The following is a 63,635-nucleotide window of genomic DNA, read 5'->3' as shown; positions in this document are numbered from 1 at the left end:
GGTGTTCCTCACTGAGTGACTTCACAAAGGAAACTCTTTCCAGGAAAGTGTGAACAGCAGCGCTTCTTTGTTGTCATAAATATTGATCACGGTCAGTACAGCCTGGGTTTTGACATCGTTGTCTGGGAAATCCGTACGGAATATCCTTCGCCTTTCAAACCCTATACTTACACTGTGGGGATTGGGGAGAATAAACTACATATGCATGTAGGTATCGATCATTTTGCTTTACTGATGAAATTGGTTTGTGCATTGCGGAAGGGGTGGGGGGGTAGCGTACAGCAGTCAACAGAGTGGCAGATCCCAGCAGAGATGTCAGTGAACTCCAACATTGAAATATTAGATCTAATTACAGGTGGATAGGTCAACAGCAGTAGCATAGGACTGCCCCTTTGCTTGAGTTATTACTCACAGGTCCGTCTTTGTATTGGTGGTTACCATTATTAAACTTTGTCGTGGAGGCTTTTGTCAAAGCAGATCACGCTGAAAGCCATACAAAGCATGTAACATGCAAAGCCAAGTACTTCACAATACGCTAAAGAGCGAGTGCCAAAGGTTTCACAATGAGATCTCGGAATCACGAAGGAAACGGGTGCAAAGGACATTTGAGAGCAGGACCGTGGAAGCCTGACAGAGAACCGAGTTAAGATTATAGCTCCTGCCTTGCTCGGATCAATGTAGTTTAACATGCTGTACATGTCAGTAATACGGAACAGCAGCTAAAATGACTCCAGGCTGCACATGAAGTGTGTAAGATAAGGAAAAACACTAGAATCGGCCACACGGACAAACTTCTAATGAATTTGTGAATCAATTTGTGCGTGTGTGTTACATGTATGATCTCAAGAACATTCCCTGTTAAGGTCTTATTACTCAGGTCACAAATAATTTGACTACGTTGCTAATTTGTTCACAATACGTAATTTACACACACACACACACACACACACACACACACACACACACACACACACACACATATTTATTATACTCCAACTATACATACGTTAATGTGTAAACCCCGTTTTTCATTTGTACGCCCTTTATTCTGCATAATGTATAGTGATTTTTGTTTTTGTTGTAAGTGCACCCCCCCCCCCCCCAAAGTATTTAAAATCTGCTTGCATGTTTTAATACACTCGACAATCAGTATAATTGAGTAAGCTTAGGTCAAAACAATCTAATAAAATTAAAGCGTATCACAAACATTCACATGCAGCAAAAACACACACCAGTGGTAATAATGGAAGCATGGGTTACAAAAATAAATGAATTCAATAAAATACAACATCAATGCAATGGAAGTAACTTAATTTGCCTCTCCTAAAACACCCCGAATTCTGTTACTAAAATGTAAACTAATTTGCAATAGTATTCAGTCTCAAACTTGTTATATATAAAAAAGCATAAAAATAATGTCAATAATAATTATTATAAATAATAAGCACTCATAATTACAATAACTATGATTATAAATTACACTATTATTATTATTATTATTATTAGTAGTAGTAGTAGTAGTAGTAGTAGTAGTAGTAGTAGTAGTAGTAGTAGTAGTAGTAGTAGTAGCGTTAGATTTCTAAAGTATTTAAGGCCTAGAGACCAAATCAGTAGTTTGAAATACCTGTTAATCGCAAACCTGTACCCTAGTATTGTCAAATGTATTGGTAGAAGCCACATTCTACTACTTGCCAACATGCCATATTCACAATTAAACACAAATGTTCACGTATATGTATACATGTATTATGTTCTATTGGTTCGTTTAGTTTGTAATACCATAGAAAAACGTTATGCTACTTAATGCATGCAGTTTAACCGTTAGCATGTATTTAAATATTTCAAAGGTCCCCTGCAATAGTGATCAAAGCAATATGAAGATGTTTGCCACTGAATTGTATGTGAAGTGGTTGCATTATGGAGTTTTTCAATTATTTGCAGTTCGACCGAGCATTTTTGTATAATATTGGGGGTTTATTAGTTTTCCTCATGTATGGGCCTTTCTTCGTCTTTTGTGCCAATATATTTTGGTATAGTCTATGACTGCAGAACAGGTTGCATAGATAGCTACTATGCATCTAGACGCAGGGATTTTAATAAATATTAGTGCTCGCTTTGGTTCTCTCCCTGACTTTGATTAAAAAGGTAAGTACTAAAGGTCGACACAACCCCCCTTCAATAGAACAAAGGAGTGGGTCGTCGGTGTGTTTTTTAAATTATTTTTATTTATCACGTTTATATACCCTTAATGCTTAAAAGCTTGCTACAAGAGGCTCTTCCTCCGCCCTTTGCAGTAAATACACACCAGGTAATGTGATAACGCTGTCGGTAATTTCAGTGTAATTAGATATAAAGTAGCATCTGATTTGCTAGTGACTTTAAAATGATGTGAAGTAGATCATTATTAGTACATACTGAAGTCTTGATAAGAAAGAAAATTTCAATCCATTCCGATTTGTTTGCAAATATTTCACATCAATGCTAAACGGATTCACTGTTAAAACCAGAAAAACACAATGTGAAGCTGATATGGACATGGCCTGTTTACCGACAATCATATCATTTTGTTTCCAATGTAGTTTATACAAAACGTTATTCTGCCTTCCAGTTATGAGAATTTTATGGCATATATATATATATATATATATATATATATATATATATATATATATATATATATGAACACAAAACAATCTGGCTTGCATGTGTATAGTAAAAGGTATTGTATCTCATTGTCGCTCAATCCATTCGCGCTTCTTTCACTTTGCTTGTGCAGTTAAATTAAAGCTACGTTTCTCTGGCAGAATTCTGCGCTATTTCAAACCATGTATTAGTAATGCACATTCACTTTTTTTCCTAAGTTTTCCTAATAATCACATCCTAATGTCTTGGCAGGTTTTAAGCCATTCTATACCTGTGTGTATAGAATGGAATAAATACATAAGTGAAATGTACATTTTATTCTAGAGATTGGATTTGGCTTCTTTAATAAACTAAACATGTATTTTACTTTACACATAACGCTTGTCTGAGCTTATTAAATCTTTCCGAGCATTGGAATAGTACAGTTATAATAATATAATATAATATAATATAATATAATATAATATAATATAATAATAACATTCTGTATTTCCTGTATTTACATTAAAAGTGGAAATTGTTCGCTGTATGTACTTATTTAATAGAAAACATAAGTATAGTCGGACGAATATGAGTATATTGCTATAATCTTCTTGGATGTTAATATATATATATATATATATATATATATATATATATATACGTGTGTCTTTATTGGTTAATGTAACATTTTAAATATTTAACATTTTAAATATGTAAATACATTCGCTAAGCACGATATGCCAATGTATTGCTTGTAAGCCCGATTATGATTCATAAACTAATGAAACTGTGCCAATCTCCATAATGGATATCTAATATATGCTAGATAATAATAGGCTATACATTTAATATCAATTTGTATTTTAGAGTTTTACATAGCATATGTTTGCCATTGTATAATCTCTTATTAAAATGAATCACTGCAGAAAAAAGATTAAAATTCCTCCTCCTTCCCTTGTTTTTCTTCTTTAAACAAGTGTTTATATTTTAAGCAAACTTAATTGCACTTAATCAAGAAAAATGCCGATAGCTTATATTGATAAGAATATACACACATTTGATTGTGTGTAACGAAGGGTTGTTAGTTTTCGTTGAATCGTGGTAAATGAGGACAGTGGGAGTTGTGTTTAATGCAGCAGGGAGACCGATCCCGAGAAGAAGGTATATGACTCCTCGGATCCTTGAAGAGAATTGGATGCGAAAATTGAGTTCATTTAGCTTGAACTACGAACCTCCGGAGGGAATATTTTATCTGAGACCAGTCACTCGACTAGCGGATGGAAATGAACACTGTCAGTGGAAGGTTGGCCAGGCTTTTAAACAAGGCAGACAGGCTTTTCGCTTATTGCGAAGAGGCCTCTAGTGATAACAAAGATGTTTATTGACGTAGGTTATTACATATAAATATGAATGCAATACTAAAGTAGGCTCCTGATTGTAGGAATTAGGAAAAAAAGACGCTTCGTCCATATTGATGAACTCAAGTGTAATATTGTAGCTCGAAGCAGCTTGATTAATTTATTCATAAAAGACAACCCAGTAACTGAAGCAGTAGTAGTAGTAGTAGTAGTAGTAGTAGTAGAAGAAGAAGAAGAAGAAGAAGAAGAAGAAGAAGAAGAAGAAGAAGAAGAAGAAGAAGAATGGGGAGGTGGAGGAGGATTCGTTTCTAGTCGATCTATATATACATTGCGTTGGGTAGTTACTGTCTTCGACCACATTACAATTATATTTTTTTATAAACAGCGACCCACTTTCAAAATCACAATCGACAGGTTACAAAGCCACGCTGTGTGTTATTTTGTCATGTGTACGTCATAGCATCAGATATGAGTCTTTAAAAATCGCATTACTGCAGTGCCGAACCCCGAGCTTTTCATTCATTTAAACAACTACATAAAACGATTGGAAAATGCTCTCATGGCCATATTCTTATCCCACATCAAATACATCAAACAATAGATTAATCGCCTACAAAATCTGACAGGTTTGAGCAAGGGCTGTTGTAGTGCATAAGGGCAGCAGTGTGGGGTAGTGGTGAGGGCTCAGTCCCAGCAGGTCCCTGCTGTTGTACCCTTAAGCAAGGGACTGTACCTAGATTTCTCCACTTAAAAACCCAGCTGTATAAATGAATAAAGTGAAAAATAATGTGATATAGTGTAACAATTGTAAGTCACCCAGAATAAGGGTGTCTGCTAAGAAATTAATAATAATAATAATAATAATAATAATAATAATAATAATAATAATAATAATAATAAGGGGCGTTTGTACAAATTCCTCCCCCTGCTGTGCGGCCAGTGGCCCTATATTTATGCTCCGAGACCGCGGAAGTGCCGCCTCCTCTCCGGCCACGCCCCTCTCCCTGACCACGCCCCGCTCACCTGTCGCCTCCCAGGCCGGCACTTCCGCCCCTCTGAGGCAGCCCTGCCTTCCCATTGGTCCGCGGGCGGGGCCTGTGGCCGTAGTGACGTCACGGCCGCCCCTGCAGTGTGAATGAATCAAGCTGCCTCTGAGATCCAGACCAAAAGAGCACGGCAGGGACCTGCAGGCACGCCGAGTATCCCAGGATAACATTTACCCAGGACTACAAGATCGGGGGAACTAACGACAAGCTGTAGGAGGGTCCCTTTTCTACAGCGGTTATATATGTATTTATTTTTTTATTTATGATAGCCGAACCCTACCACTCTGTATTATTAGTATTTTTTCAAATACATTATTTCGGATCACGATGATGCAAAGTGCAGCTGCACTAGCAACAGAGAGTCCAGCTAAGGGTCTTCCAGAGCTGCTTGGAGTGCCAATGCAACGTAAGGATTTTTCTTCCTTTTTATTGATTAATTAATAAAGGATTTGGCAGACATATGGTTTGAAATGGTGCAGAGCTCTGCGAGAGAAAACATGTAGCTTTTAATTAAACTGCATAAGCAAAGAAAGACGGAAGGGATTGAGCGACAATGAGATGCTATGCACCTTAATGTATACACACGCAAGACAAATGGTTATGAGTTCATATATATATATATATATATATATATATATATATATATATATATATATATATATATATATGTGTGTGTGTGTGTGTGTGTGTGTGTACAAACATATTTATGCAATCAGTGATACTTTGGATTGTAGTATTCAAACGTATTTTGGGATGTGAGATTTAATACTTATTATTATGTTTTGTTTTCAGCTATTTGTCGGTGTTTTTGAATTACGTGCATTATGAGCCAATTCTGTGCGCAACTGTAAGGCTCTTTCTCACGCGTGCCGTTGAGCTGTGCTCCTGTGCTGGATCAGTTGGTATTCTGTCTGTCATGAGTCTTATAAATTGTACAGAAATAATTAATTATGACACTTCTCTACTAATCCGCCCTCTCCACTTGGTACAAACATATGAATAAGAGAGCGATGATTCATGATTCATTTCAAACTTTTCCACTATCCCCAATACCCCACATCATAAATATTGTGCAGAACTAATAGCACGTAACTGTAATGTGTTTTAAGTTTAATATTGATTTTTTTCAGCTTTCATATATTTTTCATAATTTACTGTATTATAAATTCCATATAAAATAAAATATGTATTTTTATTTCAATGTCACAAAATACAAATATAGCAATTTAAGTAAAATTATAACTAACAGAGGGAAAACAAAGCAACCATTCCCATTCCTTGTGTATGGGCTAATACAAATAGGTAATACTTAATAAACGATATACTATACAGACTTTGCCATGTACTTAGTTGTATGCACGTTAAAAGCAGTATGATCATTATACATATATAAAATATTAAATATATAAAATAAATAGATATATAAAACGATTATCTTTCTGTTAAAAAAATGTATTTGAAATTATGTCACGAAATTAAATAGTATTGAAAAACATTGTGCAATAAAGTCTCTATTAGCTTCAAAGTGAAGAATTACCTATTATCTTCGCATCTGCTCTATCTATCCGCAACATGTTAATCTACTTCATACTCTGACCGCACAATCAAGATGAAGCTTGTTTAGATAACTTCTCGGCCTAATTATGCAATTCCAAATCATGCCAGTGACCTACTGTACTGCTCCTTTTCAAATCTTTTTATTTATTTGATTATATATTTTTTGCCTCACCAAATTGGGTTTATTTGGATTTACTACGAGCGATGATAAATTTACAAAGTAATGGCATAAATACATTTTTGAATTATTATTTCTACGGTATATATATATATATATATATATATATATATATATATATATGGGTTTTCAAAACTATTTTGCTATAGTTACAGGTTACGCATATTTTATAGTGCAATATTGTATATTAAACAAAATATAAACGCTTGTGTTTTTTTTTTAACCTGGCCCGTATAATTTGGTAAATTCTTAAAACAATGTCCGTTTGAAATAGTTTTGTGTGAAGTACTGAATAGTTGTATGTACTAGTCATAGGGAGAATTACTGTTTAAATGTTTAACTGTTTAAATCTTCAGAGCAAATGAGACGCAAAGTATTAGGAAACACGATTCAGATATAATTATACGAATATTTGAAAATAAAATGAAAACCAATGGTTAAAAGTAAGCTCATCTCTTTTGTTTCCCAGAAATAAAATTAGAAAAGGCATAAGATTAGAAAAACAACAAGAACTTAACGTTCAGTTAGAAAATCTTAATTAAAACTCTGGCTGAGATTTCCCGTAGTTGTTGTTACTGAAATTAATTATCAAAATAATTAAAATAAGAACAACAATAATAATCATAATAATTACATGTGGGCTGGTATTGAGCTAAGAATATATTTTACGATTAATAAAACAATTTTGAACTGTAACATATACATGATTTGGCTACCATACCTTGTGTACATTTGTATTTTGAGGTTTTATATATATATACACTACTACGACTACAACTACTATTCTTAATAAAAAATATATTGTCTGTAGCACAATTAAAAAATATATCGATACAAATACTGTTGAGTAAAGTCAAAGTGACATTGCAACAGTGTCTGAAATTTCAGTCAGGTCTCAGGTGTTAGCTGCGCTGGGTGACGGCAGCAGCACGACGGCGGATCTGGCGATTGTTCTCGTTCCCATGATCCGCTCTGCACACGCACAGATACACACACACACGCACAGATACACACACACAGATACACACACACGCACAGATACACACACACACGCACAGATACACACACACAGATACACACACACGCACAGATACACACACACACGCACAGATACACACACACGCACAGATACACACACACGCACAGATACACACGCACAGATACACACACACACGCACAGACACACACACAGATACACACACACGCACGCATGGACGTGTGGGAGTATAACCACTGCTGGACCACACGGGTTAATTTAAACGTAAGAACTATGAGATTCTTTCCCCGGTCGAACAGAAACCCAATTGAGGAACCCAACTTTCCGCTTTGCTCCATGTAGTCCCCTAAAAACCGATATCTTAAAGCAAAACCAGTTTGCCTGTGGACATGTTGATTCCAAATGATCCAATTTCATCTTACCTTTAGGACATCTCTTACCTGTATATAAGGCTTCTACGTTGCTCAATCATATGTTCAATGTTATAGTTTTATATAAATCACAGAGTTCTGGGCTGGAATGCATTGCGATGATCATTAACAGTGTGTCCGGCTCGGTTTCAATTGAAAGTGCTGTACAGAGGTCTGGGCAGTGCGGCGGGGTTAAGTCACTATAGACTTTAAAACCATTAGGACTGAAGTCAAATCCGACACAGGTCGCAAGTGAAAAGAGGTTAGTACCTCCATTTCACCTACAGTGGACATTAGGTTACGTCACACGGCCGTCAGAGTAGTCCTTCGCGGCAGTCTGCGCAGGACACGCCTGGGGGGGTACAGCGTGGGCAGGGCGCTATATCGGGCTCGGCTGACAGGGAGGCCGGCGCTGTCCGTTCAGCACCGCCGCCGGGCTGCCTGCTTTTAGATCACTTTCCCGGATCGTATTTGTTAAATCCAGAAGGCTTTTAAAATGTGACATCACTTCAAATTAATTCGTATATTGCAAATGTGTGCATACAAAATGTGAATACGATACACTACAATAAAATAAGAGCCGGCTGCAGTTGTTGTCATCTTCACCGATTCTTCTTCATCTTATGATCTGCTTCTGCAGCTACTAGGCCTTCTGTTACAATTGGTATTGTTATTATTGCTTAGCGTTGGCACGGTGAAATACGTACTTATACCGGCCCTCACGGTTGTATGTTTTGTTCAGAGAGCAGGTTCGTTGAATGCATGCTACTTGAAAACACTGTACCAATTGAAGAAAAAAAAAACAGAATGACCCAGAACATTTCACTATTATAAAAAAAAAACAACTGCAATACTTAGCCTGCTTGATGGCTATGTTTTGTTTTTTCATTTGACAGTAAATGGTTCGACTCATTATGCGTCTCGTCTAATAATGGCAATTATACCTTCACTGAATCACCTGAAGATACTTACCTCCCAAAAATGAGTTCTTATATATTTGATTTTCCCTTTTCTAAAATTCTACCTTGCTTTTTCAATTTACTATCTTATCTCCAATACTCTCATTATGCTTGTGTAGGTAGATCATAATACTGAATTTGTAGACGCTGAAGCGATTTGAGTTTTAAAACGAGGTGAATGCAAGCGTTGACATCGACGGTGACTATTGAGAGAACCCTGTTTCCAGAATGGACGATGATTATGATAATGGTTATTATTATTATTATTATTATTATTATTATTATTATTATTATTATTATTATACTGCTACTACTACTATAATAATAATAATAATAATAATAATAATAATAATAATAATAATAGCAACAACATTTCAAGTGCTTAGGTTAGTACAGTGATGAGCTCTCTGGAATTCGTCTTACTAAGTGCGAAAAGAGCTTAACGTGTGTGTGCCTGTGTGTATTGACCATTCATTTGAAACAGTTATTTAATATATGCTGTTAATTAAACGATATTTATTTGTCAGTTATGTCTTTTCAGAGAGCGTCGGGCGTTGATTGTGCTAAGCGAAAACTGTAAATATCGAGCTAAGACATGGGGTGTGTGTGTTTTGCCACTCCATACAAATCAAGTTATAATAGGCAAATAATACATAAAAGGGAATATGCTTCTCTTATGTGCAGTAGTGTGCCAGTTTATTACAACAGCCCATTGCTTCTGTAATACCACAGTGAGCATAAGTAACCAAAGAACTGTAGGCCTAACTGTAAATAATGGAATCTGTTGAAATTACTATCTAAATGAATTCAATTGTTTTTGTGAGCTATGCCACCAACACAATTTATTTAACATAATAATATAAACTGAACACATACCCAGATATTACAGGTTTGGTGTTTGTCACCGTACTCATATTCTGCTTCACTGACGAATAAAGCCATTTCATAACCGTCAGTAACCAGTTTTCTTGTTTACATGTTGGTTTACATGTATGTTTAAATACTTATATAGTCTTACATTGTGCTTAAAACTTTTAATTCAACTCATGTCGCCTGGCAGTGGAACTTAATACGTAACACGGAACAACTGTATTTACTGCTGCAGTGTACGGAACACGGAGTGCTTTGTGAAATAAATGGCTTTATTGATTAGCCCGTAATTAGATAAAAAATTAAAGTCCCGAAAAAGCTTTGCGTGAAAAAACATGAATATATTTGAGTTTTTGCAGGACAACACGGATTTCTCTGAATTAATTTCTTAATTACGTTGTCAAATAATAAATCCCAAGAATAACTGAACTGAGGTGTTTATAAGGTACACTATTCACAGGCTGTATTGCTGTTCATGTTTTTTGTTTGTTGGTTTTCCTTGGTAACTAAAGACGTTATTTATTCCGTTTACTATTATAGGCTAGATCAAGGGCGGTAGAAAAACAAAATGTTAGTCCACCAGCAAGCTACAGACCTGTAAACCATAACGATACATTTAGGACTAGAAGAAAGCATCTCTTAAAAATCAAACCGTCACTGAGTACACTTTTGTAGTTTTCTGTTAGAAGATGAGTCAAAGTTTTGATTTCATCACAGCTCAGTTGAAAGGTATCTGCTGAAGTTCATGTGAAAGCTTTCCCATTACCAAAAAGAAAAAAGCCTCGGTATCAAAAAAGCACATTCCCGTCCAATATCGGCAAATTACGCAGGTTCCCTTTACCTGGGAGGGGAAGGGGAGTCATTACACACCGCCTTCAAATCCCCAAATCAAACTAAATTCAGTGATACATCAATTAGCATGTCTTCAGCAAGTCTGCTTATTATAACTTCCAAATCTATTTCCAATAATAATAATAATAATAATAATAATAATAATAATAATAAATATCGCTGCGGCCTCTCAGCAACTGGGACCCAGGTTCGATTCCGACCTTGTGTCTCCCTGTGTGAATTTCGCATCTTCCTGTATCTGTGTTGTTTTTTTCCAGGTGTTTCGGATTGCTTCCACATCCCAAACACATGCTTCTTGTGGCTGATCTAAATTGCTCTATAGTGGTGTGTGTGTTTCTGCTGCCCTCCAGGGTGTACCCTGTCTTGCGCCCTGTGTCCCCTGGGTTAGAAATGGATGAAGCTGTCATAGGTTGGATAGGTGCTTAAACTTAAACATTCATATCATTTTGTTTCAAATGTAATATATACGTAAAGTGTGAATATTACATACATTATTACAATAAAACGAAAACCTAATACTAGTAGTACACTCTAAAAAATAAAGGTTCTTTGGGGTTCTATTTAGCACCCCTTCGTTCTTGCTATCAAATGTGGATCCATTTATCCTGAATGAAGAAAATAACCTTCAAGGAGTCATTATAAATGAACTAATTAGCAGACATTAAAAAAAAAAACAGACCACTCTGTATCACATTGTTTCTTAACTAAAAACTGACCGCCAAAATGAATAATAAAATAAGTAATACACAAAATAATAAATAAATATGTCTGTCGTGTCCACTACGTATCGTTTCATGTAAGCTAGCTCATGGGCTAAGCTATCCCTTAGCTAGTCTACGTTTTCTATGGGCTCACCAGTCATGCATTGACAGGGCACTTAACACCAGATAAACAGCCTGCAGTGCTTCCAAAATAACGTGTGTGTCCCTGCTTATAGTCGTGAAATTGGGTGCAATACAAATTTGACTTTCCATATGCCGTTGTACGTCTTTTATTGCGCACCTTTGTGTTTCTCAGTTAGCCTACCGTTTTACAGTCACTAATTTCATACAGTAGTTGCTTTTTTGTTAAACATTTTACTGTTGTATATACAACAACAAGAACAATAATAATACAATTTTATTACAAGTGAGGAACAATTAAACTAATAGATTTTATGATTAAGCTTTTATGGCTGAAAAGGGTGTTTCACAGATAGCACCATACAGGGTTCCATTTTGAACCATTTGGTTCTATACCTTTTTGAGGACCATATATGAAGCAAGCCACGGAACCCTTTTTGTTTCTACATTGCACCATTTATTGTAAGAGAGAAAGACTAAAATGCACTTATGGAAAGCATTGCACCCGACTATGTTGCAACATGGCCACTAAGAACATAATACAGTAATACAGTGTAACATTATGAACGTACAGTAATATAACAATTTAAAACAGCCTTAAGTGCATCCAAATACAAAGGACTAAGATCTCCTCATACCATCGGCGGGCGTAGATGTTAGTAGTGGGGATATTTTTAAAATATCGGCGCTTCATTCACATTGGCTATTACTATATTTACTGTATAATTCTATTTTGAAAATAAACAACCATACCCGCTACACCTTATTTTCATTTAAAGCAATTGTCAATGTTATTTTGTACTTATGTATTGTATGAGATTATTCATTCTTGTTACTAACATTAAAACTACAAGAGATGCGGGAGTTAATTGAGTTAATAGAGGCGGAATGCAGAACAAGCCACGAATGCATACGTGATTTTTCTCCCTTGTCCTGCTTTCCTGGATTGGTTCAGAGACATATATGCTTAATTTTACTCTTTCCTGAACACTTGAGATATGGGATATTACAAAGCAATATAGGTTTTGATTTTGTGGGGTTAAATCTAAACATTGACCCACCTTCTTATCACGAATTAAAAACATGTACTTTTTAATTATTGTATAGAAGTATATTTCTAAACATCAGATGTTACGTAGTAATTTGCAATTAGCAACGTTTATTAATCCCGGCTTTGGTCTATAGCTTTATACTTGTTGTTGTAAAAATATGTTTTAAGGTATTGATATTTAATATATTGATATAAATTATTCTTATATTGAAAATACGACAAAATGCTTCCTGGTGTTAATACATTTATTTGTATAGTATGAGTCTGCTCTCGATAATGGGATTTAGGCACTATATATATATATATCAGTACATATAATCAGTATAATAATAATAATAATAATAATAATAATAATAATAATAATAATAATAATAATAATAATAATAATAATAATAACAATAAAACGAATGTAAGGACGTCTGCTAATTTTTGTTATTTTTTATAAAATCATAACTTAACATAAGTGGTTATTGTTTCAATTTTACCAATTAATGAAATGTATCTAAAGATGGTATTTTCTGCCACTATGAACTCATTGCTACACAGAACATTCTTCTTCTTCCTCTTCTTCTTCTTCTGAAGCAGATAATGATAATAGTATGTGGGCAGTCCGGGCCATTCATCACGGTTGTCACCTCTTCGATGTCACTGCTGTCGCTGGTTTACATGCTGTCCCTCTTTCACAGAGATCCCCCAGTGTGCGGGCTGCAACCAACACATCCTGGACAAGTTCATCCTGAAGGTGCTGGACAGGCATTGGCACACAAAGTGCTTGAAGTGCTCCGATTGCCAAGCACTGCTGGCAGACAAGTGCTTCTCCCGGGCTGGGAATGTCTACTGCAAGGAGGACTTCTTCAAGTGAGTGCACTTTGTCCCACCTCCCCCTAGACACGCATAGCCTGCTGTTTTTCCGTCTGATTTGCTTTCGTTGTAAATCAGTTTCGTCTCTCGAGGTGTGCGGCTGTAAGCACAAAGCATAAAGGAAACTTTGTTTTATAATTCGTTGTGTCGGATAAATCCTTTGTTTCTGCCGTGCTCGGGTCAGCGAGGAGAGTATTTCTACAAGGACAGCTGATCTTTTGATTGGTCTGTCGTGTACAGAGGATGGGTTATAGGAAGGAGATTTGTGTTTGGAAAACAAAATAAGTTGCCACTGTCTTCTCTGTGTATTTACAAGTTGAATACGAACGCATTTTTATATTAATTTATCATTTGTTTATTTGACAGTATTATACAGTTGTGCGTTGCACACAAGACACAAGTATTTAAATTACATTGATCGAAATAAATACTAGACATAATTGTAATATAGCCTATGTATCTATTGTTGTTCTCATGATTACAACAATACTAGAAATCTGCCCAACCCACGAGCCACGCTTGTCCCCCTTTTATTTTTGATTTGTTCTGAACACGTTTTATATGTTTATTTACATCTTTTCTTCAATTTTCGGAGACGTATTTGGATATACTCATTACATTTTAGTTTTTCTTCATTTTACATAGACCTAAACATCGCACATCTCTTCTCACTTCATAGGAAGTGTTAATAGTTATTGTGTCTTTGGTTATAGGAGCTGTATCATTCATATCCTTGTATCTAAATGTCTTACATCTAACTGGGTTTGCGAGGGCACTCTGAGGAACAGTATACGATTTTGAACCAAAGAAGAAATGCGCAGCTGGGTTATAATTATGTATAGACTTGTCTCATTAGTTTTCCATTATTAAAAATGCTTGGTTTGTTCGTTTGGACTCCACGGATGGTAATGCTAATCATAAGGGAAAGTAGCCTACTAGAGGTAGATGTTTTGTAGTTCATTTATTGTCAGTCTGTCTAGGGCATAAGACAAAAGCTTAATAAGAAAACAAAACAGAATTAGTCAGGCGGCTATGCATTGTCAAAATTTGAGTATTTTATTCAGGGGACCTAATAGATTTATATTTCCTTCTATGCACGTTGTTTTCTGTTTCTTTATTTAGTTTCACATTTAATTCCCTTTAGTTTTGTGTTTCTGATATCCACCATGTCCAGATGAGATTTGTCTCACTTAGGACCATTTCAAATAGTTTCAACATTGTGTGTATGATGAATTTAGTGGAAGAACAGATAGACTACTACATATTTATAACATGACCTAAAGCACAGACTCCTCTACTCCTTAATATAAAAAACGCACCCAAAACTTTCCTTATTCCTTCATATACTATATACTTTAGGGGTGTCAGACTCCAGTCCTGGGGTGCTGCAGTGTGTGCTGGTTTTTGTTCCAACAGGGACTCCCAATTACTTCATTATTCATTTCATTATTTATTTGGGTAGGCTTATCTTAAACTTTCATATTTTATTTTTTATAGCCATTAGCTTACCATTTGTTGATGACTCAAAACATTGAAAGCACAGAACACTTCAGAGTCTGGAGAGAAGGGCTAAATTAATCCAGTTCATTCTTTAATTACACCAATTCAGGAGCCAAGAGCTGGGCTAGAAGGAAACCCAGCAGACACTGGAGTCTGTCACCCCTGATATATATATGTCCATGTATTATTTCTTCATTTTCCATAGCCCACAAGCTGTAATAGGGGCAACTGATACAGGGAACTTACACACTGATTTGCAAACACTAATTTGTGTAATGAAAAACTAGCCACTTGGCACAGTTACTCATCAGTGCCTGATGTAATTGGGCTCATAGGCCCATCTCTTACATTGTACTGCACTAAACTCTTACATTGTATTGTACTATACATACTTAACATCAACTTGAGACTGTAAGCCACCTTGTTCTTGTACTTATTCTGATTGGGGTTCTACACTAAAGCTTTGCACCAGCATTTTTTGTATATTTACCTGCTTTGTTTTTTTGTTTTATTTTTGAATTACATTCTGCACTTTTTATACTTGCATGGGTGCACTTGATCTTATTTTGTAGTTTTTGTTGTATTTGCATATTAAATGTCAACATATCAATTTATGTATACACATTTACATTGTAAACATGTGTAATTGGTGTAAATTGTTTTGGATAAGGGCTAAGCTGCTAAGCAAGCCAACAAACAAATACTCAGTCCCATGTCTAGCTTTGTGCAATGGATTTGGGGTAAAGGTCTGCATTTATTTTGCCAGTATCTTTTTGACTTTTGAAAACCTTTCCCTTAATGCCTTTATCCCATGCTGAAATAATTCACTTATTTTAAATTATGATGACAGAACAAACCTTCCAGACCTGGTGTGTTTCTTGTTGCCCATAATGGGACTCAGTGTTGTAATATTGTAAAGCAGTGAGCACAATTTCCTAGGCAATAGTTGCAGAAAGCTACTGTCTGACTTATCCCTGGTAGGTAACTGTATTTCCCGAACATTCTGTAAGTCTTATTTATCAGTTATAGATAAACTATGATTGGTCTTCCTGGCTATTTGTGACCTGTAAAGTTATGAGCAGACTAAACGTTTGAAATAATAAAAAGTAATCGATCGAATCAGGTCTGCAGGGAAAAGAAAAAGAAAAAGGGGGAAAGAAAAAGTTTGTCAATGAAAACAAACAAAAAGATATGAAAAGAAGAGAAATCCGTGATTATTCCCAGATAAGCATATTTTTATCCAGATGTGAATGATTGCATCCTGCAGTCTATCTTATAAAGCAAACCATTTACTAGTGTGGGATGCAAAACGACAGAGAAATTTAATTGTCATATAAGAAGTGTGGATTTCACAATGCATGCTCTGTCCAGGTCAGAAAACTTTCTGAAATCATCACTAGTTTGCAAATGGACTGTTTTCTTTGCAGGACGCACAGGCTCGAGGGAAACGTGCAGGGCAACCAAATATGGGGTATGCGTCTTTATGTGCTGCTATAATGTACACATAAGATGTATACCACTCTTCCATATCGAATATATCATATAAAAAGCATTTCAAACTTGAACATTGAAACCCAATAACGTCAAACCCCAGTATGTAGGTTTCACAATGCATAACTGACTCCAGCATCACGGTTTTCCCCGCAGTTATGGACACAGCAACACTTCATGTTGTCTATAGAAACTAGGATTACTATCATGGAGTAAGAAACACTGTCACCCGGCTGAGTTGATGCGGCGGGAAGAGACGTCTGGTGATTTGTCCTGCTTTTCTGTTATCCAGGAAGCTATGACTCAATACTTCCTGAAATGCAGACTTTTGATATCCGGCGTTATTTCATAAATGTTCATATGTTTTATATGTAAAAGTTGCATATATGACAGAATCGATCTGGAAGAGCGGCATACATCTTATTCAATATAGCAGCATGTATATGGATAAAACCATATTTTAGGAACCGTTCACGTTTCCCTTCAACAGCAGCTTCGAGTAAAAATAAACACAGCCCACCAAGGTCAGCGCCGAGAGGTCAAGGGTCATTTCGTTAGGCTCCAGAAAGAACAACCATGTCAACTCCTGCATGGACACTGTCCCAGCCTGGGGCCCTGGATAGCATGGCGCTCCTCTGCTGAGGCTGCCTACCTTTCTGAGCACTCTTTACCCAAACGCATTGAATCATTTGTATTTGTTACTAGTTGCAGCTTCAAAATGAACCTTTCATGTGACATTTTTCTAAATGGAAACCCTGCTATTATCAATTACAGCAGCTGCATTTTCAATCAAGCCTTCATAGGTGGTGGACTTAATGGTGGACTTCATATTTTCTCCCTGCTGTCTCCTAGAATAACACTCCCATGTAAGAAATCTTCCAGCTGAGCTTTTAACATTTCACAATTAATTCATTTCACACCTAATCTTCAGTGATTATTTGCAAAGCTTTTAAATGGCTTGTGTATAACACTCAGCATTGCCCATGGAAGCTGAGCAGTAATTCAATAAAACCCAAAGCAACTATTTTAACAAACGAAAAACCTTTCTACATGTGAAGATGTCCTATTGCTTGTTTGCTTTATTTATTCTGGAATTTAACTTGTAGTGATGAATACATAAAAAGGGCCAGGTCTAGAAAAAATGACACGCTTCTTGAGAGTGTGTACATGTCTGTCTATCTATATTTATTTAAGTTATTAATATAAATTATTTTAATTGTAGTTTCTTGACTTGAGAGAAAGATCCCTGAACTCCTATACTGTGTGGAGGGATGTTGAGAGAGAGAGTTGTTTCAAGGAGACAGGGCTAAAATGCTCTACTCTGCTCCCTGCAGGTGACATTGCAATTGGAGAGTTCAGGTGCTGAGGTCAGTGATACTTCTGCAGGGCCTGACATTTTCTGATCTATAAATCATTACAAGTTGAGCTCCACAGTGCCATAAAAACAAACAAATTGTAAATTATCATAATACTAATAAGGAAGTAGAGTATTCCCTTTAATCATTATTTTATTGTTAAAGTATTATCGCTCAGTCAACCTTTAAGGACATTTACGTAAATAATATTAGGCCCAGGGGATTCTATTTTTTTTTTCAAGCTCCTGGCCCTTCTATTACATCAGATTTACAGATAGGGAAGTCTGCCCTATCTGAACCTATAAAAGCCTTTGTGAAGTCTTCCTTAGATGCCCTTTACGTCTCTCTGTTGTCTTATTTTGCTCTTGTAGTGGTGGAACATCAAGATTAAAAAAAAAAGTAGAGTTTCTTACCAGTCATTACCATTCTCAGCGATTGCCTATTCTTTGTCCCGGCTCCTGTTGCTACATTGCTCTTGCTTGTACATGCCTTTATCATTCATGTTGTAGAAGTGATACAGGTCTTGTGGTCTCATTGTTAATTTCCATATTAACACATTGCGAGCATGTCTTTACCACCCATCTATCCTTCTCTTTGTGAACCTGTTATACCAGCGATGTGTGTCTGAACTTGAACTACTGATTTCTTCTTATAGTCTTACAGTCAGTTTCTAGATTTCTTTAATAGCTTGTGGTGTGAACCAAGTCTCAGTGACTACATTGAGGTGTTCACCTTTGCAGTGCTTGGAAGTGGAACATTTTCTTTCTAATTTGCCCTTCAGGTGAGGACACTGTAGAATTTGGTGTCCTACTGCTGTATTGTTTCCATCTAGGATTGCTCCTGTTGTGTACAGTGAATTGTGTTGGCTCCATGTAAACATTGACCTAATACAGGTTTGGGTTCTCATGTGCTAATCATGGTGGCTGCATCCTGGAGTCTTCTATAAACCATAACTAGGTTTATGTGGTCCTGTGAGGAGAAATTTCAATACAAACTGAAATGATGCCCTTGGCAAATATACACACATGGACTATACATTTGCTCCCCCTAGTTGTTGTAGTTACTTCATTAATCTTGTTATTTCACCATCTTACTCATATAAAACATGATTTAAAGATACTGAATGGATGAAGGCTGAAACTATGTTTTTATATACTACCTGTAATATAATTTGCATTATGTAGAGCAGAGGTTCCCAAACTGGGGTCCGAGATGGAGTGCTAGGGGGTCCGCGGCCAACCCCCCCGCACTTTCACACGTTTTTACCGTCAGCCCCCAACGCCCCCCAGCTCTCACACGTTTTTACCGTGAGCACCCACCACCCCCCCTGCAATCCTTTGGTAGGTGGGGATCCTCGGCGAAAATTGAGGCGGCAAAGGGGTCCCTGGGTCAAAAAAGTTTGGGAACCCCTGATGTACAGAATGCTTTCATTCACGCTGTCATTCTGTTAAATCAGACCAAGGCTGGTTAAAACTTCAACCCACCTAACAAAAGAAAACTAGAAAGCTGTATTTTGTGGCATCTTTATTTTTTCTTATATGCTTTTATCTTCTACTCATGAATCTAACTCCTATGAAGTACAGGATTGTAGTTTCAATATCTCAAAGTTTTAATTAAATCCAGCCCCAATTTAGTTACTGGGTGCTTGTTTTAGACCCCTGTTTAAAAGATCAGTAAATAGCAATAGCTTGTAGATTCTATATACCCTATTGGGATGTGACAAAAACTCAAGGTGGATCTTGTGAAGGTAACTCATTAAAAGACAGCTGCAATATTGTTTTTTAAGCTATCAATATTTTTCACTGATATATTTTCAGAGTTTGTTGAGCACAGCCTAGAAGAAATCCTTAAAGATTCCAGTCCTTATTTACCCTGTGCGTAACGTGTGGCAAACTGCCCACTCCACAGTAAATTAATGAGATGGGCAATTTGCCCATAGTGCAAACAAAAGGGAAAAAATGTCCCCATTGTGTCTACATGTGTGTTTATGTGATCTTCACATGAAGTGTACCTCCAATGTATATCTGCATATTTACACCAGCCTTTTCTGAATCAAAATACAATAATACAATTATAGTTTTATGTTTAGAAGTGACATTTCCCAAGGGGACTATGTGGAACAGTTTTGTCACACACTTGCCCTTCAGGCAAACCATTTTGGAGGCATGCTCTTTGAAAACAGACTCAGGCTGCTCGTCTCATGAGACCGTCTGCGTTTCCGTGTTGGTGTCAGGAGAATTGACATCATGGAGAAGCCCCTCGGTGCAGGTTGCACACTTGGAGGCAGTCTCCTGATGACAGGCCCAGCAATTAAGTGTCTCCCAGGCAGGAGAAAATACCTGTAAGGCAAAATTGACTCCATTGTAAGGCCAGGATTGTGAAAAGGTCCCTGGGTTAGTCATCAGTGTAATTTTATATTTTTTTAATAATTGTAGTGTAGTGAAATTAAAACAAAGCACTTTCATCTCCTAGTATGTGTTCCATTCCCAGCAAGGGAGTACTTTTTTCAACTAGGTATTTTTATTATTGTTGTTGTTGTTGCTGGGGTATTTCTTCTTATTTATTTTCAGTGTATTGGTGAAAAACATCAATTTTGGAGGCTAATTGCCCAAACTACTTTGGATACAAAATTGTTTATCAAAATAACTCAAAACCTAGTGTGCATCATACCTGTGGGAATGCAATAATACATATAAAATAGAACAATGTTCTTGTAGTAACTGAGATGGCCTTCAATTACACGAAATTGAGAAACACAGTGCTCCAATAACTTCTGTTTGATAATTGTTAAGCCAATGAATACCAGCCATTCTAACAACCATAACAGGGAATAGTACAATTCAAATGTGGAAAAAAAGTGATTTCCTTTGTCATCCAAGATGGCAACATGATATGTGGTTTTGAAAATGCCTTCAAAATCATCAACAGTGGCGGTTCTAGACCATTTCAGCTGGGGGAGCCTGGCTTGGGCCAGTTGTAATATTAAGGGGGCCATCAATTTCTCCAGGGTGCTGGAGTAGGGGGGTGTTTTGTCTGCGATGCTAGCAGGGTGGTGGGTGCTGACGGTGTTTTGTCCGCGGTGCTGGGGTGGGGGATGCTGCCGGTGCTATGTCCGCAGTGATAGTTAGATGCGACTCGTGAGGGGGGGCCAGTGACTGGGCCAGTGATTGTATCAGGGTGGCTGTGGCCCCCCTGGCCACCCTTTGGCGGCGCCACTGATCATCAACAACCTATCCTGCTGAAGGTTGGAAAAACTAGAACTGTATCATAACAATATAATTGACACAAAAATTAGAAAAAAATGTTTAGCCAGAGATTAATTTGTGCCATAGCACAATATGAGACTGTGCATGCTAAAACCTCTAAGCACAGCTCTGGTAAATCTAACAATTTAACAAAATGTAACAGCACCCAACCCCCCCATAGCATCCGTCATACTTAGCGCTGCGATTCCTCTGCTACCCCGTACATCCATTCTCTCACACTCACATTTAGCACCGGCACCAAATTAAGCACTGCTTTTAGCCCGTTCCGACCTTGATAGACATCCTCCTGGGGAGAACAGATCTCAGAATGCAGATAGGGTCATGGTTACAATGGAACCCAGTCACTGAACCTATTTACCCAGCATGCACTATTGCCCTAGCTTATGAGGTTTGACCTCTCCCAAAGGTAAAATCCAAAACGGACTTCTAATTCCATATTGAGTGCAGATAGGGTCATAGTTCATATGGAAGACGTATATGAACCCATACATGCTTTATCAAAACATGCCCTTCCCCATGACCTTTGACCTTTCCTCAATTTCAAGTAGGAAAATGGATGATTCAGTTCTAATTGTGCTCAGATAGGGTATTTGCAACTGCCTTCCATTCTATAGCAGCCTTAATACACCATTTCATGACATCATGGAACCCTTGAAACTGCTTGCACTTCATCTTCTTCTTATTATTATTAGTGATTATGGACTACAAACAACATTTTCTGCTGTCCCTCTGTGGCTTCTGTTTACACAACTTCACACTTTTCGCTTTTTCTCTTATTTATCTCATCTTATCACTATTTGCATTTTTCATGTCCAGCACAATAATAAAGATTCTAGTTCTTACTGGAATCTGTAACATTTTACATGAAGTTATCTTTTGGTTGTAAGGACTAGATAATTATGTATCTTTTTACAGTGTTTATATCACTGGCAGTATGCAGACAGTGTCCTTATGTATAGTAACAATGTAGAATTATGTAGAATGTAGAATACTGTGGAATTATACATACAAATGTGTAAGAATGAAAAAACATAAATAGTTACACATAACCTACATTGTAACTATGTGTAACTTCCCTGCAAATACACTGTAACTGCAGGAGTAATTAGTCGCTACTCACAGCCCAACATTTTGCTATTTTGCTGAGTTATGGATTGAAGGAAAAACTTCTTTACACAGAGTGGCTGGTTTTGGAGCAAACTGCTGTTGTTTCTCTGGGACCCTTCAAGAGTGGTGGGGGTTTCTAGTATTAGCATCTAGCAACCTAATGGCAGCCTTGGGCAGAGAGTTTTAATATTGTAAAGCCTTGTTTTGGTTTCATGTTTTGAGGGGGATATTGCTTTTGTGCCATTTTCAATGTCTTCTGTATGCTCTACAGATGTGGACAGTAATAACATTGTCTGCATGAAAAAGGCTAACAATGGATCATTTAAGTCACTGATGCCTTTCAGCGTACATTGAAGCATATTTTTCTTGCAGAATTCAATTCTCAGTTGATATTTAATCTTTCCAACATTTCATTGTAGAATTGTGAATACACTGGGATCCGTCTTTGAGTTTAGTACAATAATCAGATGCACAATTTAAGAGCTTTGGATGACTGATCTTTAATTGAACCCCCACATAAACAAATATGTGCCTTATTGTCAGACTCTGTGAAACTATAGCTACTTACTTTAAACTTGCTTTCCTGTATCCCACAGAAGACCAGTCTCTTGAGTAGCTTGCAGATAGATTGTCTCAATGGAGACTCACACTTCAACTGCAGTCAGGTTACCTGTAGAATTCATGACTGACCAAGTTGTACATTTGTGTTGTTGTTTGGGAATAGGCTAGTTGATTTGGATGACTTGTTTCCAGAAGGGAATTTTCTTATCCTGTTTTCAGAAGCGTATTTTTGCAGCACAACTTAATTCTGTTCTTTGCTGGGTGAGTTTAAAACCACAAACATACAATATCTTTACTGTACACATGCAGGCTTTGAAACCACAACGTCGGATTGGGTGCATCCCTAATTATATTGTACTGCACAGCTGCCTGAGAGTAGCAATTCAACACAGGTTCAATACTAATTTTTCAGTACTCAGTCTAAACATCTGTCCTGTCCCAAAGTAACTGGAATTTATGGAGACAACCCCACTTTGAATAGGCCTGTTTATATGCTCTAGCTTTGATCAGATGTCCAACTGAAAAGCAATTCAAAGAGCTAACCTAACCAACACTGCCAGGCATGTACTGCACACAGCACTGATCTTACACCGACGCTGGGCAACTGACACTACATTAATATTAGACTGAAAGGAACACTTAAGAAAGCAACTTTTTTCTCTCTCGGTCTCTCTCTCTCCCTTTCCCCTCTTGTCCCTGCGATTGGATTTCCAGGCATTAAAGAACAAATTAGGTTTGACTTTTATCCAAAACAGGATCAGCCCCGGCTTTTACTAAATCACGTTTGGGGCTTTCACGTCAAAAGCTGCAATGCAACCTTAAAAAGCGAGTGAGTCTGAGAGTGGAAGTTAACTTTATTAGGGGACCCAGGGGACAAGGGCCTTTCTTTAAATGGTACAACTGTGACAGTTTGCAAGGAGATGGCCGGAGAAAGGAGGGAGGCAGGATGACAGCACAGCATGCAGAGGCTTTTCCCAGCAGGAATGAACAAACGTCACCTTGCTCAAGGCCTAAGGGTCTGGTTTATTGTTCCAGCGCCTTGATTTATTAATGCTTCCCTAAGTCATGGCTTTATTGGTTCCTCTTAAACACGTTTACTACATCTGTGTACTGTATATGTGCCTCTTACTGCATTGACTGGGATAGTGAATCAAAAAAATAATACAAAGCTAGATAATGTTCCATGATTCTTCTTTTTCTAATTATTATAATAATAATAATAATAATAATAATAATAATAATAATAATAATAATAATAATAATAATAGTCTAGTAATTCTTATAGATATTGTAACATTTCCTATACCTGATGCTCTCATTCTTATTTCAAAATGATTTCCATTTACTTTGGATTGTCCAATTGGATTATGTGTAGGGTTGTGGTCATGTCATGAACTGTATGCATTAGATGATGTCACTGCAAATCTCCCCTCTGACAGTGGTCCGTATTATTATTATTATTATTATTATTATTATTATTATTATTATTATTATTATTATGGTGTATTTTTTTACATTTTAGAAATTGACCACGTCTCCCAAAAATGAAACTGTTGTTGATGTTGTTTTTACCTCATTTAATGTAGCTAATTGGATTATGGTAGAAGAAGAACTTAATTGCTCTTACAAACTATAAAGTAATATTCACTGAGCCATTGGAATCAGGATCCTATGATGATCATGTTGGATGTTTTATATTTATATCCTATATACAAAAAAGCTCTGAAAGATGCAAAGAAACATTGTCAAAGTGAACTGAATTAGGAACGACAGAGAGCTCTTTTGCTCAGGCCCAATCAGTATTATCCTTGAACTGAGAGAGGTTCTCTGACTTTAATTTTCAGATACTTGATATTAGCTTTAGGATCCTCAGGGAATATGCCTTGTGCCTCATATTGTAAAAGGGGAAGTCAGCTCTCTGTAGCTCAATTCACTATACCAAAGCAATCCTCCCAGGGAACACATACAGTAGACTGCAAATGTACTAGAACAAACTTAGATTTATCATTTCACCAAAATAACTAATTTTTACAGAAATAATTTCTGGATTTTTGCAAACTATACAGAACAACACTTTATAACTGAAAATCCCAAACAACAACTATTGAACAGTTGTTGTAAAGTGTGTCTGGAGGTCATTTCATTGAAATATTAAACTCTCAGTCAGTTGCTCCCTAGGTGGAATAGAAATGCTCTAGAAAAATACTGTAGTACTTATTATGATTCATGAGCCCATCGACTGCTTGTAAAATGCCCCATGCATTTGATCATTTGTAGGTATGTTTGCCTTGGCTCTTACTGCTTTAAACGCACTGCTTGAGCAGAATGTTAATGTCTTGGATAAAATGTGACTGATATTTTGATGGGATATTCAGCTACAGTGCAAAGCTCTTATGCACAAAGCAAGAGTGTGTTTTGGTACATGCACACACAACTGCAAAGCGGATAAAATCACGTGAAGTTTGCTGTCAAGGGCATTTGATAGCAAATGGAGGATGTCAAATCATGAGAGGAAGCTAAAAGGGATAGTCTTTTTTCCCATTTTTTTTAACCATTCCCAATTACAGTACATGGAAAGTTGTTGCAGAGTAAAATGGTTACAAACTACATGAATGCAAAAAAAGTTAATGTTCACTAATCATTAGGTCACAGACTTTGGTCCTGTTTTCTCAATTTTCTATATCCATGTTATATCTGTGTTAAGGCTGATTATTTATAATAATATGACATTTAATCATTACTGCTTCTTATTCCTTCTTACTACCTTTTTCCTTGTAAGGGATCGATCTGGTTGCTAATGTTTAGAATGTGTTTTTCCTCGCTGCCATTTCATCATGCAGAATAATAAATCCCTTATGTGAATAGTAAGACACAGAGGTCAAAATGGCTTTGAAAACCATCACTGAAATGAACCCTGGGTAATTTGAGATGGGGCTGCCAATAACCATCCTGGTGCCAGATAATATTCTGCCGCATTTTGTTTGAGTTCCTTAAGAATCCCCAGTGTGTTTCCCAGCGGTTAAGAAGTAATGTGTATAAAACATGACAGTGTGAGTTAAAATGGGCACATGCCTTCCTGAAGGAGCACTAGTAATGACTCCTTTTTTAATGTATTGATTGCAAATATGTGCTGGCAAGGAAACATAGGTATTATTCTATAGCAAAAAAAGCATTCATAAGATCACAGGATATCAAATGATCACTTGTCAATACAATGTCTATGTTCTGTTCTGTCTGGAACTACCAGGACATTTTATGGAAGAATCCAGAGATGAAGGACCCTGCTGTTATTGGAACAGTAATGATTTTTTGACACAGCTGGTTTTACAAGCAGCAGTAATTATAGTATTGGGCTGACTAATTGAAGCTAAGAGGCATGTAAACTTTGGGCTGCCACTCCATTGATTTTGATGGGGGTGGCTGTCAGAAGTTTACCAATCTCCTGTCTGAACTCCCTTCCATCATCTGAAATCATTGCAGTTTCTGTTGTAGGTCGAAATCAGAGTTCAGCAAATCCTAAATACCACTGACAAATAAGTACAGTCTAATGCGTAATGTGTCTTAACCTAAATAAATCACTAAATTACCCTGTTTCCCTTGAAGGGGGTGAATATTTCCAACTACAACTGTAGATGTAGCAAATAAACAAACCCTCAACCCAAGTAGTGCCAGCAGCAATGCCACATTGGCAGAAGGTGGTTCAGTGCTCTGTTGTCTTGACCATGGCCCCTGTTTGTGTTGTAGGCGCTTTGGGACAAAGTGTGCCTCCTGTCAACAGGGCATCCCCCCAACACAGGTGGTGAGGAAAGCCCAGGACTTTGTGTACCACCTCCACTGCTTCGCCTGTGTCATGTGTAACCGGCAGCTGGCCACGGGAGACGAGTTTTACCTCATGGAGGATGGGAGGCTGGTGTGCAAAGAGGACTACGAGACGGCCAAACAGAACGGTATGCAGGGATCTGAGTGGAAACACATCTATGACAACAGAGTCCATCAGCTCTTACCAACGACTCTCCATTGCTGGTCGTGCAGAGCCACGAGCTCTGGCAGTCTATCCATCAAACCAACCATTGACTCAGTCGGTGCCATTGGATGTGATCTTTAGCTTTGGGATTGAAGGTCACTTTGTCATGCACCAGAACAGACACTGAGACATACTTGGACCTGGGTTGGAGTTGTGTTTGGGTGTAAACACTGGCATTGTATTAGGGTCTACTAAAACCAATCTGTATACTTCATGTTGGTTTGGGGAATAATCACAGCCAGTGAAGTAGACCCATATTAATAAAAACCTTAATTCCCCACCATGGGAGTTTTGCAGTGGTTTAATCCTGAGAGGTGGACTGCTTCTTCACCATTACTTTGTCCAGTGCTGTAGGTTTATACATTACATCACATCAGTGTTCACGCATTATAATTTTTTTTGCTCCTCTCTAGGGCAGTGTCAGATGCAATGGAAATAGATAAATAAGTGTCACAGGAACCCACTAGACAGTAGGTGTGGAGGTCTATTTACTTATCCAGGCTTGGCATTGCTGACTAGTGTTGCAGTGCATCTGCTTCAGTCAGAATGTTTTTTTCGGGAATGCAAATGCACATGAGGAATTGCATAACACCAGTTTTCTGACCATGAAATGTACCGATAAAGAATTAATACACAAGTGCGAGTTATCGTTTTTTAATAACGTGCATTTAAACCTAAAAGGTGAGCAGTCACAATGAGGATAACGGCAGCCAATTATTACCGTGTTATTGTATTCCAGGTCACAAACAACCAACCCCTCATCTGAAGTGTGGCCATGCAAAAGGACAGTGGATGCTCCCCTTTGTCCACAGTAGTGAGCTATGGCAGACACTGTAAGGCCCTCCGAATGATTTATCAGCTCCGTGTTGCAAGGCAATGCCTTGGCTCCATTAAAGAGGGGTCAGCTCTCTTTAGCAGCAGTGTAAGCCTGGAACTAGCAACCTCTCTGGCTAACCCTTCGCCCAGTTCTCAGCATTTAACGGGGCAGAGCTGTGATTTTCAACAGGGAATGCACTTGCGCCTTTCATTACCAGAGAGAGAGAGAGATAGAGAGAGAGAGAGAGGGAGAGAGAAGAAAGAAATCACAATAAAATAATATATATCTCTGGGGTCTTCGGCGTCTCGGTAATTAAATCTTAAGCTAAAGTGACCTTTTATGGATTTCACGCTGAAAGCCTTGACTGCTCATTTATTGCGATTTCCGTCCTGCCCTGATTGATTATGCTAAATGATGTCATGCACATTGCTACTGGGGTACCGATTATTCCCCAACTCCCAGCATCCCACTTTGGGGATGGATTAATGTGCCCCCCTGTGCTGTGGAGAGACTGAGACAGCCATGTGTGATGAACACAGCGCTGTTCATCCAGGCAGGCCTGTTCTGGCGCTCACTTGATCTTTAACCCCCACTGGCCTTAGAGTCAAACTATGCCCAATCACATGCATATTTCTGTTGGAATCATCAAAGACACTGGAATCAACCCATCGAGATACAGTTACAGGTTACGTGTGAAAAGTCTTATCGATGTGTATGGAAAGGTGTTGTTCCAAGTCTTTGCCGAATATTAGGATTGACAAATTGACAAAAAATACAATGCAAAGAAGAAAAAAGAGATTCAATTTGTTTGTATACTTTGCATACCCACTGTGACTTGTACATGTTTCAAAGCTTCAGTTTGAGAAGATTCTCTTCAGAGGAACGATGTAAAAACAGTTCAATCAATGGAGGGAAGATTAGGAGCTTGCGTGATAGAGTTGCTGGAGACAAAATTCCAAACCCCATGACAAGTTTCAGAGCTCTTCCCATTAGCGAGAAGTCCCCAGATCCCTGTGGCTTCAACCTGTGCTTCTGTACTCCCCTGGTAAGAGCCCCTGTTTGTGTCCATCTGTAGACGATTCAGAGGCGGGGGCCAAGAGGCCACGGACCACCATTACGGCCAAGCAACTGGAGACGCTGAAGAACGCCTACAAGAACTCGCCCAAGCCTGCGCGGCACGTAAGGGAGCAGCTGTCTTCGGAGACGGGGCTGGATATGAGGGTGGTGCAGGTGAGGAGAGCAGGGCCCTGATTAGGGAAGAGGGGAGTAGGAGCTGAGGTCTGCGGCTCAAGACTTAGGGATGGATGACTAAACTTGGATTTCTGTTCGCATTAAAAAAGCTAGTGGCCGTGTGTTGCTAATTCTCGTCTCTCAAACCCCAAAATGACCAGGGCCTTTTATTATTATTATTTGAATATATGGGAGTCCAGTCTTATTAATACAGGCAAAACTTAAACAGAGTTAGGTCATCTTATTTGCACAACTCGCCCCCAGTGCACAATGGTATAGAAATGAATCTGCTACAAAAGGCACAAGGCCAGGCAACCAGACACTTCCTGTCTTTGTTCCATTGTACAGTCTTGTGTCACTTACATATCAAAGCAGCTCATACACAACAGGGATATACACAAACATTTCCAGGAATATCTGCATCCTAACACTGCCTTAAATCCACCCCTCACGCCACAGTCTCAGTAGAAGGTATTCAGGTTAATGCTGATTTCTCGGTCAACATCATGTTGTCCTTTGTACAGACTATAAACAAAACTTAACGAACAAAACTCTACCTTGGTGATTTGTTTTCCTCTCATCTTCACGAAGCACCTTCTCTTTCTCTGTTTGTCTCTGTCATTGAAGGTTTGGTTTCAAAACCGGCGGGCGAAGGAGAAGCGGTTGAAAAAGGACGCCGGGAGGCACCGCTGGGGACAGTTCTATAAGAATGTGAAACGGAGCCGCGGCGGGTCCAAGCCGGAGAAGGAAAGCTCAGCCGAGGACGGGGGGCTTAGTGACAGTGAGTTAAGCTTCAGAGGTAAGGGGAAAAAGAAAACATCACATAAACACACACACCTTTCCCCAACCCCACTTGTGTTTTTAGTTTTTAATTCCTTCACAGTCCACTTACCAGTTTGAAACGTACTTTTAACATTTTAATTAATTCACTTATTGTTTACCGGATTCAAATTCCCTGATTTAGTGCTTTACCTGATACAGACATCAATGTAAGCATTATTTTTTGATTGTTTTGTTTTCAGTTTAATCGAACCGTTACCACACATAAGTCCTTCTGGAATGAATAGGTACTGCTTTCAGTTAGTGCAGGGTGACTGTTATTTACAGCGTCCCAGGTTGGTACTTCAGTGACAAATGAATACTGAAAAATGCTGGGCCCTACTCTCACCTCGCTCTCTGGGGTCCTCTAAACAGGCCCAGCTCTTAAAGTCTCACGAGTGAGACATCCCGTTTATTTTGAGTTTTGCAAGCATGTTTTGGGGACTCGTAAAACTTGAGCCTCATGTTTTATGAGAAATGTAAAAAAGGCCACACCAACTCCATAAACCAGGTAAAGCTTTTAGTCAATTAACAACTGAGTGTTCCCGGTGCTTTTTTGTTGTTGTTATTGGAAACAGACAGATTTGAAATCATGGGAAGGGCTGACGGGACTGCAATGTTATGGCGTGAGTCTTGAAATATGTGTCCGTGAGCACACTGCTCAGCAGGTAAAAGACTCTCGTTTTCCTCTCACTGGGGTTGGAAAGACACTTTTCTTTGCTCCTTTATCAAAGGTCAGTTTCTATTGTGGATACATACAGGCAGTTGGGGTCAGTGTTACTCCTCAGCTGCAGGGGCAATCCTCACTTTGACCACAGAGCCAGGTCATAGAGTACTGCTATAGGTGGAGGTGGTCCTTTCCTTTCTTGCTTTTTATTGTTGTGTTCAGGTTAACTCGTTATGAAGGTGACTCATTTTATTATAGCAGGGCTCTACCACGTCCCCCAACTATACAGGATCCCCTATTGAACCATTCTACAACATTTAATTGAAAGAGTTGAATGGGATACAAAGCCACTGATGATCACAGAGACATGATCAGCTTGTCCTTTAGATGGGAAATGCTCACTGAACCCTTGAGAAGGTATGCTCTCATACAACAATGATTTTCTCTTATTGTTGTTGTTGAGTTGGAAACTATTGATACACACATAATTAAATGCATTTAATCAATTTTATTTAAATCAGGATATTCTTTCATATGCCTCTCTGACAGCTGAGGAGTCAGAACCAGGGAAAGATGTATAGAGCTTGGGAAAGGGAGCTCTCATGCCTCACTGGCATTCGAGTTTCATTGACATGGGCACAGCTACACAGTATCCTTAAACTGTACAAAGTAACTACATTCCTTATAGGGGTGGAGAAAATATAGACATCTCTTTACAAAAGCCTTTATACAATGCCTCTAGACTTTAATTTCCACTTGTTTCTACTGGTAAATCTGGAACCAGACCGTTGTGGGTGCTGTAGAGGTGCCATGACTGTGTTATTTGTGGGGATGTGAAAATACTACTTTTTAATAACTGTTTTCTACCTCTGATCTTTTCTAATAGTTTAGGATCTGGGTTTTCTGTGCTCTTGTGTTTAACTGGTATTTTACAAGTCTTCAACCGTAAATTAATGTATAACGGTTTTAGCCACTGATATAATGCTTAACGTAATAGAACTGTGTAATTCACATTGACCTACATTTATAAATTAGACAAAACACAGAAAAACATGATAGTAATCCGTATTTAGAAAAAACAAAGTGTGGCATTCAGTAAAAACCACTACCTAGAGAATGTAGGATGCAATCTATATCCTGAGTCAAGTTACTCCTCAATACTCCTTTAGCTGGGAGTTCCCCTTAGCCACCAGGGCTCACATATTTCACTGAGCAGCACATTGACATGGTGGGTTAGGAGTCAACACTGCCTGTGGCTTCTAGGGTACCTGTAGGCTTGAACTGATCTATGTAATAGCCCCGGTTTGGGCATGCAGTGCGCTTCGATCTCCTGTTCTCAACTCCTAATTGGACATTAAAGAGAGGTGGGGTGAATGGTAATTCCTATATAAAAAAGACACAGATCTCAACCAGTAGTAGTTTTCTGATTTCCAAACAAGCAGAGCTACTTAGATACAACATAATCCTGCTGTGAATGTATTGTCAGCTGATCAGAATGAATGAATGCTATCTAAACACAATATCTTTTCCGTCTCTGTCCCCAACAGAGGACCAGATCCTGTCAGACTTGGGCCACACCAATGGGTTGTATGGCAGTGTGGGAGACGTGGCCAATGGCAGTCTGTTGAATGGCAGCTTCTCATTGGACGGCACGGGGCAGCCATTCCATGACCTACGAGCGGGCAGCCCCTACGGGGTCCCCCAGTCACCCTCGTCCATTGTCTCTCTGCCCGCCCACACCCCCCTGCTCAACAACCTGGGCTTCAATATGGACAGCATCATGAGCCAAGGAGGGCAGGGGGTCAGCCAGGCACTGAGGGCCATGGCGGGGGGTCCCACCTCTGACCTCTCAACAGGTAGCAGCGCTGGCTACCCAGACTTCCCCACCAGCCCTGCTTCCTGGTTGGATGAGATGGACCACTCCCAGTTTTAGACTGGGGAGACATGGCGACTTTTTACATTTATACAGAGTTATTTTTCAAGGGGGCAACTGAGGGCGCCTCTAAGGAACTTCAGTGGGTCTGCGAGGGGCAGCTGGCAAGAACAGACACAACACAGCAGCTGATAGCAAACAGAAGATGGTGGCATGCTTCTGCCAACGTTTGGGGGTTGCACAACTGACTGAGATAATACAAAATATATATGTATTTTTTCTTTTTTTTTTTGCATTGTTAGTGACTGTCCTTTTCCTTTTTTCCCTGAGCAAATCCCTTTCTCTCCATTGTCTTCTTCCCCTATTTAAAATTGGGAAGGCAAGCCAAAAACGTAAAGTGCCACAACGGTAATTTTGTGGAGTTTGTTTGTATGGAAAAAAAGGAAACAAGGTCAGAGATAGTCGAATGTCAGAGGATTATCTCTGAAATGAGCAGGTGACTGTTCATGGGAAAAGTTTTGTTATTTAATGCACTTTACCTTTGCGTCTGTTCAACATGAAGAGTAATGACATACGATTGTGATTGTCAACAGAATTGTACAAGTTTGAATTCAATCAACGAATAGAACAAAGACGTGAAACAGAACAAGCATAAAAAGCAGTTTGTAAACGACAACCTGGTATAGAGCAAGAAAAATATAATTTTACCTGTTACTAGGGTGCTTTTATATGTGTTTAGCCACTTTAATGTATTATTTTACTGCACATGACATTGCAATGTCAGCAGCAGAGTACATTCGATGGCATTTGACTAGACTCTGAAACGTTGGCTGGTAAAACAAAACCAAGTAGACAACCCTAAACCAAAATGTGTCAGAAGGAGTGTACATTAATCATTTGGAAAAGGGGAAAAGACGTGAAAATGTAATGCTCTGGAGGCTGCTTCACTTGTGGCAAACTGCTGAAAATGCAAGAGGTACAAACAGAATGCAGGTCACACAGAATCATCGTTTGTCTCCTCTTACAGATTGGTCAGAGCAAGGTGATCCTGTGATGTCACCGTAGAAATACACAAGGGACTAAATTCTACAATGCCTTTTGGATACCATTCAAGGGTTAGCAGTGCTAAGGATTCAAATTCCATAGCCCTAAGATAACAGGGGAGGTAGGGATAGTTATACACTGATCTTCAGTGCAGGAGATTCTGCTTGTGTGTGGAAATGAGGACTTGATGTACTTCTTCGAGGACCCAACACTGACTTCAGTGTCTGCTCTGCTGAGTCTCTATAAAGCATGGGTTCACGCTCTCTTTAACTCACCAACACTCTCAGAACTGGGAAAAGCCATTGCATTGGTACTAGTAAGACCATAATAATTAGTTTAATTTGCTGGGTTCAGCTCCGGTCTTGGGCGTCTGCCTGTGTGGAGTTTGCATGTTCTGCCTGTAGCCTGTACTGGATGAAGTGGTAATTGAAAATGGATGGATGGATTAATTTGCTCAGGTGGAGCAAAAATCATCGGAAGACACTGCACCCCCCCACCCCCGGGACAAGATTAGGGACCCCGGCTATAAAGCCAGGAAAGTTCACTGAATCCAGGAAGATGGGAAATATCAGTCAAGATGGCAAACACAAAATCAAAAGGTGGTTTTACATATAACATGCATATATAAGAATGTCTATGGGAATATGATTCTGTCTGAAATATGAATATGTCTGAAACTCTACTATGAAAGTCAATGGAGGGGAGACACAAATGGAAGACTTCTCAAATTCAATCACACTAAAACAACAGGGCTTGGAAATGGTTTTAGACTAGGCTAGGGAAATTAAAAAGGGCGGGGGGGCAATAGGTGATGGATCTGGAATGGGATATTGCACTAAATTCTGTCCATTTATCACAGAAGCAGAGGTGATTGTCTGGTTCTGGCAACTGCTTAAGACTGGCAGGTCTTCATCCAGAACAGAGCAGAGAATGTGATCACACCTGATCCAGCGATCCTTCAGCATCTTTGCCAACCCCTGCTGTTAAAAATTATATTTTGGTCATTTATAGGGTGACCATTTGGCTCCATAGGCACCAACACACTTTGATACAGGGGATTACAGGGCTGGATGATAATGCTGCTTTTCAACTGAAGGAAATGAACATGTACTGATCAAGCTGTTCCTGCTCCTGATGCCAAACAGATGGAGCGAACGGTGGATCAACGGTAAGAGTTGAATCGTGAGAGAGCATGCCCTTTTATATGTGATCAATCGCGACTGTAAACAATAGCAGAAACTATTTACAGAAATGAAAAAAAAGGCTGGACTGGATTTCTTTGTAGGCTAATGGAGCTCAAAGCCTCAATTTAGCAACAGTGAAAAACTTGAATATGCTCTTGTTGAAAGGTTGGACTGCTGAGAAGCGAGACATATGATCACTTTAGACCAGGGATCTCAGACTCAGTCTCTGGAGCGACATGTGAATGCTGGTCTTTGTTCCAACAGAGTCCTCAATTAGTTAATTAGTGCAATTAATTATTCAGTTTGACCTCTTTAAAACAATATATTGCGAGGTATTTTACAGCTGATTGTCTAAAAGTGCATTTGATTCAAGGTAGTTGTGTATAAAATATCCTGGCACCTGAATAGGTGTTTCAATGTATCTAGCTAATTAAACAATTAGACCAATTAAGTAACTGAGGACTCTGTTGGAACGAAGACCAGCATACACATGGCCCTCCAGGAATTGAGTTTGAGACCCTTGCCTTAGACACTCACCATGCCATGTGTCTGGGTCATGAACCACCCCGCCATTCCTTGCGGCTCCTGTTATTCTTTGGCTCTGCTGTCCTGCAGAGTCATGTTTGGGGAGAGTGTGATGGCAGTGAACTCTGATTACACCTCAAAAGGGCAGTAAATGTCCCAGCTTGGTCTGTGAGCTCAACCCTGACAAACGGAGGACTTATTGATATGGTTTCAATTGCAGGTCCTCTCAAACAGACTGCTCAGCAGGACAGGCTTTAGGCCTTCTTAGGTTCGCTTTTGCCAAGACAGTGTTGTACGATGATTCATGTTTCCCTGCATCGTGAACTTTGTCCCGCTCATTCATCACACCTCATCAACCAAATCCAGTGCAAGGCCAGGAAACAGCAAGGCTTCTAGTTTCATCCTTGGATTGTAGATATTCAGTAGTCTACAGCGACGGCACTCAGCCTTGGTCAGCACACTGTCCTGCTGGGTTTTGTTCAAACCATGCTCTCATGTTAAACTCATAACTTGTCTACTCAGAGCTTTTTGACTATTTAAAATGGTTAATGACTTTGTGTTTAACAGAAAATGATTGAAGGCTCTTGAATTCTCATTTTGTCAACTAAGCCATTTAAAAAAATGAAGAAAACAATGAGTTCATTTAAGATTTTGATGGCAAGAACCATGCTGGTAACCAAACCCAGGTTGTGCTTCTCCAGGACCAGGGCTGGGAAGCACTGATCCACAGTTCTAAAGTTGCTAAGCTTTCTTTGTTGACAGTATTTGCAGTTGATTTGCTTCCACGACACATCACCTGTATCTTGGCAATGTCCTGCTAGACAAACTAGAATTCTACAGGCAGATCAAATGCTTGTAGGAGGGTTTCCACTTGTAAAGAGGGGCACAGCTTGAGCTTGATCATGCAGATCCCTGACTGGAATCTGGACCGAGTCCATGGCCAACAATGTTTGGGGTTTCACCTTAGCTAGTGCACAATTGACTGAGCACTTAGAGAAGTTGGGGAGACTTGAGGTGGGACAGAGTTTCAGATGCTGTTTTCAACCTAAGCTGGTGTGAGGGTTCTATATTTGAGTCTAGTTATTTCCTCATTGCCCAGTGTCAACTGGAGGCATACAGTATGAAAATAATTGAAGTCAAATACTAATAAGAAAAAAAGAATAGTTAATTTGGATCAGCAGTTTCACTTCTGTGATTCAGATTTGATACATCTTGAATCTATAAGGAAGAGACTAAACGTTTGACATCTGGCAAGACATTGTAAATTTACATTTTAGTCTCAAACCAAACATGCTGCCATATACTGAGCAGTAGATACATTTGGTTTGTGACATACTGCTGATATTAGATTGGTTATTCAATGGGCAGTGGCGAAAACTATCATATCCGATGTTTCATGAAAGCGTTTGACATGGTTCCTCCAATAGGGTTACACTCTTCTCATCAAGCTTATCTCATTGCAGTGGTTTAAAACATAAGTGTGGCAATACAAATGGCTGCACGAAACAAGTTTCCTCACGGTTATAGTATTATTTGTATTGACATCATTATTGTTTCAAATATTTGTTGCAGCCTTGAACTGAGCCTTTGTTGAGCAATCAGACTTTTAATTTTTTCCACCAAGTGTCAGTAAGTTCAATCCGAATATTTAAGGAAATGGGCAACACACAATTGTAAAGGGTAATGTGTGTCGTGGAGGGAAAAATAGGGGAAAGGCTCAAAACTTTAAGATCAATAGAAAAAGGTATGTTGAGCCAAAGTCATGTGTAGTGAATTGCAAACTGATGTTTTTCTGCAGTGTCAATTTCTGTACCACGTTCACGAGGGCTAGAATGGAGAGAAGGAAATAAATGCATATTAAAGCAAAGACAACCGAACCACAGAACAAACAGAACAATGTTCCCTTGCCTCACAACTTTGGAGTCTTAATGTTGTAAATTTTGTACAGTTTCAAAGGTGGAGTCTTGTTTCATGAGAACTATTTATTGCCATGTGTCTTTGAAGAAGAAAATAATAATTAAAAAAAAAAGCAGTGAGTCTATTTGTATATGCCTTCTGTGCGTTGGCATGAATTGTGTACAGTGAAGTCTATATTAAAAAGAGAAAAAAAATGTTTTGGAATTGCTCATGGCTTCCTCTTTCTGGGTATTATACTGTTCTGTCCTGTTTTTTATATATATAATGCAGATATGCATGAGGAACATCTTTATAATTCCCAACTTAACCTCCTAGCATCCAGGAAGTGTTCATTAACTATAGCACCTCAATTATGATTTATACTTTACTTATTAAGCTGTCAATTAAGCCAGATAATGAACATGTATTTAAGACACTTGAAATGAGTTGTTACCAAATATGTTTTTGTGCTTTTGTAAATGTATTTATGTATTCAGCAGCTAGTCTCCTATATCTTCCTATTTGGTTAAAAAAAATTATTATGTCCATTCATTGCCGGATAGGAACTCTCAATCCCAGCTAATGTACAAGGCTGTTCATTTCCTGTCATGTTAAACAATTGTCTGAGGTCATTTTAGGTTTCTGTACAAGCCTCACAGCCATCGCTCAGCAGGCCAATATATATTTATTGTCTAGTCAAAAGGAGCTGCCCATTAATTGATATAACAATGTTTTTATTCAAACAAACACAGCAGATGACACGTCATCCATAAGCACGAAAAGAGCATCGCTAGTCCGGTCTATGCAGGACACAGAAAGAGTACACCCCCAGTGCCAGAAACGACCATTAATATAGACTGTGAAGGTTCGGGATCTTCTTGTGTGTTGCTGCAGCTTAAAAACAAGCCAGCGCATCTGGTAGGCTGAGGGCACTGATCCCAAGGCTACTAAAGACAGCACCAGATTGTAGCAATGCACTATCAAATCTTTTTTTATCCCCTCACTGTTAACTAATTGTAATCTGCTTTGTGAAATGTGGATAAATATGGTGCACTGTGATGGAATAGGCCGGCCGTGCTGCTTAACACACAAACACAAACCAGTCAAGAAGCACAGATATGCAAACAACAGAGCCTCAGATCCCAGCTGTTTGCAAACACATTAGCCACGAGCTAGGACATTGGATGTCAAAGCTTTCCGATTACGGACAGACCAGTGTTGAAAGATAGATCACGGGGGGGAGGGGGGCAGAGGAATTATCATCTGTAACATTTCTGATCTTATGTTGAAAATAACGGTCTCAAAGGAATATTGGTGGAAGGCAAAATGACTATAATTTATTACTGTTATATATATAATTGCCCCCATTTTCAGTGTTTTTTGTGTGTTGTTCTCGTCTGCACATTAAACAATATTCTTCATTATTCGAATGCATCTTGACAACAACAGGTAAGCAGTGATCAGGAAAACAGATACCGAAAGGTCCAAGCCAAAATGAGGACACCTCCTCGGCTCAACATGGTCCTCACAACATGATGTGAATATTCAGTGATGATCAGTTCTCTTGACACAATACAAAACATGCATCTTCCAGAACTGTCCATGAAGCGCAGCGTCTCAGCCTATGAATGGCTCTGGTCTGCAGGCGGCTCAGAAACCACTCGCTAAGTCAACGGCAAAGGCAACTCAGCTGAGCTCTGGATCCGTCATTCTCCTTGGAAATGAAGTGAACTCTACCAGAGCAAGGCCTTCGTGTCTTCTCAGCAGGGCCTGCTTTTCTGAAAATGAGCTCCAACGCACTGCTATGGTTACTGTATTAACTAAAGCTATATTCAAACAAGCCTCTCCATAATCAAATACTACAATGAGATAATAAAAAGCCTATTACACGACAATTTGAAGTGTGATCTTCAAACAGTGCGTACCGACATCTCTGTTTTTACATTTAAATTATTATTAATTCAAGCAAGCCCAAGGACAGGCTTTATGCCCCAAATCCTAATCAATCACCTCTATACTGTCATGTTACACTGCCACACTGGCCAGCAAAATGTCCCCAGTTGGAAGAATGACCTCTCTGCATCCCAAATGTCTTTGTGGAAGAATAGGTTTTGGAGACTTTATTGGCTTTCTGCAGTAAATAAAAGAAAAGGTGTTTTTGCTACTAAATATGTCTGATTATACACACATATCTGTGTATCTATATTTATGGGCAGATTCATAAAATAATCATGATCGTATTATGACTGGTATAGTAAACCTGATAGGCTGTTGCCTTTACGTCACCAACCTGCCTGCCTGTTAGTAGAAATTGAAACATCTGATTCAGCTGTAAGTCGTCTCCTTTTACCAACAGGCACAAGTCGGCTGAGTCTCTGCTACAGAAGGAAACAGAGTGGCAGATTTTCTTCTAAATCCATTTACTTAATGGCCTTTCTGAATCCGTCACACAGAAAATAGGCCTTCCCAGAACAAAGCTACGTTTTCGCCAGCGATTTTTCTTACAGCATTAATCGGGCCCAATTTATGGACCGCGTTTAATAGCGCACACTTACAAAGATAAACAGTGATAAAGACAGTTATGATAATTTACACGCCACTTATACCGCTAGTATACAAATAAATCTGAGGAAATTCGGCACTGGTGCCTCGACCATGATGACGAAGCACAAATCCCGAACAGCAATGTGCATCAATCACGGCAGGTTTTATTACAAACTTTCCAGAGGCAAAACGTTTTCAATCTCTGCCTGCGAAAAATAAATAAATAAAGCAGCAGATCGAACTCGAGTGTGAGCTGCCCACTTGCATGTCACTTCCTAGTGCAAATCCATTCAGTCCGTTTCGAGAACCCTGAAAAATACACAGCGTTGACATGACGATTCAAGCAAGAGTTAGAACCGGGGGGAGAGATATGTCAACACTGAAGATGTTTCCTTCCCAGCACTGCAGAGACTAGGCCTTGTGGAGTTAGCAATCACACAACATTACTTCTCCTGCACGGATGCAAGTGCTGCACTAATCGTCCCAGCTTTTGTAACAAATGGCGGACAATCTGCCTTTAATGGTGTTAGAGAGCCAGAGAAGGCGACTTGTAAAAATGCATAAATGGCAAGTAAAGTACGTTAAGCAATATGGGGCAAGCTTTAAAGGCAGTGTCATAAGTGAAAGCTCAGGGAAATTGCAGCACATAATGGAAACATAATGGGCTTAGTGTCACAATTGCACAGGCATGCCGGGCAGCAAAAAAGTGCCACTGCAGGCTGTCTGAGGGGGATTTAGGAAGAATGAAAGGCAAAGCACAGGAGATAAATACATCCCCAGTGTATAAATACATACATGTTTGGTTTTTGTGTTGTCCTTTTTAACAAAAAGGGTCCCAAATGATCCATTAGCACAGCCTGACAGCCCCACCTGCCCAAATCATCTGGAGCGGCAGAGCGGGGCCACAGATTCAAAAGTCTCTCTTCACAACGCCGTTTAATGCCTCACTTTGAGGGAGATTTGAGTGAACGGATTACGGCCTCATTGTTCGGTCAAATGTGCCATTAGCTACTTTATCAATCTGTAGTTAAGAGCAGATACAGATTTAGAATTCGTTTACCAAGGGGGGGCTGAGCGCATGGACTTTGGGAGACAAAAGCAGATTTGGGAGGCAGTCCATGTGTTCTGTACCTTAAGTGACATAATAGTGAGCATTGGGATTTGGGGGGTTGGGGGTTGATCTCCAGCAAACAGCATTAGCAATCGGGGGGCGGGGGTTATTATTCGGGGGCCATGTGGTTCTTGGAATCCAGTTGACACATACTGTGGCTTTGTGCTTGTAGTGCTGCTGGGGCAGTGGGAAAAAGAGACAAACTAACAAAAAGAGATTGTGGTTCTGCAGATCTTGATGAGAGATCAAAGGTTGTTGATATGAAAACAGAGTGAAACATTGAGTAGCTGCCATTATATCTATAAATGGGACAGTTTGGGCTAGCACTGGGTTAGGTGGAATACAGAGCAACCAGGGGAAGGGTACGGTATGAGAACAACTGTCAGCTTGGTGCACTGTAATTCGCAACACTGGGGCTTTGACAGATCCACCAGTGCCCTTCAGACCAGGACTACTTGAATCCACAGCCTCCACACAGAACCAAATACTGCACAAAATGCTATAATGCACAAAATAGCACAGATACTAACACACACACACACATCTGGTTGAGGAGTTTGATGCAGAAATGCAGATTTATACTATGGGTTTATTTTTCTAAATATGGCATGGGCTCTATAATGATTGCATTAATTAACTATAGGCTTACTAGAGATAATATTCAGATACCAGATCAGATTCAAAATATTCACCTTACTAAATATATAATAAATATAATTTAATGAAAAACATCAAATATAATGTAATATACTGTTTTAGTGTAATGTTGATGCTTTTAAAATAACCCTGACATTGATTTTAATGCAAATTCTTCATTTTACAATAATCTTGGTAAGAAGGTAAATAATTTGACTATGTGTGTACTGATAATGCAAACACTTGCTAACAGCCATGTCTATTGGGTAATGTAAGTCATTGTAAACTCTTTTTGTGCTTCGACTGGCAACAGCCCCCTGGGTAAGTATTCCTCACTTGACACAAGAAACTGAAATACAAAATCCAACTAGGACATAAGTAGTCTTAAACAGTATGGCTCTCAAAGTCTATGCGTCTCTGTGTGTGTGCACTTCCTTAAACATGTCATAGATCCATTTGGCAAAGGAATAGCCTTTTGTTCAAACAACCAAACAAAGCCTATTACAAACCAAATTGTTTCCTGATTTCTCCCCAGTATAGGTATATAGTATAGGTATCAGTATAGGTTTGAAAGATTATGAAGGCCCAGCAGCGCACACATGAAAGACATTTGAAAGCACCAATCCTTCCCCTTGAACTGTTATTTGACTTGCAAGGCTATCTCGAATAATGGTGGAGCAAGGATGTTCTCCTCATCAGGAGTGCTCTTCTGGTTTCTGTTCCAGGTCCATCTTGGAAGAGTTAAATGCTGATTCCTTTTATCTCCATGCATTTTGCTTCTCAGTGTAAGTCATCAGGTTCTGCTCATGCCTGTCTCACATGTTTCAGCAAAGCATTCTCTGGATTATGAACGAACGACAACAGCAAAATAACAACCCCCCACAGTCGCCAATCCGTCAGGCCCTGGACAGAATATTACATATATGGATGTGCTGTGTGTGCATGTATAATTTTGAAATTTTCAAAATTAGAAGGTTCTTGAAATTAATCTTTAGATTCATATCATTGTTTGGCTATAATATAACGTCCTCACTTGTTCTTTAGGATGTTTCTTGAAGGCTGGCCATGATTTTCTCTTACTTTCAATTACAGAAGCTTCCAGATCTCATACATATTCAGCAAAGTGGGCTTGCCACTAGGTCCATTAACTTTTTCTGCAGAAAAGGCTAGATATGCCTTTCCTCAAGCTAGCTGTAAAGCTGTATAAGTACAGATTCAGCCCTGTGTAGGGGGCTGCTGAAGTTAAGTGAATTGAAGGCCAGTGGAACTGAGCTGTCTGGAAGGAGTTAGGAAATGCCCAGACAGCAGCTGATAAAAGACTGGGCTAGCAGAGAAGTTCAACATTGCTGTGGCAAGTATTTATACTTCTGTTACATAATTATACTTCGGTAATGTTTTTCACTGCCTATTTCATCCATCAGCCTCACTCCAATCAATACTAAGCCTGTGGTGTCTACTTAATAATATTAATTATGATAATAATAGTATATATATATGGAGAGAGGAAAGAGGAGAGATGGGGGGAGGAGGGAGAGAGAGGTATTGTACCAAGTATATTACAATTTTCATCCACCTGGAGGAATTAAGTCTACTGAAAGACACAATGCCATAATATTGTATGTTAATGTAACAGTCTCAATAAAGGTGTTTAATTTTTTTTGTTAAGGATGTATTCACTTGAATTAATGGCAAATCTCGAATAATAATGAATGCAAAGGGGCTACATATAAAAATATATACGTATATGACCACTTACCTGAGTTCTCTATCCGTGATGTTCATGAGGAGAGATCTGCAGGTACTCTTCTGTATTGCCATGGTTCAGCATGGCCCTCAAGAAACATAAGGGTCACACTATGTTTGAGATTGAGGGACAGTGGCCAGTTGCATAATAACATGTATTAAATGCAGCATCTTTTCCTTAATGACTTGACAGAAGTCCACTGGACAGTAATCCATGAAAACATAATTATCAGCCTTACTTAAGATGATGTAAAGCTTGTATTATACTGTGCTCTGAATCTGTAATTGTAATGATAAATAAATAAATAAATCCCATACCGGATATGAACCCCCCAAAACAAACACACTTTCTTGTTTTTCCCATGTATAATTTGTTTTCATGAAATATGATTCACTATTCAGGTACTATATGCATCTTAACCATCAGGACATGTATTGGGAAAATTACATGGAAACTGAACTTGTTTTTATGCATGTTTGAAGGAACATTCTTCTGTCAAGGATTCGAACCCATCTCCCCGTGCTGTACTGTGTGCTATTCATTGCCTAACTGGCTAGTTTTCTGATTCAGTGTTATCCTGTTGCCTCTGATGATATTCATTAATTCAGACCTGTTTCATTCGCAATATTACACCTAAAACTAAGACTCCTGTAGGACCCAGAGGCCAGCAACATAAAAAAAAATTGGTGGAACATCCCCTTAGTGTTCCATTACAATGTGCCTTGAGTCCAAGGGTGTAGCACAAAACTACATTATATATATATATATACACACTCACCTAAAGGATTATTAGGAACACCTGTTCAATTTCTTATTAATGCAATTATCTAACCAACCAATCACATGGCAGTTGCTTCAATGCATTTAGGGGTGTGGTCCTGGTCAAGACAATCTCCTGAACTCCAAACTGAATGTCTGAATGGGAAAGAAAGGTGATTTAAGCAATTTTGAGCGTGGCATGGTTGTTGGTGCCAGACGGGCCGGTCTGAGTATTTCACAATCTGCTCAGTTACTGGGATTTTCACGCACAACCATTTCTAGGGTTTACAAAGAATGGTGTGAAAAGGGAAAAACATCCAGTATGCGGCAGTCCTGTGGGCGAAAATGCTTTGTTGATGCTAGAGGTCAGAGGAGAATGGGCCGACTGATTCAAGCTGATAGAAGAGCAACTTTGACTGAAATAACCACTCGTTACAACCGAGGTATGCAGCAAAGCATTTGTGAAGCCACAACACGTACAACCTTGAGGCGGATGGGCTACAACAGCAGAAGACCCCACCGGGTACCACTCATCTCCACTACAAATAGGAAAAAGAGGCTACAGTTTGCACAAGCTCACCAAAATTGGACAGTTGAAGACTGGAAAAATGTTGCCTGGTCTGATGAGTCTCGATTTCTGTTGAGACATTCAGATGGTAGAGTCAGAATTTGGCGTAAACAGAATGAGAACATGGATCCATCATGCCTTGTTACCACTGTGCAGGCTGGTGGTGGTGGTGTAATGGTGTGGGGGATGTTTGCCAATTGGGCATCGTTTAAATGCCACGGCCTACCTGAGCATTGTTTCTGACCATGTCCATCCCTTTATGACCACCATGTACCCATCCTCTGATGGCTACTTCCAGCAGGATAATGCACCATGTCACAAAGGTCGAATCATTTCAAATTGGTTTCTTGAACATGACAATGAGTTCACTGTACTAAACTGGCCACCACAGTCACCAGATCTCAACCCAATAGAGCATCTTTGGGATGTGGTGGAACGGGAGCTTCGTGCCCTGGATGTGCATCCCACAAATCTCCATCAACTCCAAGATGCTATCCTATCAATATGGGCCAACATTTCTAAAGAATGCTTTCAGCACCTTGTTGAATTAAGGCAGTTCTGAAGGCGAAAGGAGGTCAAACACAGTATTAGTATGGTGTTCCTAATAATCCTTTAGGTGAGTGTATATATATATATATTCACATTTAAATCCCTAACCTATTTGAGTGAGATTTTGTTATGCTGTTGTGTTCATTTCCACAATGCCTGGGATGTTTCATTTCCTTCAAATAAATGTTGCTTTTATTCTGCAAAGAATCAAGGTTTGCAACATTTTCTTTCAAGCGCAGATCAAAAAAACAATGAAACAATAACATTAACCAAATTCATGAAACTGGATGCTGAACATAAAGACAATATTGGTTTATTCTGGAAACAAAGAAGGTGGGTTTGAACCAGTTATTTAGCAAATGTTGGAAACAAATCAGACTGCTCAGCCTGGAATAAAGCAGGGATTCCCAAATAATTTTTACAGAACCGGGGAACCAGTGGAAGCCACCCATTGTCAACAACTGTCTACAAATCACATTAAATAATTAGAAAGTCTATTTTAGGCTGCTGCAAAAGCAAGTAGGAGAACAGATCACTGATCACCTCAAAGTGTTTGCATCACTGAGGGGTTAATTGATAAGTGAAGGTTGGTTTGTATTTAACATAGGGTGGGGAGGGGGGGACAATTTATTTCTGGGGAACCCAATCCCTCAAGGATGAATTTTCCCAACTTTCTCCAGAAAGTTCCATAAAAATCTTTCAAGTTTGGGAACCCCTGCTCTTAAAGGACAAATGGAAATGGCTCATTCTTTTGAACCAAGACCACCAAACACAATGCAGTAACACAAAATCTGAAAAGAAGAGACGAATAAGAAATAAGAATGTCGATTAGCTTCTCACTCTGCCACAGGAGCTGCTGTGCGTCTCTACAACCCCGCAACGATGGGAGTCAAACCGCCTGGGTCGTTGTCCGCTGGGATCTTCATATAAATACCAAAACAAAGTATACTAATCACTGGTTTGAGAGTTAATGCATTCCATGGAGTGTGAACTGTAAAGGATGTGGATGTGGATTGTATTTCCGGTTGTTGATGTTCTTGCTCTGTGTGTCGGGTGGACGGCCCTAGCCCTTAGAAGCAGCGTACTGGCGCAGGAGTGACGAGATGTCTTTGCAGTCGGTCACCTCCTCTGGCAGGGATCCCTCCCGGTCCTTGATCAGGGGGTCTGCGCCCGCCTGGAGAAGCAGCTCCACTATATCAGCAAACTCACATGCCGAGGCTGGGAGAGAGGGAGGGAGGGACACGCACAACAGCATGAACACGAGCTGGGCCGCCTGGGGCTCGAGAGCCGAGATGCCACCCATCGCTATCTAAACTGCAATGAGCAAACGTTTTCATGCTCGTTAAATACATATCAATGATGGATGGAATCTCTTGACATAAACAGTTGACACCCCCCCCCCACAAAAACAAAAAACTCCAAATATAGAGTTTATCCATCAGGTGAGAGGAGAGCACAGTTTTCCTGGGGACCTGGCTAGGTGTAAATTGTGGGGTTGTAGTTCAGTTTGTGGTTGACTGACAGCTGTCATTTCCAGCTCACCTGGAGCAAACTGACCAAACAACAGAATGCCGGAGCTGCGCTGCAGTCACCAGCACATGTGCGTCAGGCTCCTGATTGGGTTTTAGCACTGCCTGGGCTAAAGGGGGTGGGATGAGGGTGTGTGTTGGGGGGGCATTCCAGCAGTTCAATTTATGGGCCGCAGTAAACCTTCCATTAATAATTTGCCAGCACCTCTGGGCCTGCGTGAAGAGAGGTGGAAATGAGTTTTCATGTTGTGCCGCTTGTCTGCCCGAGTTCATCGCTTATGTTTATTAGTCGTCGTGTTTGTGCCTCCTCTCCTGCACACACATCATCTGAACAGGCGCGTTCAGTGGCAGCGCACTCGGGGGACAGATGGCTTCCCTAGATGAAGGGCTCAGAGGACGCAGGGACCGCCCACCACTGGACCACGTGACTCGGGCACTTGATTTCCTCTGGGAGGCCTAGTGATTATTGCAGCCCCCCCGCCACTCTCCTCCCCCACCCTCTCCCAACCCCAGGAAAAGGGGGAAAGAGTCACTGAGACAGAGAGAGACAGAGGGCTTAGCCTGCTGATGGATGAAACAAATTCAATAAGAGACGGTGTTGGTTCCTAGTCAGGGAATGTGCGAGGGAGGGGGCTACAGACGCGGGTGACTTTAATTAAATATTATTATCGAGGGGTAACATGATTGCTTCCCCAAACCATTCTGAAGGGGATGTTAGTAAGACCACCAGCATGGCCACCAGTATTTTTGGTCAGGTTTGGTCTTTGAGGGGCTGCACATATAGAGCCCTGAAAGGGTAAATACACACCTTTCTGACAGGTTGTGTGAGAAGGTTTGTATTTTATATTACAGGCAGCCGCCCTTCAGCCTCAGCTGGAATTCAAAAGGATACTCAATTAATTTGACTGGATTTCTTTCTGTGCGGAACAGTTTTAGAACTCACACAGATCAGAACATCATTTGCATCTTGACTGGATCAGAACGCATGAAGATAAAGTCGATGACAGTGAAGCGCTGCTGTAAAACCCCTGATGTCAGTCTGTATAGTTTACTGTGCACTGAGTAGAGAAGGGCTGTGGTATTAAGAGCACAAGGCTTTTGACTTCACAGATCCTCTTTATTATCACGATCTTTCATGCAAAACAATGTAGGTACCTCGCTACATTTGTAACAAAAATATGAAAAGGTTGAGCTCACACTTTGGTACATTGTTTACCTCTTTCCCTAACTTTCATTGAAGATCTTAAAGGGAAAGTCCTGTCATTTTACATGCGTGTTTTCACATACAGCACGCTTCCATGCATAAATATACTGGATATATTTTGGATATTATTATTATCATCATCATTAAGTGGAAATTGAGTGTAAAAAGTATATTTGTACCTAGGTATGTTCTAAAATGTAAATTTTAAATTATTTTGTAAAGTTGCTTACACGATAGACTGGATCTGGAAGAGTGGTCTGTATCTTAACCATGATTTTAGGAATCTTGTGTGTAATGCTTCAAGGCCACAATATTACAATAATAATATAGTCATAACCAATGTTGATCATGCACTCTTTCATGTTCCAAGGCACAATTCTGAATGATTCCTTTGTAACACACCTAGCCAAGCAAGGATGTGTTCAGGTTTTACACTTACCACTGATCACACTGTAGTTTATTGTCTGCCTTTTGAACACCCGCCTTGTGTATTCGACACTAAGAACTATGTACAAATAAAAACACCGTTCTTGAACCAGAGAGTGATACTCCCCTGGGACTTCCTGCACCATATCAAAGGCTAAACCCAATACAGTATTCTCTCCATTTCCCTTTCTTCTTTGGCATACCAACCATGCAGCCAATTGGACCTTATCCATAAAGCCTTCACACAACAGGGTGGAGGTGGCAGTGGGAAACACCTGTTTAGCATTCAAACTTTGCATCTTACAATGATTACAAGTATGAAAGGTAGTGCAGAAAACCGTAGGTATTTGTAGGCTGAAAAACAGCCTGTGCGATAGCCTTTATGCTGCAACTGGAGGGAAACAGGAGCATTGTGGGTGAAAAAGCACTACAAAAGCATTACAAACATTGTTCTGGCTAGACCTTTCAGAAAAATCTTTGAAAAACACACATTTTCATATTTTGAAATGTATACAAATGTAGTTATGGCCCATGAAAAAGTGCACAAGGAACACAGGATATAAAAATGATAAGATACAGCATATTTTTTTATCCGTGCGGCTCAAATTAAATAATCAACTGTATAATAATTACTTGAAAGAAAGGGATATCACCGATATTGCAAAAAATGTATTATTTGAAACTTCATTCTGAATTTTTTCCACCTGCATTAAATCCATTAAATGCTTGAAAGCCATGAAGAATGAAAAAAGAGACTGAAAGAACCATTCAAACTAAAATCAAACTTAAAATGGTCAAACACAAAATGAATACATTTTTTTTAATACATTTAAATTAGCAAATTTATTTGGATTATGTTGTATGAGAAAACAGACCATTTTAAGATCAAATCAACAAAAATGCAGACGGGTCCGATTCTGCAAAACCAGAAGATTTGCTTCTCAACATTCACATCTCATATGAGGCTTGAACATTTTTTAAAACAATCTGAAGCGCAGAGCAGGTAAACGTTTCCTTGCTCCAGATCCGCTAGGTATTGGCTAACGACCTTTTTTGCCATGGTATGTAGTATGGTATGTATCTCAGTCATGAAGTGATCATGCCCGTACATATCTCTACTCTTCTCCCTGTACAAAGCTAATGAATGCTTCTAGATTAAGTGCACAGATGCAATGCATTCAGTGAGAGCTGTTCAGCCATTTCAACAGCGGCCAAAATTACCCAGCCCTGAAGGCCAATCCATCCTAAAATAATAATACATTCCTGAAAGGACTCACACAACCTGCCATTCGCGGTCCATTAAAACAAGTGCAGGAAAAATTGATTTTTACGTGATTAGTTTAACGGGGCTGCATCGCTTTGACAACACATCGAATTGCGATAGCCATGTGTGAAACCAATGCCAACGTAAGGAACACGACAACTGTTCAAATTGTGGGGGAGGAATAACTGGGCTTGACTTCTGTTAAAGTCTTCAGAATTCAGAATCACATCGATAAATGTTGAAGACAACAAAAACAGTGAGAAATAATAATAAAACAATAAATGGCCCCAAGCACACAGCTCTCCTCTTATCTTACTAAGTAGCTGAGATAGTGAAAAGTATGTGTCCGTGTCATTTATAAAAGCCTTCTTACCATAGTGTAACGCAGTCTGGCCTTCATCATCCTGTGAAAGAAGAGACAATGGAGGTGACATTACAGACTGGAAATATTAACCACATGGCTACTTCAAAACCCAATTTTTTTTGCTGGAACAAAACGCTGGTTAGGAAGCACTTTTGTGATGAGTGAAAGTGAAGTTCTCGTAAGGAAAAAGATCAACAGTCCAACTGGTTTCCAAGATGACACTGTTAATCTTTGCAAAATTTACAGATTACTCCACAGAAAGGAAACAAAATCATTATCCAAAAAAATCCACAATATAGTAAATAAAGTGAATAAAGAATGACTACAACAAGTCTAAAAGTCTGAAGACTTTAATCAAGTCCCCATGTAGTCTCCTCTGTTCCAAGGTGAAAAGGTTCAGTTCCTCAGTCTCTCAGCAGGACATTCCCTTCAGACCTGGAATAAGTCTGGTTGCTCTCCTCTGAACTGCCTCTAGAGCAGCGACATCTTTCTTGAAGTGTGGAGCCCAGAACTGCACACAGTATCCAGATGAGGTCTAACTAGTGCATTGTACAGTCTGAACATCACTGCCCTTGTTCTCAATTCTACACTTTTTACAATATACCCTAACATTCTGTTTGCCTTTTATATTGCTTCCCCACACAGTTTGAATGGAGAAAGTGAGGAGTTCATGTAGACTCCTAGATCTTACTCATGCGTTACTTCATCTAGATATATTCCTCCCATAATGTAATGGATGGACATAGTGGACATTGTTATTACCTGCATGTAATACCTTGCACTTGTCCACATTGAATTTCATCTGCCAGGTGTCGGCCCACAACTGAATTTTAAGTCCCTTTGAATAACCTGTGCTGCCGAAATTGTATCTGCTGAGCCACCTATTTTAGTATCATCTTCAAATTTGACAAGTTTGCTAACTATCCCAGAGTCCAGAAGCAACTCCTCTTATCGACACCCTCTGTTCCCTATACGTCAGCCAGTTCATAATCCATCTATTTACATTACCCTGAATGCCTACAGCTTCCAATTTGAGGATCAGTCTTTGGTGCGGAACCTTATCAAAAGCGTTCTGAAATCTAAGTGTATCATATCATATGCTTTCACGTGCTCTACAGCTGCAGATGCATGTTCACAAAACTCTACTAAATTAGTAAGACATGATCTGCCTCGTCTAAACCCATGTTGACTATCTGCAAGAATATGGTTTTCATTAAGATGCTCCTCTATTTTCTGTCTAATCATTTTTTCCAACATTTTACAAGTAATGCAGATGAAACTGATTGGTCTATAATTTCCTGGCTCAGTTTTGTCACCAGGATAGGTATGACATTTGCCGTCTTCCAGTCAGTTGGCACATCCTCTGTTCGATGTATCATTTGGAATATTTTAGGTAGTGGTCTATAAAGAATTTCCCTCATTTCTTTAAGTATTGTTGGAAAAATAACATCTGGCCCAGGTGATTTGTTTGTTTTTAATTCTGCTAGTCCCTCCTCTTCATTTATCCTGATCTCTCTTAGGGTTTGACTTGATGTGTGGGTCTTGCATACAGTGCAGCAGAGCTTCATGTTTTCTAATAAATAATAATACCCTTTACTGGAATCCCTCCTAGGGAGAGTGCTGAGTTGGGGATTATATGTAACAATTAAATATCGATTTGATGAGGGGAACAATTAAGCTCCTTTAAATCAGAAACACAGTCTGGGATAACCTGAATGCTAAACTGCCACCTTCTCTACAATACCCAGAACGCACTGAGGCGCACTATGGACAGGGGTTAAGGCAGCATGACTAACTGGGGAATCAGAGCTCTGAATGGAAGATGAAATAGCACGGGCAGACAGCGCCTGGGGATTATTAAAGATCCCACCGTATAAAAGGAATTGCCACACAGAACTGCTTCTCAATACAAGCTCACGGGTCAATTTGTGTGGAGGAGTCCTCTGCCCAGCGCTGTTCTGCACTGCTCTTCCTGAAATGGACAGAGAAGCCTCTGATGGGGGGGATAAATACAGATGACATTCAAGACAAAGGCCAAACTGGGTGTAAATCGTGTAAAGCTTAGAGATGCTCACCCTGCCTCCCCATAAGACATTCTCACGGTATGAGGGAACAACCTGTTAATGACCAGTTGCCCATGACACTTGGCCCATAATGATGAGAGATGGCAATGCTGGGATTATTTCAGCGGTTCCGTGTTAAAGGTGTGCTCAATATGTACTGTGTGCTCTGAGCTGTCACAGCTGTGTTACTAGCGGAGACTGGGATTCTGAGCTCATATCATTCGCTGTGCGGCTGCAGACTCACTGGGAAGGAAGAGAAGTCCTTCAGAATAGTAACAGATTGGTAACATCTGTCGAAATTTAAATTAATTAAATGAATGAGAAATAAACAAGGAGAAGAGGTCAATCAATGAATTAACAGTTGCAAGTGATTTGTGTTTTTTTTGGAACAACTCCTTTTGTTCCGTTCCAACATAACCGGAATTCAATAGTCCATGGCACTTGCATAACTGCTCTTTTTCAATTCAGAATGACATCAAACTGGAATTGAACAGGAATTGACCTCAAATCTTGGCAATAAATGTAAACATCAATTTTATACACCAGAATCTGCAGATTGATCACATTCTTTCTAGCCTCACAAATGGTTATTTATTCCTGTTACACAACGATCGCGTACTGTTACATTTCACACAGTTGTCTTTCTTCTCATGACCAGGCCGTCCTCCCACAGCAGCCAGGCCTAGCACGCCTCTCTATGCAGCGCTGCCACAGTCTGTAATCCCCGGACCTCCTGTGGGCAGCTCGTGGCTTCCCCCCCAATGGGCTTTCAGGCAAGAGCTCTTAAACAAAACACAGACTGATCTGATTGTTCCCTTGTGGACACGCAGCCCAGGGGCTCACTCCAGAGACAGTGATTGGATTAGCATCTTAATTCCCAGTAGAAGAGAGGAATACTGATGGCTTTCTGCAGTGAAGCCAACTCTCCTCTGTGCTCGACATACTTAACCTCTCATCCTGCTCAGCACCGGTCACAGATATCAGGGAGAACTTCAACTGGGCTTTGGTCAGAGTGTAAAAACATTCAATACCTGCTGTGCTAGTTTTCCTATGTCAAAGGCTTGATTACAGGGGCACAAGACAGAGGTTTAGTCTTACAGCACTAATATCACAAATTAGGATAATTGATTTGTACTTGCCTGATTTTCTTCTTTTTCTTAGAAAATATCATAATAAATCAACAGTAACAGAAGACAGAGAACTAGCAAAGGTAATGGAGCATGATAAAAATATGGATGATATCATATCATTCTAAGTGTGCCTCAGTGTAGTATGGATTGATTGTTAAAAATACAAAAATAAACAATACAAATTTCTTCTATTTATTAACTTTAGACTTGCACTCCACTAAATTTTGCATACAGTGTGAATGCAATTAAAAAGAACACAGCTCTGCATGAACTCTAAAGAAAATCTAAAGAAGACGAATGTAAGGGCCTTCAATTAATTAACGCATTATTAATCAATTGATTCATTTCCCTTTGGCATGTGGGTTGCACTGGATGCAGTTTGATATGTAATGCTACATTCGTTTGCCTTTCAGGACCCAAAAAGGGCCAGTTATGCTTTGTTATCAGTAACATATTACAGGTATTTTATAACTATGACAAAAGTATTTGAAAAAATCCATTCAGAAAGAAAAGCGGGAGCACAATGATGTTACTCTGCTGTATTACATGTAAGTAGAAGGCAAAACAAATTTAATTCATCAGCATTAAATTCAGCCTGTTTAAAGTATATACCGTTATAGGATTCCTTTAGAAATTCTTGTGCCTAAATAACTAACATCAACAAAATAAAGTTGATACTGGGTGGGGCAAGTATAACATACGTCCTTGTGAGTGACTGGTATCTTTTAACTTTCAAACTATCAAACAGCAACAATATACTGATCTGGTACCTATTATTCTATTATTATTAATGAATTCTGCACAGCAATAACTGCACATGCAGCGCATTTGTATTTACTTTGAGACTGGTCTCTTTCTGTACACGGCCCTAAGAGCTATCCACCCACAGCCACTTATTTCGGAAACTAGTCAGTTAAATGCTGGCTCTTTCAGCTTCTCACAACATAGTTTTTGCAGGTTCAAATGCCGATATCACTGGACAGGTTCATTCACATCCTCTTACTTTGAAATAATACATTTTATAAAGAGACACGTTATTGTTGTTATGATTATTATAATTATAATTATATTTGGGAGCTTATTTTGTTCAAGGAGATTAACACTTAACAAGTATTACAAAACAAAATAATATTTTAATTTAACTGAAGCCTTTATCCAAAGTAACTAAATGGTACAAACACAAACATACAATGTAATTCATATTCACAACATTATAAAAGGTAACAATGTCACAATATACATTTATACAAATCATTAGCACATGACACATGCAGTTTTAACACAGGATCTAAAGATCTAAATGTCTACAGGTGTACTCTAATAGGTTTTATCTAAGAGCATAAACAGGTGAAACGTGTGCAAAGAGCAATGCGTCTATTAACTATTAGACCCCCTATATATTTGCAGTTTCCAATATGACAAACAGTACAAATATATAGCTTGTATTGTATGTGTATATATTTAATTGTATAGATTTACATTTAAAAAGGGCAGAAGGAGGGTTTTTACAGGCACAGATTCATACAAGAATAATTAAACTGTAAGGGGTTTAGTGGCAGTAATCTCCTTTCACTAATCTCAGCCCACAAGCCCTTGGAGAGTCACAACTATTGCAGCACCACTCAGACCGCCACTAGGAGGACAGACACAGGGAGCACAGCAATGAAGGGAAGACAGGGAGCAGCAGATACTCCTCAAACAAGGACTACAACTCTCAAACACCTGCTTTGTATTAAAGGCAACTGAATGACAGAAACAGGATACATTTTCCTGAGAAGTGTAAAGCACATTGCACCAGGAACAGAGGGACATTCTCAGGGTATGCATATGGCTGTTTCAAGATACAGTGATTGACCCTCTTCTCTCGTGGTCAAGCAAGCCACTAATGGTCCTGGTGATGCAGGTCAAGACTGGGCCGGATGCCACGGGGAGGGGAAGGTTAGGGTTAGGGTTAGGTTATCCCTAACCCTGGTAGAGCCCCAAGTGCATCAGGTCTGAAGAGTCACCCTAACACCATCAATTAACATTGAAACTTAATTGGCATCAATGAAGCAGGGAGTGTCCAGTCATTTAGAAATAGTTTGGAACAAACTCCTGACTACATATCAGCCCTCAAGGACCAGAGTTCCCTTAATCAGGGATAGGCAATATGCGGCCCATTCATCACATGATTGCGGACCATGTATTACTTCTATTTCACTTGTGGTTTTGTATTTTAGAAGGAAATAAAATACAATAAAGGATACAGATAATTAAAATATGATACAAGATACAAGAAGATACTTGATAGTAAAGATAATACAAATGATTTATGAGCCAGGAACTACAGGTCCACCAATGAGAAACTACAACTGTCACAGCTGTTAGCAAGTAACGTTACTACAGCATGATTCGTGTGCTGACGGCAGTCCCGGTATCAGGTGCTTCTGTTCTGGTACAGTAGACGTTTAAAAAAGCACCCAAAAAGAGAATCAAGTTGTAAAGAAAGAGTGGGAAGAATAGTTTTGTGCAGAGAGATATATAACCATAGCCTTTGTAATGCAACTCAGGTTGAGAATTGCAAATAATGCTGAATACAAATATTTTTTAACTATATGTGGCCCGTGTTAAGGAATGGTAAGATCAATATTTTGGATATCCGGCCATTGATAAAAGGTGAGTTGCGCACCTGGGCCTTAATGAACATGACACTGGCTTAACTGTTGATCAGCAACTAACATGAATTCCTAGTTTTTAAAGATGACTGATAAAGCAAAGCAGGGTGGGTCTCTGCAGCACCAGGGCTGGAGACCATGTCTTAGACCCATGTGTGCTATACAACCAAGTGTAATCTGCATGGTCCTCTCCCTGAAATGTATGCAACCAAATCCTCAGCTTAAAATACATAACTGAATGATTTGTACAAGTAAATTCACTATTATTAGAAACCTGATCAATGAGTCCACAGTGCAGTAGAATTATAGTAATCAAACTGTACTGCACTGATACTGACAGCTTGGACAATTACATCCTTTGTTAAAACTAATATCTACTTGGAAAAATGATCAAAAATACAGCATGAACTGTCACATGGTCCAGTCTCTACATGGGAGGATGGACAAGGGGGTGGGGTGTTGCTCCCTTCATGTGTTTGTTGTTAATGTAGAGGGCTATGTGTAAGCTTTACAGCACATCACATCCTTAAATACAGGGTCCTAGAGATCACTGACCCAGGGTAACAGAAGTGGTCAGCCAGAAATCAAATGAACTATTAAACTTAGTTAGTTACTTACATCTTAACCCCATGAACCTCATGAATTTCAATCACCTTTCTGGCGGGCTCCCCAGCTCCAAAGATCCAAGTCATACTTTTACTTGTAAACTCTGTAACTGATAAGTAATTGAAGCTGAAACAGGATTTTATCCTGGCATAGAGTACAAGACTGAAAAATGTTTCAAAAAGAAGGAAGATGACCTTTAATGTGGAACATCTTGAGTTCTTATCTACAGTATGGGGAAAGATGCCACAGAAACCAATTAGGCCTGTGATGAATCTTAACCTGATATATAATAAACACTTCCCTTAATAATCATAGTCTTGATTTCAATCTATAATACTACCCCATATTCAAACATGTAGGAATGGGAACAGTCCAGCACCAGCCTGCTGTAGAATATACCTCACCAATACAAGTGAGTTGCAGGGCGAAATTTAATTCACTACAGTAGATGCCAAATGCCTTTCAAGACCAGAAGAAACGTCTGCATAAGAGCTCAATTTTCTTCTGCTTTTAAGTAGTCACTCCTGTGGCCCAGAGCAGAGGTACTGAATAAGCATTAGCAATGCAGCCAGTTTACTAGACTCATTAAAGAACTCTAACGTGAAAACCCTGCTTAGGAGCCACGGGCTGGGGGGGGGAGTCAGCACCTCTTATTCTGCACAGCGTAAGCTAATGCTTCACGAGAGGCTTTATGGAATCAGGGAAATTGGATTGTCCCCCCATTTGGTTTTGGAAAAGAAAAAAAAAAAAGGCAGCAGCATTTCATATTCATCCCATTATGGAGACACAGGATAAACCTTTTTAAGATGTCAGTAAAGTTTTCCTTGCGTTGCAAAAAAAAAAAAAAATAATAATTTTTTTCCCTATTTTTTTTTTTTTTTTTTTTTAAAGGACCCATAAGTTCTACTGACACAGCGGCCTTTAATGAAGGTCTGCATCTGGGAAGGAAGGAGAAACTGGGAGTGTCCATGCACATGCATGTACGCATGCACACACTTGCTCGCCACCCACACATATGTGCACAGGTGCATCGCACTCAGACAAACCCGGTTCTGGAAACTAGCAGACCTCCAGACTAGAGATCGCCCCTAGAAAAGTAATTCCAGAGAGAGAGGTGCTGTGGTTGGGAGTAAGGGGTGGAAATCAAAGTAATTGGGAGCAGTGGTCACTTGCAATTGATCTGCCAGCCTAAAGACATGCTGCCATTCCTCTGAAACTGTGGCTCACCGGATACATGAGCTTTGACCACATCAGGTACTTAGAGGACTTCCACCAAACATCATCCCAGGAGCTTCTACCCAGGCCTTTAATTCAGAAATTGTAAAAGTTAAAGGGGTTCGTGGTTCTTATTAAAATCCCACACCGCTTGTTGTAGATTCCCACCAAAACCCTGCCATCTGTCAATCTTCATCCTGACAAAAGCACAGCGATCTGCTTTCCTATTCAAATTCCACTCCCACCTCAGCTCCGCACCCGGTGACACTAAAACGCATTTTATGTTTACAAAGCACCTCAATCTGGCAACTGCTCATGACATATGGTAAACCAGTCAGCGATGTGGCCATTTTATCCTTTAACACCATTCTCCCTTGCCCTCCCCAAAGTCTCTCTCTCTGCTGTCCACTGCCACTTGAACATTTTTTTATAACAAAATAAAAAATGAAGCAATTATGATATGATTAATGCAGGCAGCTGTAGAGAGCTCTTCTTAGTCTGTATAATGACAACGACATGAAAAATAAATAAAAAAATAAAATAAATCTTTTGGTCTACACCCGGAGAGCAAAGTAGTAGAACTTGCAAAAAGGAAAATCAATACAATTCCTTGCTATTCATATGCAAATATCAACCTTGATGAGCACACAATATTCAACTGCAGGGGAAAAAAAAAAAAAAGTACCTGTTTCGAGTCTGAGCATCAACTACATATGTTAGTATAGTGTCTGGTACATTGAGAAGATGATCATTTTATTGTGTCCCAAACCAGCTTTGAGCTGGAATGAAAAACAGGAATCACATGGCCCACATTCACAATGCTGCCATTTTCTCATCTCCGCAGAAATGGTTTATTATTATAACTTTCAAAGCAGTACAGCTTTGCTAGATAACAACTCTCCAAGAAGCAGACTGCACTCTATCAATGCTTTTCCATATTTAACCTTGAATCCTGTCAATAGCACAACTCCTAGGTAAGGTGACTAAGTGAAGGATTCTGCCTTGGTCTTCAGAGTTACCAAGGGATTGACTACAAAGCAAAGCACTACAAGCTTGACTGACACTCAGGTCACAGGTCTCAGCTGCTATTGCTCCTGGCCAATCATACAAGGAGCTGTACTCTGGGGTAGGGCTTCAACATGGGAGATAAGGCATCTAGCAACCACCTCTCATTACCCCCAGTGCTAAAGTGCAAGTGATGGATTCTGGGAAGACAATTTAGAAAGACGTTGCAGTCTTAACTGATTTGTTTCAAGCCTTTCTTTATTTTTTTTGGAACCACTGCAACTTAATTTAAGGCTCATACTCTTAAATTTGATTGATTCTTGAAATTATTCACAACAATCACTCTATCCATAGAAGTAGATCACAACTTTACACACTTCTATACTGTGCATAGGGAGAAAGTAAGAGACAGAGGGATTGAGAGAGAGAGAGACAGAGACAGAGACATAGAAACTAAATCCCCAAACAATCTGGATCGATATCGGGCCCTAAACAGAGAGTCCACCCTGGCACAGTATCTCCTCACTGTCAGAGATACGAAGCAGAGAGAGATCCTGACCCAGGCTCAGTGACCACAGCCTGGCCAGAGAAACAGGCCGACACAGGCAGACCCAGCTGCCCAGGGAGAACAGGCTCTGTGGTCACTAAGAGACAAGAGAGGTGGACACAGAGAGGAGCGATGCTGTGGTCACTGAGAGACAGGAGAGGTGGACACAGATGCACTGCACAAAATACTCCCTGACCAGGGAAATGCACTTTGACCAAATCAGTAGGTCCCTCTCACGCTTCACAAAAATGACTGGGCCAGAAACACTGGCCGTCCTGCAGGATGAGAGGCACACAGCCCCGCCCAGTATACAGCTGCCTGCCACAGGGTGTGCCAGGAGGATCCTGCCAATTCGAAATGGTTCTGCTCAAACTGTCATATTATAGATTTGTATAAATTTATATCTGAATTATTTTATTTATTTTATTTTAACTACACCCTCTATCTTATTCCTGTTTCCATTTATCATTTGTAAAATGTATCATTTGTATCTTGTTTCATAACTGCTTCGGTAAAACATCATATATGGCATGATAATGAAGCACCTTGAATTGAATTGAATTAATAGAGGGAGTAAGAGAGAGACAGAAGGAAGGAGAGAGAGACAGAGACAGAGCCCAACCATGGTGGAGGTGGATTAATTTTAAAACCCCTAATGCAAGAGAAAAACTAAATACCATATGATACTAAATACTGTCTGTAATAACTACAGCGAGAGAGAGAGACACAGATTGGGAGAAGGTTGCTTCAGGGGGACAGAGTAATGTCCTGCTGTACCTGTGTCATGTAAAGCACAGAGTTCAGGTTGTGAGCTGGGCAAGCCTCCAGAAACACTCTTGCCAGGGGACAGGTTTCTAAATGTATTAATCATAATAAGAAATTAGTTTTTTTGCTAATTATTTTCTCAAGGAATATCCTTCTGATGGACCTTCACCTTGACACCAGGCCCCCTTGCTTCAGCTTCAGCTGCCTTGAAGGGAGATATACATCTTTCTATGAAGGAGGTGGGGTGTTTTCCTTTACTTCAGCAAGATAGACAACTTTCTTTACTTGGCTATAAGGAGAAACCCATGCTCATTTTTTTGAGGTTTGATTTGTTTTTACTGAAAAAAATTATTTAAATTCGTTACCCTGATTAATACTATATTTTTTAGCAGATGCCCTTATCCAAGGCCACTTTATTTGTACATGCAACTACCCATTTATATAGCTGTGTTTGTACAGGAACAATCTAGGTACAGTGCCTTTGCTCAAGTGTACAACAGCAGAGTCCCCCACCTGGGACTGAACCCCCAACCCTCCTCAGGAGTCCAGAGCCCTGAACACTACCCCACACTGCTGCTCAGATCAGATTAAATCAACACTCCTTGCAGAAAGTTAAAGATCAACCCTGAGCAGAATCAACTGCAGCATTTACAGTTTCACCAAGCAGTGGAGAGACCTGGTAGGGAGACTCAATGATGACATCTCGAGCACAATCCTTCCTGCCCCTTGATGATCCTACATGCTGATTGTTGCTCTTAAAGACACGTGCCAGGATGCACCGCTGAGAGTGAGTGTGTGCTGAGGGGCGCAGGGGCGGGCTGGTGTTAAAAGGATCAGGAGATGGGGTGAAGCTAATCGAATCACAGCCACCTTCCTGTGCACTAAGTGTTAACCTTGCCAATCAGTGTGTGAGAGGGAGCGTGTCTGTGCGCATTAGCTCCCAGCGTGTCCTTGAGGCTCCCCTACACCGACTCCTCGATGCCAAGGTGCGCTCAATCCCATTAGAGGGGCCAACCCCTCAACAAACAATAAGAGGATGCAATTCTCACTTCTCAAATGGGGGAGATCCGCTCATTGTGACAAACACATTGATAAACACACAGGATGTGGTGACACCCCATTTAAAAAAATAAATTATTAATAAGAGACACTGTAAATTATTGTAAATGACAATTTTACAACTTAGGATTTTCTGACCAAAGCACTTTAATAGGAAAAAGAACCGCAAAGAAAAGTGTTCTTAGCATTCAAATACCTTGTCTGTGTTTTGTCAGAAATTGCACAAAAGCTAAAAAAAACTGATCCATCCTGTCTATCAATTTCAGGTGCATAAAATAAATTATAGAAACTATTGCAAAGTTTTGAAAAAAAGCTGCCACATCTTTACACAAATTGTGGTGGGAGACTGAAACAAGGGAGGCAGAGGGTGGGGAAGTATGTATTGTATACAGTTTACTTTATCTGTAAATGCCATGGCAACAATTGTGTAAACTTGTCATTTTTAATTTGAATTTGACGGAGCGAGTGGGAGAGACAGTGGGAAGCAGTGAGAGAGAGAGAGGGAGGGGGGGGAGTAACCACTGCTCCACACTGCAGCCCCAATTTACACATATATCTCCTGCACAATCAGCATCCAAGCCCTGATGGATTTTGGATCCCTGAAACAAATCCCTCTTGTCCACATCCATCCATTCAATTAACACTTTCATGTAGCTTTAACCCATAACATTAAGAGCAAGGACCATGAGGAAATATTATATGTTATAATTATAGTAGAATGTGTTAATTATCTAACAATTCAATAAAAGCAGTTAATCTGAGGCCAACTATCACCTTTAAAACAAAATTCCACACAACCTGCAGACTGGTGTGAAAAAATCAGCAGCAACATGAATGGGTGCACAACATTGATAAGAAACTGAAGGCAGCACAATTCCAGCTCTCCCTCCTGTGAACACTCGGTGATTAACCAAGCCGATTGATTTTTTACAAGCCTAGTCTTTTCGCCATTGAACTGAGGTACAAATGCTTAGATCAGCTCCCTGCACTGCAATGCCCTGCATTTATAAATTCCTTGGCTTTGCTAAATAATTTGATCTTTGTGCCCAGACCTTTCCTGGCACCTTTTACAGTGCAAAGCCTCCGGGGAAGGACCGTAGAAGTAACCCCCAGCCCCGGCCTGAATCTCCCTCCCTGATCCCGGGGAATATCTTCAAAGCTGCTCTCTCTTTATGGTTCCCCCGGGACACGTTAGAATCCATTAAGTAATTTAGAGGAGGGCAAAAGTATCAGGGAAAAAAATGAACACCAGCAAGCTGAGTCTTTGAGATAGAAGATCTGAAAAAGAATTAGACAAAATAAATTCAAAATAAATAAATAAAATTAAATAAAATAGAAATCAATGAGGTGCACCCTCACAGAGAGTGGTGATATTATCTCATAATTCAGATAAATATTCCCCCTGGGCACACAAGTTTAAATACCCTCTTTATTTTCCCCTACAGCTGTTGTAAATTACTGGAAATAAATTACCTTTAATTGTTTTAATGAATTTCTCCCAGCTTAGTATAGGTAAAAAGCTCAGGGGAGAGAGACACAGCCAACTGAAAGCACAGACAACAAACAGAAGGTTGATAATGGCAATTGCAGGGGGAATCTGATCAAACTGAGAGAACTAGCCCAATTTTGGCAGCAAATACCACTGTTGTCTCCCGGCATGTGACAATCTGGCAGTGAGAGATCCGCAAATCTGAGAGCAGCAATTCACAACCGAAAACAACACATCACAATGAAACACTGCAGCACCTGTTTAATTCGAGTCAGGAAATGGAAGGTTTTTTGTTGATAATTGTGTTTTTATGAAAAATAATGATTTACAACCTCCTTCCAGTAAGTGTACAGACAGAAATGACAGTAGTGAGAAAATCAAGCAAGAAGCTCTGCTCTGATAACTCAACACTGATGCAACTACAACAGGAAAATAAATGTCCACAAAGGCAAAATCTACCCTTAAACTCATTGCAGTTTGAATGTCAAAAGCAAATGTACATTTCAAACATAGCCACACCTACCTTATAAAGGTCTGCCTTTCTTCCATAATGAACCAATCAGAATGAATATGTCACATTTGCCCACAGGGTAGATCTGCTCCCAGGACAGAAGTCATTGCAAATAAGTGAACTGACATTGAGCCCTATGTCTCTAACTCTGAACTTTCATAGGTGAAATTGTTGTGGTGAGAATAACAACTTGCCTGAAATCACATCCATTTATCCATATTAAGACTTATCAAATCAATTTCCAAGCAATATGGTCACTGGTTATGCAATTCAATCCAAAAACCTAGTGACAATTCTAATAATCTAATCAGAGTCTATATAGATACAACTACCTGTCTGTTTACCAAAATGACAAATAATCATTTATGATTATTATAATTGGGCTTCACTTAACATTCACTTGTTAGACAACAAATTATTTCTGAATAGTGATTAATGATGTCATCAACTCGGATTTTACACCCTTAGCATTTATGTTAAAGAGATTACAAAAGTATGCTGCTAGGGCAATTTTCTTTTAAATATATAAATACATAAATCTACTAAATATGTTATACTTATATCTCATGTTCTTCTAATTGTCTTATCTAACGCACCTCTTAAAGGACACCGATGCCCTCATGTGCTGGTAGGAGTTTGGAAGTATCTATGATTATTCAGCTCAATTCCATCATATTAGTAACTTAGTAACACTTGAAACTGAACCCTTCACCAATCAGCACAGCGGGTGTCTAAAGACCACAGGAGTGTTGTGGTGGCCAGCGTAATTAAATCCTGACATAAACTACCTCCAATCATTTAATAGCTGACTGTAATTAAAAAGGTCCAATTAGGCAATGCGAGGTTGATTACATTTCCAATTGAGTAATGTACAGCTCAGCTGAAACCTACATACAAACACAAGGGTACTGCAGGGCTTGAGAATAAA

General features: G+C 39.4%; 2 protein-coding genes across 2 annotated transcripts in view; one reads left to right on the top strand and one right to left on the bottom strand.

Annotated features, from left to right (window-relative positions):
- The first annotated feature begins 5,311 nt into the window (after positions 1 to 5,311).
- Positions 5,312 to 37,166, top strand: lhx4 (LIM homeobox 4). The gene is made up of 6 exons (XM_066692398.1): positions 5,312 to 5,435; positions 13,432 to 13,603; positions 26,631 to 26,833; positions 28,803 to 28,957; positions 29,585 to 29,756; positions 31,991 to 37,166. Exons 1-6 carry the CDS (start codon positions 5,357 to 5,359, stop codon positions 32,374 to 32,376), a joined length of 1,167 nt encoding a protein of 388 aa, XP_066548495.1. The 5' UTR covers positions 5,312 to 5,356; the 3' UTR covers positions 32,377 to 37,166.
- An 8,007-nt stretch (positions 37,167 to 45,173) lies between these two features.
- The window catches only part of acbd6 (acyl-CoA binding domain containing 6), a 69,104-nt gene continuing 50,642 nt past the window's right edge, over positions 45,174 to 63,635 (bottom strand). The window contains exons 7-8 of the mRNA XM_066692099.1: positions 49,673 to 49,703; positions 45,174 to 46,094 (exon numbers count right to left, since the gene is read on the bottom strand). Of these exons, the coding sequence (XP_066548196.1) occupies positions 45,940 to 46,094; positions 49,673 to 49,703 (186 nt within the window). The 3' untranslated portion in view covers positions 45,174 to 45,939. The remainder of the gene's footprint in view (positions 46,095 to 49,672; positions 49,704 to 63,635) is intronic.

The sequence above is a fragment of the Amia ocellicauda genome, chromosome 19 (genome assembly GCF_036373705.1).
Source record: "Amia ocellicauda isolate fAmiCal2 chromosome 19, fAmiCal2.hap1, whole genome shotgun sequence".
Classification (NCBI taxonomy): domain Eukaryota; kingdom Metazoa; phylum Chordata; class Actinopteri; order Amiiformes; family Amiidae; genus Amia; species Amia ocellicauda.
This window is presented reverse-complemented; position numbering and strand designations above follow the sequence as displayed.

What these genes read in the sequence shown, in the direction of transcription:
- lhx4 (XM_066692398.1), top strand. Translation starts at nt 5,357, where the DNA reads ATGATGCAAAGTGCAGCTGCACTAGCAACAGAGAGTCCAGCTAAGGGT. An exon ending in GCTTGGAGTGCCAATGCAAC is followed by an intron (nt 5,436 to 13,431) that starts GTAAGGATTTTT and finishes CCTCTTTCACAG; the next exon opens with AGATCCCCCAGTGTGCGGGC. An exon ending in CGAGACGGCCAAACAGAACG is followed by an intron (nt 26,834 to 28,802) that starts GTATGCAGGGAT and finishes GTCCATCTGTAG; the next exon opens with ACGATTCAGAGGCGGGGGCC.